This window comes from Pseudorasbora parva, chromosome 3, assembly GCF_024679245.1.
Source record: "Pseudorasbora parva isolate DD20220531a chromosome 3, ASM2467924v1, whole genome shotgun sequence".
NCBI classification, from domain to species: domain Eukaryota; kingdom Metazoa; phylum Chordata; class Actinopteri; order Cypriniformes; family Gobionidae; genus Pseudorasbora; species Pseudorasbora parva.
The window spans coordinates 37201515-37273603 of NC_090174.1; the positions used below are offsets into that span (position 1 = coordinate 37201515).

The 72089-nt window shown below is 38.1% G+C and overlaps 4 protein-coding genes across 8 annotated transcripts in view; 3 read left to right on the top strand and 1 right to left on the bottom strand.

The window, feature by feature from the left end:
* Positions 1-27531: 27531 nt before the first annotated feature.
* On the top strand, positions 27532-31295 carry ntmt1 (N-terminal Xaa-Pro-Lys N-methyltransferase 1). Its single transcript, XM_067440146.1, has 4 exons — positions 27532-27682; positions 28616-28790; positions 29809-30061; positions 30211-31295. The coding sequence occupies exons 1-4, from the start codon at positions 27636-27638 to the stop codon at positions 30465-30467; spliced, it is 732 nt and encodes a 243-aa protein (XP_067296247.1). The 5' UTR covers positions 27532-27635; the 3' UTR covers positions 30468-31295.
* Positions 31296-31693: 398 nt separating this feature from the next.
* ndor1 (NADPH dependent diflavin oxidoreductase 1) lies at positions 31694-39930 on the bottom strand. 4 transcript variants are annotated; one of them, XM_067440149.1, is made up of 15 exons: positions 39859-39930; positions 39268-39409; positions 39084-39161; positions 38909-39006; positions 38637-38735; positions 37206-37307; positions 36906-37109; positions 36696-36823; positions 36370-36587; positions 35962-36069; positions 35585-35699; positions 35300-35446; positions 33593-33711; positions 32314-32408; positions 31694-32134 (listed from the first exon to the last, which is right to left on the bottom strand). In XM_067440149.1, exons 2-15 carry the CDS (start codon positions 39400-39402, stop codon positions 31990-31992), a joined length of 1791 nt encoding a protein of 596 aa, XP_067296250.1. In that variant the 5' UTR covers positions 39403-39409; positions 39859-39930; the 3' UTR covers positions 31694-31989. The 4 variants fall into 4 exon arrangements, with proteins under 4 accessions (XP_067296250.1, XP_067296249.1, XP_067296251.1 ...); XM_067440148.1 differs by lacking the exon at positions 39859-39930 and adding an exon at positions 39652-39782; XM_067440150.1 differs by lacking the exon at positions 39859-39930 and adding an exon at positions 39591-39753 and having other exon boundaries at positions 36370-36584.
* A 418-nt stretch (positions 39931-40348) lies between these two features.
* gpr107 (G protein-coupled receptor 107) lies at positions 40349-60544 on the top strand. Of its 2 annotated transcripts, XM_067438696.1 has the most exons (18): positions 40349-40487; positions 40709-40831; positions 41032-41082; positions 41345-41433; positions 41552-41694; positions 42827-42855; positions 42948-42998; positions 43177-43296; positions 43387-43520; positions 43673-43748; positions 44245-44318; positions 44667-44784; positions 46329-46459; positions 46642-46685; positions 50918-50967; positions 51476-51559; positions 54328-54449; positions 59439-60544. In XM_067438696.1, the coding sequence occupies exons 1-18, from the start codon at positions 40389-40391 to the stop codon at positions 59527-59529; spliced, it is 1629 nt and encodes a 542-aa protein (XP_067294797.1). In that variant the 5' UTR covers positions 40349-40388; the 3' UTR covers positions 59530-60544. The 2 variants fall into 2 exon arrangements, with proteins under 2 accessions (XP_067294797.1, XP_067294798.1); XM_067438697.1 differs by lacking the exons at positions 40349-40487; positions 40709-40831; positions 41032-41082 and having other exon boundaries at positions 41515-41694.
* A 6381-nt stretch (positions 60545-66925) lies between these two features.
* The window catches only part of ncs1a (neuronal calcium sensor 1a), a 26048-nt gene continuing 20884 nt past the window's right edge, over positions 66926-72089 (top strand). Inside the window, exon 1 of the mRNA XM_067438698.1 lies at positions 66926-67541. Coding sequence (XP_067294799.1) covers positions 67478-67541 — 64 coding nt within the window. The 5' untranslated portion in view covers positions 66926-67477. The remainder of the gene's footprint in view (positions 67542-72089) is intronic.

Here is a 72089-nt window from a genome sequence, read left to right on the forward strand (position 1 = left end):
TGCATAAAACAATGCCAACATTTTCTGTGATGGGTAGGTTTAGGGTTAGGGGATAGAATATACGCTTTGTACAGTACTAAAATCACTGTTTTTATTTGAGTCCCCTTAATTTGTGTGTGTGTGTGTGTGTGTGTGTGTGTGTGTGTGTGTGTGTGTGTGTGTGGGTGTGTGTGTGTGTCTATGTGTGTGTGTGTGGGGGGGGGGGGGCATGTTTTTGTGACATATGAGGACACAAATGTGTATAATGACATGGGTATGACTTACAAGGAGAGGGTGAAATATGAGGACATTGGCCATTTCTTCACTTTTCAAAATGCTTATAAATCATACAGGATATATTTTTTTTAGAAAGTAAAAATGCAGAATGTCTCCTGTGGTAGGTTTAGGGGTAGGGGCAGTGTGAGGGGATAGAAAATACGGTTTGTACAGTATAAAAAACATTACGCCTATGGAATGTCCCCACATTTCACCAAAAAAAACCTGTGTGTGTGTGTGTGTGTGTGTGTGTGTGTGTGTGTGTGTGTGTGTGTGTGTGTGTGTGTGTGTGTGTGTGTGTGTGTGTGTGTGTGTGTGTGTGAATGAGTAAGGTACAGAGAAAAAAGGAAGTATACTGAAGGAAAAGTAACAGATAGCATGACAGTGTGCAGGAGTCTTGTGGACGATACATGGCTTGCCGTGCTGCGCTAAACTCTACTAACCTCTCAGTGGGTGGCTGCCGTGCTAGTTCAAACAGAACTGAAAAGGATTTGTGGTACAATAATTTAGCTTTTCCTCTGCTTCTCGTTTAAACTCTTTCCATCTTTCTCTTTAATACAGGGATTTCAAAATCTGGGCAGAAAGGAAGAATGAAGTATTGTACAGGAAGAATATCCATTCAATATTAAGTTCAAAATGTTTGCACTGACACTTCAGGCCCTCATGAGTATATACAGTTTATTTTTGGTTGTGCAAGTTCTTTGAAGGTTTGCCAGTCCTGCCAGAATTTAGTTGTGTTCTTGCGCTTGAAATACTGAGTGAGTAGGAGTGGGAAGGGTGTGGTGCAGTCCATTCTTAGCAGTGTGCAGTATGCCTGGCTTTCTAAATGTCATCACTACCATCATTAGTGCTGGTCTATTTTGTCACAGATGCGGATTACGTCAAAGAAGGACATACTAAGATCAGAGTATATCCACAAATAAGTCTGATTCTGGCCAAGTAACCTCTAATGTAGAGTGTAAGTCAAGTCTTTTGTGATGAATCCAAGTCAAGTCTCAAATCCTTTTGGAAATTAATTTTCTGTAAATGCTCATTCAATATGAATGTTGTTCCCCCCATTGTAAAGGGAGTCACTGTGATACTGGAAATTGTTTTGCTCTTAGTCTCAGATTAAATGTTCTATCTGTGAGCTGAGAACCACTTGGGTCACTTTTTCATACTTAAACAGTCCCCTAAGGGCATATCATATTCATCATAAAATAGTTATTATTCATTATAGACTAGTATAAAACAAAAATAATTCAAAATAGGGTGTGGCAATCTGCAAATGATTGGATTTAAATATAGATATTTTAGCAGAAATATGTTTAGACTTTTAATTAGAATTACTGCCCTTCTAGATGGTTTGAATAAAAAGATCATAGAACAAAAAAGAAAACTGAATCCAAATAACATTGGACTTTGAATGCATGGACACGTTTTTTCTCTCAAAATATCTTCCGTGTTCCATAGTAGAATCAAAAAGCTAAGTTTGAATTTTCACCTCGAAAATGTGGTCACATTTTCACATGCAGATTTTCGCATGCTGTTCAGACCGATGCGGGAAAAAACTGCCAATGCAAATTCTTTCTCTGAAAGTAGGTGTCGCTTATTGAAATTCTGAAAAACAGCAGCAGTACACAAGAAAAATAAAACCTTTCCGTTTTTGACACTATGCTGTCGCTGTGAGGAATGAAAGTCATTAATTAACAGTATTAAATGCTCTCAAACAGCTGCTCAATATTATTATTTTTTTGTAATCACAATAGTGTTTATCAAACACCACTAATTACAAAAGTACAGACACAATAGAGATGTCCCGGATTACTCCTCTGCTATTGATTCGCAAAAAAGTCTGTTTAAGATTGCCACCATGCTATAGTTTTCTGTAAAAGCAGCAGCACTGGTCATGTGGCCAAAAGTGCAAATGCTATTGGTTGGTTAGTTTTCTTTGCAGTGCAATTTTACCAAGATTTGAAAACCTTTTTTTGAAAATTCATCACATTGACGCCATGCAAATGTTTTTGTTGGCATGAACAGATGAATTAACAGCTGTTCGTTCAAATTAAAATGTTTGTCACACCGAACATTCGTCTTGGTGTGAATGGGCCTTTTCTCTGCCACTATGCCTAACTGAGGCTTTTAATGAACTAAATTTCTTAACAGCAACCACTTCCTATCTTCAATGGTCTCCCTTTGTATTTCTTCCCCCTCTATGAATAGACAATAACAAGGATGTTTGTTTCCTTTATGCATCTACACATAAAACAATACAACTGCACTACAGTCCCATTCCTGTAACAAATCTACCAGCTCCTGCCTCTCACACAAACGCATACATGCACATGCAGATGAACACCTATACACTGATTTCAAATAGGCCAGGCTAAGACAACCTCCCGTGGCCCTCAGCTAGCCTCCCAGAAAGCCTTTTCATTTCACAGACGCATGGACAGGAGAAAAAGGAGGGAAAAATGAAGCTTGGGAGGAGGAGGAAGAGAGGGCCGTTGCGGGGGAGGAACCGAAAGAGGGGTGTGTGTGGGGTTGGGGCGTTTGGGGTGGTGGGGGGTGTTAGGCAGCATTGTAATGATGGAGAGCAACTCGATACTCTTGCATGCTGAATATTCCCCTGGAGGGCTTTTTCCATTACCCGAGCACAGCAGAATGGTAGAGTCGTTTAGTTTAGCCCAAGCTGCCTAACGCTCTCTCAAGCTCCCCCTCCCTTTTTCTCAACCTATCTGTTCCCCCGCTGCCCCTCCCCTCTCTCTCTCTCCCTCTCTCGCGTTCTCTCCCGGCTCTGTGTTTTTCCATAGGCACATTGTGCAAATGTAACCTTTCAGTAAGCCCCTCCCCTCCAGGAAGTTGGCTGGCCCCTTTGCTGCCAGGAAATATGAAAAACTGGCAGGATGCCCATTTAATCTCCAAACAGAGAGAGAGAGAGAGAGACAGCAAAGCAGTTGAGATGGAGAAGGAAATGTTACAGTTTGACTCACCAGAAGGGAGGGGGAGAGAGGGGACAGTTTTACTTTAGAAAGTCACATTAACTATAGCGCTCTGATTTTCTGCATCTTGCTTAGTTTTACACTGAATTCCATAAGTTCTTCTATAGGAAACCTATAGTTATGTATAATGGAGACAGTTGTAACATAGGTTGACTTGTAACACTGTCAGTTTAACCACTTAAAAATGAGTTTGGAATGAAATCTATGATGCATGAGCAGCAGATTCTAGATACGACATTTGAAGTAATGAATAAATAATGGATGTATAGAATACAATTCAATTTTGATGTAGAAAAATAAACTTAAGTGTATTCATTTAATACTATTTATAAAAAATAAACAGTGACAATTTGACTTGCTATGGTTGTTAAAGGAGAGAACTGGTATCATCTAAATCAGTAGGTCATCTTGTTTGATCAGTAGGTCCTCTTACTCAAAACTTTCACCTAAACTAAACTAAAGAAATAGAAATATAATCCCTGAATGTAAAATGTTATGTCTGAGTAGACAAAGAGAGTTGCAACATTACTTTTCATATTATATATTCTGAAGTAGTTTCGAACATTGAACAAAATGGGGCAGTGTATAACATTTAACCTGACTGTGAAGGTGGCTAAAATGCACATACACTAGATTGCCAAAAGTATTGGGACAACCCCCCAATTGAATTCAGGTGTTACAGTCACTTCCACTATGCATGCAGACTGCTTCTACAAACTTTTGTGAAATAATGGGTTATAAAAGCTCATTGAATTCAAGAGTGGTACCGTGATAGGTTGCCACCTGTGCAATAAGTCCATTCGTGAAACTTCCTCAATACTAAATATTCCACGGTCAACTGTTAGTGGTATTATAACAAAGTGGAAGCAATTGGGAACTACAGCAACTCAGCCACAGAGTGGTAGGCCATGTAAAATTACAGAGCGGGGCCAGCGCATGCTGAGGCACACAGTGTGCAGAAGTCGCAAACTTTCTGCAGGTCTTTCGATTAGCTCAAGAACTGTGCATAGAGAGCTTCATGGAACGGGTTTCCATGGCCGAGCAACTGCATCCAAACCTTACATCACCAAGTGCAATGTAAAGCGTTGGATGCAGTGGTGTTAAGCACGCCGACACTGGACTTTAGATCAGTGGAGACATGTTCTCTGGAGTGACGAATCACGCTTCTCTGTCTGGCAATCCGGTGGACAAGTCTGGGTTTGGCAGTTGCCAGGTGAACAGTACTTGCCTCACTGAATTGTGGCAAGGGTAAAGTTTGGTGGAGGGAGGCTTATGTTTTTTTTTTTTTTTTTTTTTTTTTTTTTTTTTTTTTTTAAGGGATTAAGAATGGGATGTTCATTACAGTTCAATATAGTGGACATTGTTTATATTTTCCAATTGCTAGCCAGTTTTATGTATTTTTCAATCATTTTTCCTATGTTGCTGTTGTAGGTTGTTGTTATAAAAGGTTTACTATTTCTGTTTTTACATTTTGAATTAAATAGCACAAAAAGAAATTGGGTTGGTAAGGTTAAAAATTATTTTGAAGAAGTTAAGAAAATTAACACACAACCATTCCCTGTCTCCATAACTTTCTTTAATAAATACATTAAAGAGGATTTAAACCAAGTGCAAATTGCATAGTTTTTAATTGATGCTTTTCAAATTCTATCCATGTGAGATGTTTTCAGTATCACCCTGCACATATGCAGCACCAAATGTCAAATGTACGCTAAGATCGATCCTACTTGTAACACTGAGGCTACACCAGACGCAAACCGTGACAATACAAGTCAGTTGAACCCATTATAATCAGTGATGCTGTCTACATAAGGTGTAATGTGACAACTCCCAGACAGTAAACTGAAGCCACATTCGATTTCTGACGTACTCCACATGCCTGCACTGCTTCTGACATGAAGGACAAACTGATTTACAATGGTTTGTCACGTCCAGTGTAAACAGCCTCAAACTGTTGTGGCATACAACAACGACTGCATCTATTTCAAACTATTCCAAACATTCTCTGTGTGTATATGACCTTTTTATATATCTGTTCAATTTTTCCAATTTTGTTGCTGTCATAGAATAAAATGTTTTTAATTGTAGTTTTTATGCATTTTATTGGGTAGAGTTGGAGGTTGGTATGAAAACGGTGTAGACATGGTGTAAATTTTGCAACAATTCCAAACATTCTCCATTTTTACATTATTGCTCTGATCATGGTTCTTCTGATCCCTAGAACCTTATAAATGGTGTCGTAATTTCTCCATGTTGATAAGTAACTTTCTGGGGTAAGATAAACGGGACTTTACGATCATGATTCTGTCAATTTCACTCATTTGACTGTAAGGGCAAATATCTTATTTAAATTGAGCAGGGCCCGCTAAAATAAAGGCTCATAAAACAGCCAATCATGATCTGTAATTTGACCATGACATTCTGGGGGCAAAAACTTTTGCACACCTGAAGATCACATAATTGAAGCATTGAACCAACCTTTTTTCGACTGTACAACCCCTTTCTGACCACATATATTGTTAAAAACCGAGCACTAACTAAATTCAGACACTTTTCCCACTTTTTAGATAATTAAAAGGAGATTTTACTAAATCAAAAGTTATTTTTGAATAAATTACCAGCAGCCAGGACACAACACATGCGAACATAAACAAGCCTGCCTTGCCACACCCTGAAGAGTCATTCAACCTATTTAGCACGTCACACACCCAACACAGAAGGTGATGTTGCTTGGTATAATGTAGCCTTGTTAACATACAACATACTTGATTGCTCTATACCACATTTTGTTAAAGGCAGACTCAATCTTATGTAACGTCCCACGTCATTCTCTTCCTGGTAAACAAGATCTGTGCTGCTCTGGAGCTGAAAAGTGTTTAGAGCTCACATTAAACCCAACTCTGACAGAGACAGTTTTGCCTACAGTACGCAACCATCCAGCTCTTCTTTATCCCTCCATGTTTTGCGAAGGCACTCCAGGTCTCCTCAAAGTGTTGTAGAAGAACATTGTTATAGGGTGAGCTGGCAAAACGCGACTATTTGGAACCATTAAAAGGCCCTTTTATATTTGTCCTTGTTCCCAAAACCGGAATTTGATTTCCAGTTTGTACACGGAAACAACTTAGATTTTTTCGTCAACAGAGTCAGGCGGTGAATGTATTACTGATCTACTTGCTGATAAAAGCATGAGTAGGCTCTAGAGTCCTGCTGAGGCAGATGAGGTTGACTCACCTCCGCTCCCTGCCCTATCTCCTCTGCGATTTCCAGTCACTGAACTCAGCCCCATGCACTTTTTATGGGCCAAATAGTCCACTTCATCTCTTCCTGTGCTAGCAGCACTGAGTACATTGCAAGCGCTGGGTCAAGAACACTGGGAAGTGCCCTAACTAACAGTGCCACCTGATGGCTAATGGCTGCTACTACGTTAATCACATGACATTCGATAGGAACTAGAGCACCACCACAGGCTGATTGCCACAACTGCACAGCTGAGATTTCAACAGCCTCAACCTTTTTTGTCAAAGCAGTACTTTGATTTTTAGAACTTTGTTTCAGCTGTTTTTGAATATTCAGACTCATTTAGGCCTAAATATTTTGAATCAGGTCTCACCCCCCACACACACATTGGTGAAACAAATAAGCAAAAGAAAGGGTTGCTATTTCTTCACCATATTCATATCCTCCCTCTGTATTTTGTGCTTTTGCTCCATTTCCTGGAAGTACTTCCTCAGTTATGACGCACTTCCTCTCTGTTTCTGTGCAATAGGGGGAAATGGTGGGTGGAGGAGAGAACTCATGGAAGGAGATGACTCTTTTCCTGACTCACATTTTCAGATTCCATTACTATGATGTGGAAGGAGAAAGAGGTTAATCTCAGAACAATGGGTGACATGAAGAAGAGAAGATGAACCTTATGGTGACACCAGCTCAGATGGAGATATTATATATGCTGTTTTTAATATATTCGGACCTTCCTTTTTTATTATAGCGCTAAAAATGCTCAAGCACATTTTCAAGACAACTGGATTTATAGGAATAGTCCACCAAAAAAAAAAACATTCTGCCATCATTTACCCTCATGGTTTTCTAAACCTCTATGTCTAACACTAAGGAATATATTTTGAAGAATGTTGGTAACAGTTCCGATTGACTTCCATTGTGTGGTCAAAAGTATAATGGCAGTCAATGGGAGCCAAATATGTTTGGTTACCAACTTTCTTTAATATATCTTTTTTATTTTATTTTATTTTTTCCGTTTTGGAGTGAACATTCTAGTGAATTGGGTGAAACCTCAAAGGTTCACAGCAGAGTACAAAATCACACATCAGAACCAGCAAATTGATTTTTACCATTGATATATTTGCACTATGAATGGCTGCTATTCCTGTATTGTAGAAAACCCAGTCTTTTATTGAATTCTGGAGGTCATTTCTCTTTCATGGAAGAGAGTGAAGAGCTCCTGTTTCTTATAGATCACCAGTCATTTCATCTGTTGAGAAGGACGAAAACCATTACTCTCATAAAACAGAGAGGTAATTTCTCCAGTAGGTGCTCGTAAGCCATTTGTTTTATAGAGTTGCATGTATTACAGTTAATCTTTACTCTTGGATAGGCATGCTCCTCTCTCTGGAACATGGGTTATTGGACTACCCTAGAATTTAGGGGTTTAATGGACATTACAGCAAACACACACACACACACACACACACACACACACACACACACACACACACACACACACACACACACACACACACACACACAAAGAGGCTAAACCAGAGCCAGGTGATATGTGGTAGGTTCCAGGAAGGACTTTTTTTTCCATTTGGGAGAGCAAGTGGGGGATCCCAATAAAGTAAACATTCCTTTCACCTCACCATCTTGCTCTCGCGATGACCCTAATACACCCTCCCTGCCACATCCCACATCCATGCACCGCATGAAGACCCTTATCGTACCACGCTCCCCCCGAAGCCAAGCTGCACAGCTACCCCCGCACCGTAGAGCCCTGACAGGCGCATGAAAAGGCGGGGGCTGGGAGGCATTTGGGCAGGGGGTTCGAAGGGAGGAGGAGGAGAAAGAGGGGAGGGGAGGGGGGGTTGAGGGGTTCCATTTAAATTCCTGCTTTGTTCCCGTGTTCTCCACCAACCCCCTTTACTATTCCCGTTCCTTAGTTTCCTCCTCCTGGAGCTCTGTTTCCCAGCCTAGCGAGATCAGCAGAGAGCAAGAGCGTACGGAGCGCTAAGAGCGGGAGGGCTGTGGGTTAATTGAGCTGAGGTTACTACTTCCTGTTCCACTACAAAATATAACTTCTGCTTCAGTACAGTTTCTTTGTGGCTTCAGCCTCAAAATGGTGACAGTGAAAATGTGTTTTGGTAATGGAATAAAACTACACACCAATTAAAACTAAACCTAAAATGCATATTCATGGATGAATGACACAAAAAAAAAGTACTAATCCCAAACCTTTGAATGGTCAACATGACATCATGACTTTACGTAAACATCCACACCTTCTGTCTACTTTCTAAAGCCAAGTGGCGTTTTATCTGTACACAATTTGAGCTATCCGCATGAATGTCTACGCCGAAACAAACCATTATGTGTGTGTGTGTGTGTGTGTGTGTGTGTGTGTGTGTGTGTGTGTGTGTGTGTGTGTGTGTGTGTGTGTGTGTGTGTGTGTGTGAATGATGGGTAGGTTTAGGGGTAGGGGCAGTGTAGGGGGATAAAATGTACAGTTTGTACAGTTTGTTCAGTGTAAAATCCATTACGCCTATGGAAAGTCCCCACAAGTCACAAAAACACAACGTGTGTGTGTTTAAATTAATACGCAATCGCAAGGTAATGTAAGTCAATGGAGGCCAAACGGCGTCGATAAACCTGTAAAAAGCTATAATGCATCTTGATAGCACACCAAAATGGCTTACGAATTGGCATATCAAATATCATAATCCACCTTCATTAAACATGAAAATTCAACTAAAAACTAAACAAAAACTAAAAGTTTTGATGGGTGAAATAAATGCATCGAAAAGACAAAATGAAAACGAAATAAATCAGTCAACCCTGAAAACGGTTTACGGGTCACAATGAAACAGGACTACCTATATCTGAAGGGACCCCTCATTAAGTTAAATTAGAAAAATAATAATGAACTACTGGAATCCATTTCTTAGAGGCAACAGAAAATTAGAAGTTAATTCAATTTCATTTCATTTGTATAACCTAAATCTGAACCCTGACAAACATGAGCAGACAACTGTTTTCCCAGAGAACTGTGGTTGGAGTAGCCAAATGGCAGCAGCAGGATACATGAGCCAACAACACTGTTGCCAAGCACAGGATCTTACCCGTTCCCTGACTGAATCACTTAAATGTACATGTTAGATCATTTTTGATGCCAAATTGTAATGAGCACAAATCATTGGCACTTCAATTACTGACCTGATCACAGGCCAAGTCCTTTTCAAGCTGCCTTCTTGGTGGTGTCTTGATGGAAAGCAATCCAGTCTGGGAACTCGAGTAAGAAACTACCCTGACCTGTTAAAGCTACCTTAAGAATGTCGGTTCAATGTTCTCTCCACATGTTAATGCTCATGTGGCCGAAGGAATGAAATTAAGTAATGTGGGGACCTCTCTCTCTGTCCTGCTAAAGGAAAGAAAATGAAAAAGAAAAACAGAAGGCAATAAAGCCCCAAAGCGACAGCACAGTGCCACAAAACGGTCTCTAAAGCTGTTTTATGCGATTTAGACTTTTCATGTGTGTATGAACCAAGTGTGCTGCACAACCCCTCAAAAGTGAAGCCAAAGTGTATCGATCGCCCCCAGGTAGCTGGTCCCAGTATCGCTCATAACCTCTCCCCCTCCTTTCATTCTAATGGGACACAAGCCAAACTAAATCAGATTACACTTCAAACTATTTTTTTCTAAAGATGGTGTCTGTTTGCCTAGAAATCTAGACGCACCCTAGCGGTAGCAAATTTAATCTGCCCGCAAGTGTCGTCTAGGAACTCTCAATACCCTTCTGAGCTGTATTCCTCAGAATCTGGACGGGCCAATCACATCATGTATAGAGTTGGCGGGCGGGGCCATAATGACGACGGCCGAGTTGCGTTTGCGTGCTTCTGTTGTCTAGTAAACACAGAAACTGGCGAACGGCGGCGGTCTTTCGAATCAGTTTTGACTGCGATTCTGGAAGACTTGGAGTTAAGCTTTTCTCTGAGAAAAGAACAAAGAACGGCACTGAAGTCATTCTTAAAGAGGTAAGATGTGTTCGGAGTTTAGCCGACCAGATACGGTGAATGTTTTAATATATCAACAAGCTTTGTTTCACCTTCATTGCTCTGGTTGGTTGTAGCGCTATCCTATCGCGTGCAGAGGGAGTTTGAAAGACAACCGTTTATTCCGCCGCTCGGATTGAGCCCTCTCTATGGTGTGTTTCCAGACCAAACATCTTGATGTGGGTCTGGCTTGTCAGGCTAGGTTTCTGTCATTTTAGGTCGCTTTTATCACGCTGATGTCATTTCAAGGGTTCGTTTTTTTAAATACGTTTTTTTAGCTAGTTATTTGATGCTATAAAAACGGGGGTGTGACAGCATGATGGACAGTTTCACATTGACAGAGGCACCAACTGACTTTTTTCAGGAGGAGATCGAGCTAGCTTTAATTTCTACATTTCTAACTGTTTATTTCACACCGACATAATGAATTGTGTGGGCGGGGTTTTGATATCGCGGCTCTACTTCATGCTCTCTACTGTGCAGACTCCGGTTTCAAATCAGAAAGATGTCAGCGCCATATTCGGATGTTAGCGGCTTCATTTTTCTTCAGTGGAAGAACAAGGGAAGCCCCCCCTACCTCCAACACAAGAGCCATTAAAGAACATTCACACACTTTAATAAAAAAATATGATAGCACATTTCTATGAAAATGTGTTAAACACGTATGAATGAAAATAAGCGTACATGCATATATTACAAAAAGAGTCAGTCCATTCTGTTCTTGAAAATGAAGGCGGGAGCCCAGGATCTTGTAATATACAGCTCTGGAGAAAATTAAGAGACCATTCATCTCTTAACTTTCTCCAGATCTGTATATGTGCTTTTTTTGTTTGAGTAAGTAAGTCTTTCCATTGCTAAGAAGACAATTCTTTGATAGTAAAGTAAATAATTTTCCAGTGTATGGCAAAGAGGCAATTTGCTTGCAGTAAACATAGGTTTACAAACTTCTGTTCATGCATTTTCGAAGATAAGGCAGGTGGGAAAAGACCTTTGTGGCAAACTTTACCAATAGTTTTAGATATTACACCAACTTCTTTCCAAAAGGACAGTAATTCTTACATTGCCAAATACAATGAAATGAGTGGTACATTTTCCACAGATATACAGAATATTTGAATTACATTTTTCAGCGTTATGTACAGTATGTTCTAATTTTCCAATTATATTGGATCAATTTAAAACAGGCACTGATTGATAATGTTTGCGCGTGAACACGATTTTTTCCCATTCATTTTCTGTAACATTCATTTGAAGATCATCAATCCGAGCCAATCCTTTATGTTTTGCTGAGCATTTGCAAATTTGCTCTATATCATAGAGATTTTACATTTAGCACTGCAATTTTTAACTGCCACGATTAAGACTCTTTAAAGGAATACAGTTTTCATTAATGAACAAACTGTCCCTTTGAACTCGTATTCATGGTGTGTTCGATACAAGAGGTCAGAATGTGTCGGATAACGTACAATTTGAAGATGAGTCGACTGCTGTTTAACATGTTTTTATCTAGCATGCTTTGCTATGTACCTCTCAATATGGTGATAATATGATTTAATATTCAGACTCAGGAGACACAATGAAATGACATTAACTGCAGCAGATAAATCCAGGCACTCATCGGGAGGAAGGTCGGGAGCTTGAATAAACATTTGAACAATACTGTATCTGCATGCATACATAATTATAATCGCTTGTAATGTAAAAGGATGTATAGCCACTTTGACACTGTAAAGATGTTTCTGTACATATCAATGCCTATACAGCTGATTATACAGCTGAGTGTCATGACAACGGCATCTCATTTACACAGAACCAAAGCCTTTACTAAAAATGTAACTCACCTTTAGGTTTACCATTATTTTTTTTGCTGCATCGCAATTTCTGGTATTTCCTTCAGGAAATAATTTTTAGCTTCACCTCAATTTTGATCGTATATAATGTGCGTCACAATGGCGTCACGTGTTTCTGCGTGTAGTTTTAGTTCGTGTTAGTATGTGAATGCATATTTTGTTGTGTGTGTATCTATATCTGTTTTCTATGATTATGGCATAACCATTATGGCACGTTCTTAATTTCCCTTTCCCCTCACTGCACCAATTACATCTGCATTTATCCCTCAGCTCTCTCTCTCTCTCACTCCATTTCTCGCTCTCCTTCTTGCTCTGTCTTTCCTTTAAATTATAACTGCTGTGTGCAGCTGACTGCAGAATTGATGCAGCTGAGAGAAAGGAGGCGAAGACGAGAAATAGAAAGAGAGCAATGGAAAAGAAAGAGTCGCTCGTGGATGAAAAAAGAACAACAAGGGAGAACGATAGCAAGGCAGGGTTGAGGGAAGCCAGTGGATGGGAAAGAAAACAGAATTAAAAAGAATGATAGGTAGGCAAAGAGATAGAACAAGTTATGGTTTGAGAGAGAAATCGGCTGAAGGTTAACCAATCAGAGCCGCTGACAACAGAGAGAGGGAACTGATCAAAACCACGGAAGGCTGGTTCTTGGCAACAAAGGACTGAAAACGTAAAACACGGATGTGTGCATGGAACGAAAAGGGGGTGTCTGCTGAACGAGAGAGCCGGGGAACGAACGAGGAAGAGGGGAACAAATGAAAAAGAGTAGGAATCAGCAGAAGAGGCTTTTGTGGTCCCATAGCAGAGGGGGAGGAGGAGGGCAAGAGAGAGGCAGGTTGGGGATGGGAAGGCAAGATCAATAACTAATTTCAGTGCCGAGCCTCAGTCGGACTGTTTTCCAATAAGCCCTGGACATAACGAGTTAGCTTGAATAGCTGTGCTGCTGCTATTGCTGCCTTCTCTCTCTCTCTCTCTTCATCCATCCCCCTCTCGCTCGACCCGCCTCATGTCTCTCAGGGCCCTGGTGTTAGCGATGGCTGGATCGATCCTCCGCACGCACACAAACACGCACATAGACATACAGGCCTGAGCTCTGCAACAGGATGTCAAGACGTGCCACCGCTGCTGTTTCAATGCGCGTAATAATTATTTCCATTATTATGAATCTCCTCATATGCGTATGGTGGCCCGATGACCATGATAAAAAAATCAAATTAAATTAAAGACCCCCTGTGGTGAAAATTAAGTTGTTTAAATGTCTATGTGGTGTTTTTACTATGCTCAAATTCATAAGTCAACCCTACTGCTGGGTATTTTCTCCCTAAAACTAGAGTGAACCAAAAATGCATCTTGAAATCGCTGTTGTTTCTTACGTCACAAACTACTTCGTAACCAATCAAGGCAACGTGCGGCGGGGCTTAAGCATATCATTAACTATGACCGTTCTGAAGTCTCAAGAGGAGTCACAAAAATGTGTACTTTTAGCAGTATTTGATGTATATTGCAATGTTATAATGAACTATATGCCTTTTTCTGGCATAAGAAGTTCAAAGCGTTTGTAAGGATACTGATATTTAGAAGGCAGCTGTCTGACTCTGAGATGGCGTACATGGTTTGTGTAATATTAGCAACGAATTATTGTTGTTTGATAATGTAGTCAAGCAAAACTTCTCTGGTTAGCGATGACGCAAATGTTTGCATGTGCAGCTTGTGAGTGGCAGACAAAGATATCAAAGAAACAAATCAAAAATCAGTTTCTTCAAACTTTATTTCCTTAAATAAATATATAAAAATGCACATTTTGACATTTACATGCAAACTTAGAAATAAAAGCATTAAATAATAAAAAAAATACAAAAATGACAACATGTAATTCCACATAAGGGCCCTTTTTAATGATCTAAGCGCATAGTCTAAAGTGCACGGTGCGAGTGCACATAGGGGACTTAGTCCGAAATCCACTTTTGTTAGTTTAATGACAGGAAAAATGTTTGGCGCATGGTCTCAAAGTGTTGTCTCTTATATACTCTTAATGAGTCATGGGTCTGTTTTTGGGCATAAAGTGTCATAAACAGTTTCATCTCCCATTCCCTTTAAAAGCCAGTTGTGCTCATGCCATGGCGGATTTGCTATTTACATGGCGGAATTTGCAAGTGGAAAGAACAAACCCTTCTCTAGCTAGGAAACCGATCTTCTCGTCCAATGACGCCTGCGTGCACGTCATTGCTGCAAAGAGGGAATTCTGATACATGCAAGGACTATCCAATATGCCATGTAGGCATTTTTAGATTTATGTACACAATAATAATATTTTACATTTCAGTCCTTTAATTTGTCAGATTTAACAATGTTTGTGTGCTGCTGTGCTTCCCTCTGTGTGTAATAAGTGAGCCCGGTCTCACGAAGAGGCGTATAAATAGTACGAGTGTGCAATCTCCTGCAATGTATAGGCCAAAATGTGTTTTGGCGTGCATATGGTACGTGGATTTTCGCATGCATATGATATGCACTTTATAGCGTATTATACGTGCAAACCACCTATCCCACACCCCCAACCTACCCAAGAGCGTGTCAAATGCACGCCATAAAATGCGTATCATATGCACGCGAAAAACTGAGTAGCATATGCACGGCAAAACTCATTTTGGCATATACATTCCACAAGATTGCACACTCGTACTATTGCATGCGTACTATTGCACTATTTACATTCGCATTAGCCACAACCACTCACTAAAGACAGACATTTTTACATAATTCTGTTTATTTGACTGTTAAGGAAAGTTTGTAATGTGCGAGCTCTAAGTTACAGGCGTGTGTGTCGTTGTTATGAGCTCATATCTCCTGTAAGTGCTATTATGAAATGCTATAAAATCGCTTGCATGTTCACATGATTTCCGTCATCCATCCCGTGAAGATGTTGAATCAGATTATGCAGATTGCTTTAGTGTAGGTGCGATGTTGAAACCAGAAGCAATTTTGCTAATTTTGAGAGATTTTTGCTGAAATTATTTCTCACAAGAAAGTTTTCAAATGACTGATTTGATGTGATAAGCTTTGCTCATTAATTTAATAATAAACATTTGTGGTAATTTCCCACTTTATAATCTCAAAACTTGCATAATTGTACTCATTCTCATGCGCTAATATCAGACCGTGTGGTATCTATTTAATATCGGTATTAGATTGTGGTACCGTACCGAAGCCAAAATTGTGGTATCAAGCCATCCAACCTGTAGGCACATATTACTAACGCGCCCTTTAAAATACAAAAAAATGGTGCTATTGACTTTAGACCAGGTTTTTGTTGGTCAATGGCCCAGTCGATTTAAGTTGCCTCAAAATAGCAACGGGCCAACAATACGCCTGAACACACCTCGTTTTCAGACCAGCACGCCCATGGGCAAATGCATTTGCTCTTTAAACAACGTGACGCTGGATGTGAAAATAATAACTGCGTCAGGCTGAAACTACCGTCGGGTGTATGATGGGGTCCACAGTGTTAGAGGCTTTTGTGCAACATGAACGTGATCAGAAATTTCAGATTTTATCAGGACAACTGGTCACATTATATCAGGCATGGACTAGTCCAATCCTGGAGAGCCACAGTCCTGCAGCGTTCATCTCCAACCATAATCAAATTCATCTGAACAAGCTAATCAAGGTCTTAAGGGTCGCTAGAAAATGACAGGCAGGTGACTTTTTGTCAGGGTTAGAGCAAAACTCTGCAGGACAGTGGCTCTCCAGGACGACATTCACCACTCCTGCATTATAGTCATAGGGTGGTTTATGGATATGTTAGGCCTATATAAAGTAAATATTACAAATAATAAATATTTGTAAAAAAAAAAAAAAAAAAAAGAAAGAAATGGTTTGCCAGAAAACCTTCAATGGTTTGTGTTTACTCTTAAGTTCTGCTTGCCCCTCTCAATGAAAAAGAAATGATGTTAGAAGTGAGCTTACAGTCTGAGCCGGGGCATCGTAGATCCTTTTACTGGGGCACAAGTTCCAGTGAAAAACTTCCTTGCCCCAGTTAAATATTACTGCTAGTTTGGCAATGAATTTTTCAGTCGTGTCACGTGCGTGTTTTCGCATGTCACTTGTGTGAACGAATCGGTCAAAAGTGCACCAGGTCTGAAATTAGTTGCGATTTAGTTTGATTCCTTCAGAAAGTTCTCTCGCACTCTTAAGCGTCTGCAATGGGTTCTCACTCACGTACCATGATTTCTTAATAAGACAGAAAACAAAAAGGCATTGGATGATGTTGATATTAACATACAATCCAATGTTGATCAAAAAAACCTTGCAATTGTCTTCTATCGCTGGTTAGCAATGAAGCGTTAGCTCTTTATTGGGCGTGCAGACTGTAAAAGACTCTCTACTGCTCGAAAAGACACTTTGTGCGTAACATTAAAAAAAATATATGAGTATAAAATATGGGGGCACTTTTTTGATAGGGGAGCGGGCTTTTGTCCTGAAGAAAGGCTATAAACACTCCTGGTCTGAACTGAAAGTGCAAAGAAATCATGGGTGTTATGAATTAAATAAGACAATAAACACAACACAACCTCATAGTGTGTTATTATGGGTGCACACAGCAACAAACACTGAAGCCAGTTTGTTCCCATGAGTTATCAGTTGTCATCTCTATTAGGATTAAAATAAGTCTCTCACTGAATCAGTCAAAATAGGTGTTGATTTACTCACTAATCATGTCCAACTCAAAATGAGTTTGCAAGTTAAATTATTTATTGCACTAGAACTGCACAAAGTGGTCTGTTTGTGTAATTGTGCTTGTCTTTGCAAATATGAGTAGCTGCTTTTGCAATGCAAAATAAACCAAATTGTAGGAGCACAACAGTTACTTATGTCATTATCAACACATTATCTTTTGTACCAATGCCATCAGTGTCTTCAAACCTTTTCCTTAAATAAAGCGTTGTTTATGTAAGTTTGACATTTACATGTGAACTTATAATTAAAGACATTTCTTTAATTAATTTCAAAAACAAAATATGACTACATAATGAAATGTAATTAAACATATAACAGTGAAGCACTTGAGTGACGCTGTCCAGATATGTTTGATTCACCTTTGATGGCTGACAGAGAATGAAGGTTTACAGGGTTTACAGTGATGGCAAAACACTTCACTTGGAGCAGTTAAAGCATTTTGGTTAGGGCATTTCTCCAGCTTAGCTAGCAAATTAAATTGAGATGCTGCTTGCGTGGAGAGGACGGCAGCAGCAAGCGTGTAAAGTTAATGTTATGGCAGCCTACATTGCAAAGTGATTTGCTAAAAGACATTCTAGAATGAAAGTATCAGCAAATCAACTTGCAATGGCAAAAGCAGCCATAAAGAATCACAATACTAAAACCAGATCACAATACAAAACTATACCATAGCTATAGCACATTCAAGATCATTTTACGCTAATCTAGCAGTTGAAACCGGGGCACATTTACATTTTTAAAGTATTGTAAGGACACACCTTTTCCCATAGGTGTCACCAAGTCTACTTGGTTGTAGAGCAATTGATTTGAATCCAAAAATTAGCAAAATGAATGAGCAAAATAAACACAGATGACTTTCCTGGCAGAGTGGGGGGAAAAACTGAAATAAGAATAGTGTTGTTGAGACACTGGCCCACAGAATAGTTGTTTGTGTGGCTTGTATCATTAAATTTACTGGACATACAGTTTTCTGAAGAAATGCAGAACGATAGAAATGAAATGGCAGCGGATTATAATAACTGTCCTTGGGTGAAGGGTACTTTAAACTTTGGTTATGCTGCTTCATTCAGTGTGTTGAATTTCAAGTTGACCATACATCAAACATGATATATGCACTCAAAAAAGTTGCCAACTCAAAATTGCCCGCACACTGAAAAACATACAATTAGACCAAAGCAAGGGTCTGTCAGAAATATATCTTTAGTTAAACATTTGCCAAGGGAAAAAGTGCAAAAATGTGAAAAGTGTCTTAAAAACAGACCATGCTTTCTTCATTGAAGAATCTGGCTTTGGTCTTATTGTATGTTTTTCAGTGCGGATAATTTTGGCTATTAAGAATCACAAGTTTGCTAAATTCTACCGTTCAAACAATTCATAATTTGGTGTTTTCTGATGTTTTTTAAATACCAAATCAAATGAGATCGTAATAGAATGTTTTCTGAAGCATCATGTGATGTGACACTGAAGACTGGAAGAATGATGCTAAAAAGTCAGCTTTACCAACTTAGGAATAAATTACAGTTATTGCAGTTTTACTGTATTTTTTATCAAATAAATGCAGCCTTGGTGAGCCAAAGAGACTTATTTCAAAAAATTAAAATAATCTTACTACAATCATAAAGGTCCGATGTCTTTTATTCCTCCTTAATACAGGTTGGCCTAACTGCCACTAGATGGTGCTACTCTACTCTAGGCTTACGTTCTTCATTCGTCACTACAATGCAGAAAAAACATACATGGTGAGGGAAAAAAAAGTCACAAGAGTCAGTCATTTTCTTGATACATACACATATTGTTCCAAGTGAGCAGCACAATACACAAAATAAGTTCAAGAAAATGTTTCCTTAAACATTTGAGCTTTGAATCAGCCAACAATTCTTACGTACCTAGTCTGGCTTGCTTGATTCTCCATAGAGCTGGTTTAATAACAATAGTCTGGTTACACTTCTTTTTAATTTAACACTTTCCCTTCCCTTTCTTCTTCTCTTTTTTCTACTCTTTCAGCCTCTCTCACTTTCTTTCTCCCCCTTCTCTCTGTACTGCTTGCATGGTTACAGCTGCGCTGGTGATAGGGAGCTTACTTGTGTGAAATATTAATAAGAAAATGGCTTATGCATTTTTAACTATGTGCCAGGCAGACGTAGCATCGAAGTAGAATAGAAGGGTAAATCCTCTTCCAGACCAGGTGTGGAGCTCCTGTTCATCTAACAAGTTTGGTAACTCATAAGTTGGATCAATTATCTTACACAGTATATCTTTTGTCTTGGATGAACATAATGCTCTGAATTTATCACATGGGAATTTAATGCTGCCCCTACATATATATGATTATAGTTATGAATCCTAAGAAGAAGCTTGTCCCCAAGAAGCTTTTGTCAGATTTCTCTCATTTGTAGAGGTTTGTCCCCGAATCACAGCTAAGTAAAGCCACCCACACAGGACACGTTTATCCTCTCAGTAACCTTTTAGTATTCTCTCTCTCTCTCTGTTTCTAGGTCAGGGGAGGCAGTAGTGAGCGTGTGCTCTGCACCGCTGTCCACTTCAATCTACCCAGCCACGGCTGATCTCAGAAAATATAGAAACAGAGAGTTGTTGGGTGTCGGAGGCTCACATGGGGGAAAACAGCGACGTATAGGAGGAGGAGAAAGAGGAGAAAGGGCAGAAAGAGAGAAGGAAGTTAGCATGGCAAGCGTAGCATGGACTTAAAGGCGTGTAGCTGGGTTGTGCAACATTCTATCCTGTTTTGCTCCATAAACACACACGCAACGTTCTAACACACACACTCGCAACAGCCTCTGTTCTCAATATGCAAGGCACTGCTGCACTGTGAAACCAGAAACCACATCAGACCTCGGACCTTCAAAGACAGAATTAATCCTGCTCTCACCCAAACCTGATTGTAATTCAGTCATTAGGCATTCAGCTCGACGCACTGCAGAGCTCTGGCTTCGATTAAGAGCCTGCTGTTGACGGCTTGAAGTTTGCTGCTGATATATTTCTGTATAGGACTATAATGACGCAGCTATACAATTACACAAATATTTATAAATACTGTAATAGTATATACACTAAATAATAAAAAAAATGAAACTGCTTTATTTAAACCTTCTATTTACAAACATTATTGAATGAATCATATAATAAATATATTAATAATATGGGTTCAAATATATCTGTCTGTCTGTCCGTCCTTCTTTTTAGTTCATGCATTACCCCAGAATCAAACCCATATTATTATATATTTTTTATTATTATTGATATAATATTTAAAAATCAAATTGGTTTAAAAATGTAATAGTGTTTATGTAAGTACTAAATATATTGTTTTTTGATTTGGCTTTTATTTTTATATTTTAATTTTATAATTTTTTCTTTTACTTCATGTAAGAATACTTCAACTTTAGTTTAGTTTTTAAGTTATAATATAATAATATGAACATTATATGAGACAAAAATTCATGTCTTTCGTCAGTTTTGAATGCAGATAACTGTAAATAATAACAGTAAGCTACCTCTTGACGGTTACTGATTCTAATACTGAAAGAAACGAACAAATTTAAAGGTACAAACACATTTACACCTATACGTACACAGACTTGCATAAACTTTACAGTCTTTGGGGTATGGCTGAAAACAAGATTGTCTTATTGTTTTCTTCTCTTTCAGGAGAGACCTCAGTCCAGCCCCTCTTTTCATCTGTGTATTTTACCATTTTTCACAACACAGGTGCTCCCATACAAACTGCCATGATGTAATCCAACTGTAATCCCGAACATCAAAGAACCACACAGCTGTCATGTGTCACAAACACACACACACACACACACACACACACACACACACACACACACACACACACACACACACACACACACACACACACACACACACACACACACACACACACACACACCCTTCAAATTCTTTTGCAATGTTTGTTTGGCTAAAATTTGCTTCTGACTTATTTTAGAGGTATGTCATTCATTTTTTAACACTGTTAGTGATTTTAAACATTTGTTAGTAAGTTAGTTGTTTGTTTTTGCCTTTTGGGTCTGACACAGACATTCGGGCCATATGGTTTCGCTTGAATAAGGCATAAGACCTCCTTGTGACCTTTGTGTGTGTAGAAACAAACATTTGCTTACACATATGCACAAGCACAACCATATGAATGTGTAGCAAATGGCTGACAGGAAAGCAACAGTTTCTCTCTTTATCTCTAATAAGTACATAAACGGACAAATTCAACAAACAGACACATATCCGCTTGCAGGCTTGTATCATTTTAACAAATCTGTGATATGCAAAATGTACACATATTTACACATTATAGTTTAATATTATAACAAATCTTTGTATTTTAGCATGCGCTAGCTATACAAAATATATAATTATGTAAAAATAGGCATCATGCTGATACTTATAAAGTTATATTGATATTTGATTTTATATTGAAGTGAAATGCTATTATAACGGTCAGGTTTAGCATGAAGAGTCCTCACGGTTCTCTAACAAGAACTGTGGAGTTACAGAAATTTAGCATTCTCAGGCAAAATTCGAATATCTTTAGCACAGTTTGAACTACAGAATATCTACTTTAAATTAAGTTAACATTTTAATAATTACCTTACTTTTATTTCGGTACATTTTTATGCCATTTTCTTCATTAAAACATTTACTTAGTAGGGAAAGTAGGACAACATATCCAAAATGCCACTGTTAGTGTGTGTCACCCACTGTGATCTGAGCTCTGACCACTATGGGGCATTGTGTTTAGTGTTAATGTTAGTTTGCTTGAGAGAACTACAGATTCTCTGGTGACTGACCGACCGAATGAAGGAATAAATTCAACCTCAACTTGCAACCTGAGCTTTGCATTCAGTACAACAGTGCCATCACGTGGCTACTTGAATTAATGCACAAGTGCTTCTGAACACTTAATCAGGGGAATGTTTTTTTTAATTACAGTTATCATATACATGAGAAAGCTGTACATTCAAATACTTATTATTGTAATAATAATATACAAAAACTGTATTATTTAGTGTCACGTTTGTATTCAAATGATTTATTAATGACAATAATATATGACACAAATCAAGACATTCCTACAAATTATCTAAGCAGACGTAAAAGGTAAAGGGAAGGCAATTTTTGTTATTTTAGTTGAAACTCTTTATATCCTGATAGCAATCAATAACAGAGGTGGTAAATACCCATACATCTTCTCTGGAAGTCTCATGGCCAAAACATTTCCAAATGCAACGCAATGTAAATGTCCTACATATCTATTGACACATGTATTTCCACACCTCCACCCACACATACATCACACGTCATCAGTGTGTTCTGTAGGGCTATGCAGAGTTGTAGACAGGCTGCAACCAAAAACCGCATCCTTCTATTCAGTATAGCAGGTGAAATACTGTATGTTACAAAAGAAGTGTCCGAATTCACCGTAATCGCAAAAGAGTAGTCAAAAAGCACCCGGATGACTTACATGTGAACACTTTTCTTATAGGCCATGGGAGAGAATTTGTGAATGGCAGTGAAGCGACATAACTGATGCTGGTACACAGAAAAAGGCTGTCAAAATTGTACCTTTAGGGGTACAACAGCTTGTCACTGAGACAATCTTTGTACTATGAACCTTTTGTGGTAAAACCAAGGGGGAACCTCCTCCAATTTCTGTTGAAGCCAATACGGAAGTGACTTAAGCTGCAATTCATAGATTGACCACAGGCTCCAGAAGGGAGCAGAATCTCATTGAGCACCATGTACCGAACTTTACAGCAGAAAAAAATTGCCCTTCGAGACAACTGTGAGGGGGGTGATATTTTTTTTAATAACTCATTCGTTTACATTATATAAAACCCTAAAGTTCTGCATAATTAAGGGTGTAGCCACTTTGAGTGACAAGTGGATAGCCATTTATCCGCTGTCTGTTAGTCTGTTAGTCATTGCGTCACCTCAGCTCCGCCCACGTCCCGCCTCTTTGCCCACTTTCGGTTTTCCGGGCGTGACTTACGATGATGCGCTGGCAGCTCATCTCTACTTTACGCTTCCAAAAGTCTCATCAAAATCCTATGGGTGACATCACTGACACTATGTGCATACCTTTTTACAGTCTATGGGTAAAACCTTCTGTAATACAAATACGTCCTTTTAAGGGTACTGTACCAAGCTGTTGTACCCTTAAAAGTAAAATTTTGACACTCTTTTTCTCTGTATAGGTCACATGATAAGGACAACATGGCAAATGTGGTACGTCCGGTGTGGTAACAAATCGTCTCTTCCTCGAAATCGGGTTTCTGTTAGAACCCCAAGCAATCCCACTGGCTCAAATTACTTTTAATAGGTACTCTCTTTAGCGTCCTATATATCAAGCTACATAAATTAATATTGTTTGTATGTACTTACTAATTGTTAACTGATAGTTGATAGAGGCCTGATATCAAGGGAGGATATGATTTGTCATGACACGGATTACATTCATACTACACACATACTATAGGCATATAGGACATATTTTTTTAATTCTTTATTGCTTTCAAAGCTAGTTTGCAATTCTAGGCTCTTAGAAATTGCCAACCCTACCTTTAAGGAAACTTCTGCAGGAGACATTGTTTGGATAAACTGCTTGACAGGTAGCACAAGATGTATCATGTCATGTATTTATTTACTTATACTATGTAACAATGTTCAACAATTTTAGTGCAATTAATTACACACTTGATTGCAGTGTATGTGCACACATGTTCGTAAGTGCTCTTGTTGCCCTTTGTTCAGAGATGCCATATTTCCTTTTTTTACATGAACTGAACGCCTTAATGAACGCACGGGGGTGGGTTCGCTCTATATATGTGTATAGATTTATAGATTGATGCATATGTCCTTGAGTCTGGGTCAGGGTGAGGGAAGCTCTAAGTGTTAATAGAATGAGATAAGAACTACTTTGTGACCTCCACCCTATGCAAGACACATCTCCACAACTTTCACATCAGCTCCAGCTGAAAAAATCACTCCACATCCAGGAGAAACAAAAAGATAGATGTTTCTTTTAAAAACGTAGCCTGCACTGCTATTTAATCAACAACTACTATAATACTGTTGTATCATGTTTATTTTGGCAGTTGATTAATAATTTTTTTAACTGTCTTCAAAATGTGACCTTTGATGATAAATTATGAGTCAAAAATATAGGTAACAATACTGTCAAACATATTTAGCCATGGAAAAAAAAGGTTAATCTAAAAGGAGAAACGTGAAGAGGACACAGAGAGACAGAGAGAGGACCCACAGGAGGAGACAGGTAAGGAGAAGAGCCGGCCAGCTCTGCTGACTCAGGACATTTCAAAACTGTTGATTTCCGCTCCATTTCTCCAGCCTCTTTGTAATTCTAATGAGAATGTAAAAGGTGTCAGGAGCCAGTGAGGGAGTAGACAGAAGAAGATAGGGTGAAAGAGAGCAGATCAGATTAAATATCGACTGACTTCAGGCTGTCCGATGCAGACAGGCAGTGTACTGAGTCATCATATGTATACCCTGCCAGCAGCTCGGCTGAGAACGAACGAGAGAAAGAAAGAGGATGAGCAGACAGACCCGGGAGGGAGAAAGAGGGAGAGAGGAGTTACCCAGGGGAGTGTGAGGAAAGCAGTGAAACGTTGGGCTTGTGGGGGAGGAGAGACGAGCATAAGTAGTAGAGACAGAGAGCATGCTGTCATGTAATAAGGGAGTGAAAAATAAGAGACGAGATGGGAAGAAAGAAATGGCAACAGTGGAAAACAAGAGGCTGGATGGAATACAACAATAATACAAGACCGTTAGGATAATTTTTTACCATACAGAAAAACATTTATTAGAAATATATGGGAAATGAGTGACACGGTGTAAATCAGTATAAAAAGTATAAATATGAAGATGAAAATGTGATGAATTGTGGAAATAAAATACCCACTTAAAGACCAACTAGGTATGCTTTTAATGTTAATGACAAAAAATGCTAGCCTACATGAAGCTTAAAGTGTTTCTTTTTTGCATTTATTTATGCCTCCTCATGCCAGGGTGCCTCAGCAAACATATTCAAATGTATATATTATTAACAGTAAATATACTATTACTGTGAACAATTAAAATACTTAGAACATAGACCTAAGTGCTAACAGTAAACAAAGAATCCCCCAAAATAACATATTATCTCCCCCCTCATTTCAGTAAAAACAATTAAATAAAAAAAGAGTTGAGACAAGCTTAAGGTAGTCAAGAAGGGCTTCCAGATGACTGGACTACTACAGCCAAAGTGATCATGGAGACGGGTAGAAAGGTGCTAGATGTGTCGTCTGAAAGGAGGAAAGAAGACAAGGAGACTTGGTGGTGGAATGAGAAAGTCCAAGAGAGTATCCAGAGGAAGAGGTTAGGAAGAAGTGGGACAGTGAGAGGACAGCGGATAGTAGACAGGTGAAACAGAAAGCGTATGAGGTATGCAATGTTAGATAGTAAGGAAGGTGAGAGGGATGTGTATCGGTTGGCGAGGCAGAGGGATAGAGATAGAAAGGATGTGCAGCAGGTTACAGTGATTAAAGATAGGGATGGAAATGTTTTGACAGGAGGGTGAAGGAAAGATGGAAGGAGTACTTTGAGGAACTGATGAATGAGGAAAATGAAAGGGAGAGAATAGTTGTAGAGACAAATATTGTTGACCAGGAGGTAGAACGTCCGATTCAGATTGATTTATTGGCATTACAAACCTGAATCTGATACCTCTTCTTCCTGGTCAACAATATTTCCCTCTACAACTCTTCACTCCCTTTCATTTTACTCATTCATCACTCATTCGTTCCTATAAACCCATATATTTCTGTCCCACTTCTTCCTAGCTAAAGTACTAGCAAGGGTGAAGTTAGGAGAGCTTTGAAAAGGATGAAGAGAAGAAAGGCAGTTGGTCCTGATGACATACCAGTGGAGGTATGGAAGTGTAGGATAAATGGCAGTAGAGTTTTTAACTAGGTTGTTCAACAAGGTTTTAGAAAGTGAGAGGATGCCTGAGGATTATGGAGGAGAAGTGTTTTGGTGCCGATTTTCAAGAACAAGGGAGATGTGCAGAGTTGTGGAAACAGAGGTATTAAGCTGATGAGCCATACAATGAAGTTGTGGGAAAGAGTAGTAGAAGCAAGGCTAAGGGGAGAAGTAGACATTTGTGAGCAGCAGTATGGTTTCATGCCAAGAAAGAGCACTACAGATGCATTATTTGCTTTGAGAATGTTAATGAAGAAGTACATAGAGGGTCAGAAAGAGCTGCATTGTGTCTTTGTAGTAGTGCCAAGAGAGGAGCTGTGGTACTGTATGAGGAGGTCTGGAGTGGAAGAGAAGTATGTTAGAGTGGTGCAGGATATGTCTGAGAGCAGTAGGACAGGGGTAAGGTGTGCCGTAGGTGAGACAGAGGATTTCACGGTGAAGGTGGGACTGCATCAAGGATCGACTCTTGAGCCCCTTCTTGTTTGCGGTGGTGATGGACAGGCTGAAAGATGAGGTCAGACAGGAATCTCCATGGACTATGATGTTTGTGGATGACATTGTGATCTGCAGTGAGAGCAGGGAGCAGGTGGAGGAAAGTCTAGAGAGGTGGAGGTTTGCTCTGGAGAGAAGAGGAATGAAGGTTAGTCGCAGCAAGACAGAATACATGTCTGAATGAGAGGGAACCAAGTGGAACATTGAGGTTACAGGGAGAAGAGGTAAAGAAGGTGCAGGATTTTAAGTACTTAAGGTGGAGATCCACTCATCCGTGCAACACTTCTGACACTCTGCGCTCCACTTTATTCCTATGGGTGACGTCAAGCGACTTTAACGCGCCCGCATAGCATTCCGGGAAGGCAGCGCTGCATTTGAACCGATTTGAATGCACAAATGACGGGAAGCGTCACAACATCACGCTTCAGTCGTGTTGCAAAAGTGGATCTCCACAGTTAGGGTCAACAGTCCAGAGCAATGGGGAGTGTGGAAAAGAGGTGAAGAAGCGTGTGCAGGCAGGTTGGAATGGGTGGAGAAAAGTGTCAGGTCTGTTGTGTACAGATGCAAGAATGAATGGAAAGGTGTAGGACAGTAGTGAGACCAGCGATGTTGTATGGTTTGGAGACAGTTGCACTGAGGAAAAGACAGAAGGAAGAGCTTGGTAGCAGAGCTGAAGATGTGAAAAGCCGAAACATAGAAGAATTAAATAAAATAAAAAAATTAAAACAAGCAGCTTTTATCATAAGTAGCCTACCCAAAATACTGGATGAAATATTTTCCCTTATCCGGGAATGAACCATTGAGTTGGATGAGAACTAGCCAACATGCTCTATGCAACATAACCACTGCGCGAGTTTAAATGCTGCCACAAGATGGAGACAAATGAAAAACAATTCGCTGAGGTGAAACTATAGGGGAAACGCAGCAGTCAAATAAGGAAATGACGTGCGGTGTTCGGTATTTTTACTTTGGCAAGCCGGGGGAGCTAGAAAAGCTTTCATGGAGCGGTTCTTCTACAGTTGTTCTGTAGTGACATGACCGATTGTAAGAAAAAACAGTCAGCGAGGGCACGAAAGCAAAGGTAAGTTACGTCAGTGATCATTATGAATGACTGTCTTTAGACAGAAACAGTTCAAAGACTGTGTAAGCATGAGCTGGCCGTGTGTCAACACGTGTTACTTTTTATCACCCCTAAATACCTAAATATAGCAAAAGGATAAGACAAATTATCTTTTTTTATCCAAGTAAACCCAGCAAGTCATGAGACCGTAACAGTAACGGACAGTTCTTTCTTCAATTGCTATTACTTACTAAATATGCCTGTGTTTAGTCTAATGCAGAAGACTAAAATATTTAGTGGGTCTATTGGTATATTCTGTATCCCCCCTGTATGTATTTATTCATGCTTCCATTTTGTTAGGAGATTATATGTTGTAATGCATGTCATTTGTCTACTGTGAAGTGATATGCTCCCTGACAGCTGAGCTCAGCCAGCAGAGATTTATTTGGATCCATGTGTCTGAATCTGACAGCTTTCGCATGTTAGGTCTCATTACAGGCTACAGCATTTATTCTACCATTTCATTGAAATTATAATCTTTTATTTCATAATATAACTCTGACCTGACTAGTTTCATATACAATGAATAACTATTTATGGTAAATTGTGCCTTGCCATATGAATAGTTCTGCCCTTGGTTTTCCCTTTGCCATATTTGTTTTGCCTAATGCACTATACAGAAGCTATACATACATACATACATACACACACACACACACACATCATAAAAAAGTGTATATGATGCATATGATATGATTTTACACAAACTACAATTGCTACGAAATTGGTTTAAATGTGAAATATTAAATCTAATTTAAATTGTATGCTCATATACTTGAATTGAATACATACTAGATTTATATAAATTAAAGTAAGATACAATTTCATTAGAAGAACTCTAAAATTTCAATTAGACCTGTGGTGAAACTACTTTCTTTTGATTGCTGTGGTCAGGAGTTGCACAAAGATGGAAGACTGCTTGATAGAAGACCAGACAACCTTTTACTCGAAGGCAGAACACTACTGGAAGGAAGTCCCGCCCACTGTGGATGGAATGCTGGGAGGTTATGGCAGCATTTCCAGCATTGACATCAATGGCTCCAAAAAGTTTCTTCAAAAATTTCTTGGGGTGAGTAATTTTACATTTTAATACGATAGTGTTCAGAAGTTTAGGGTCATGTATATCATTGTTTTCAGAAAACTATTAAGGAGCACAATTGTTTTAAACATCGATAATAAGAAGAAATGATTCTTGAGCATCAAATCGGCATATTAGAATGATTTCTGATGGATTTTGTGTGTGACACTGAAGACTGGAGTAATTCAGCTTTACCATCACAGGAATAAATTATATTTTAAAATATATTAAAGTAGAAAAAAAGTTTGTCTTGGATTGTAATAATATTTTACAATAGTGTATTTACTGTATTTTTTATCAAAGGCATGCAGCCTTGGTGAGCATAGGAAACTTGTTACAATAAAATAACTGTATTGTAAATCTTTTGACATTTTACCCTTCCAAATTCTATTGGTGTCAGAAGCATAACAAATGTGAAGCAACATTTTTACTGGAGTAGATTCAATTTACATTAAGTGCAAATAGTCTGCATCATTTACTAAACATCTGGTTGGGCCAGATAAAATAACAAAAGTCACCAAATCCTGTACTGTGACAATAGTGTAGAGGTAAGACGCATGGCAGAAAGTTTGACCCAAATCGAGTTTCGAATCTGCCTTTTTTTCCGAACTGGCTCTACTCCCTTTTCCTAGCACGTATCAGATCAGAAAAACATTCATTTTCATTAGAAATGAAGAAAACATTAAAACAGTCGAAATAAGGCATCTAATGTGTGTTTAATAATAAAATGTTTATTTTTTAGTGGTAGGTGAACAGAATTATAGATGGTAAAAGTGAGTGGGTTCAATATCATTGGTCTTAAAAAGTGGGTGGGTCTTGACTTTTGTCCCACCCACCCACATACAATAGTTCAGACACCCATGCCAAATTGTAGTTTTTTACTAGGTCTTATAAAATAATTATTTTAATGAAATATCTTTAAAATGTAAGTAAGACAATCTTGCCCACAGTTCCTCCATCAAAATACATAAGAAACGCACCATCATCTGGTTTCCTGTTTTACTCTAAGGAAGGCCAGGGTAAGACTGGGACAGGCTGTGCTCTGGACTGTGGAGCTGGAATTGGCCGCATCACCAAACGGCTCCTCCTGCCGCTCTTCCGTACAGTGGACCTAGTGGACGTTACGCAGGAGTTCCTGGATAAAGCTCGTACATACCTGGGTGATGAGGGCAAGCGGGTGGAGAATTACTTCTGCTGTGGCCTGCAAGATTTCCAGCCCCAGCCAGAACGTTATGATGTCATATGGATTCAGTGGGTGATTGGTGAGCCAATAGAACAGATTTATTTGGCTATAGCTACACCATCTATCATAAGAACAGTTTTATGAAATGGCAACACTAAATATGACCAGATGAATCTTACATTATGTTTTGCAAACCCAGTAAAGCCTAATCGCTTCGTTTATCTCTAGGCCACTTGACCGACGACCACCTGGTGGAATTCCTGAGGCGTTGCCAGAGCGGTCTGCGTCCGGAGGGCCTTATTGTGGTGAAGGATAATGTTGCATATGAGGGTGTGATACCTGATGATGTAGACAGCAGTGTCTGTCGGGACCTGAATCTACTGCGTCACCTAGTAGCCAAGGCTGGACTCAACATCGTCTACGAGGAGCAGCAGCAGAACTTCCCTGAGGAGATCTATCAGGTCCACACTCTAGCGCTCAGATAGCCGCAAGCACCGCAAGTGTGTGTTTTTATGTGTATGTTCTGAAGCCAATGATGTGAAAGGAAATTAGGATCAATGTTAGCTATACAAAATGCTATGTTTTACTGTCAGTGTGATCACCGTTTAAAAAAAAACAATGCACAAGACTTGAAGGTGATATTGGGAGCTTGGGATTTTATCTCTAGAGCTTGTAGTATGAAAGCTAAGGCTCATAGCTGCCATGAATCTGAATGTAAAAGTAGTGAATGGTAGTTTTTCAGAGATTCAAACAGCTTCACACTCCAGTCGATCCTTGGTTTGAAGTCTTCTGTCTGAATCAGAAAGTTATCACAGTGGAAAAATACATGGAAGATAGAAACACTCAACAGAAAATGTCAACCAAACACACTGCTTCGTTTTTAGCAGTGGGTGTACTGAAGACTTATAGGGATAGTTCACCTTAAAATAAACATTTTCATCATTCATTTACTCTGCCTCATGCCATTCCAAACCTGTATGACTTACTTTCTGAGGTCAATTATCCCCAAAATATTTTTTGAAAAAATATCTTGGTTACCAACATTCTTCACAATGTTTTCTCTTATGTTATACAGTCGTACAGGTTTGATGGTGCTTAAGTGATGACAATTTTTATTTTAGGGTGAATTATCACTTTAAGACAATATTTAATCAGAGTTTAGCATGTCTATGGCACTGAATGGCGTGTAAAACCTTTTAATAACTTATGAGAATTAAATGTTCCATTTTAGTATGTGAATTTACAGCTTTTGACAGAAAACTCAACTGAATGATGTTGTATTTTGCCTTGAATAAACGTAATATTTTGAAGTAGTTCTTGTATGATATTGTTATTGTGTGTAACAGTGGGCTCAAACTTTTTGACTCAAACACAATATTCACCTTCCCCCATCACTGCTAAGATAATTATTGTCGATATGCTGTAATGTTTAATTATTGATAATATTTAATTAATGTGGTTGGTAAATGTAATGTACTGAACCACAATCATTTTGTGATTGCAGAAGTTATGTTCTGTATTTAAAATTCTGCAATAACAGCAATAGTTAAGACCTAACGATTACAAAAGGAGCTACAGCACTCCTAATTAGTGAATAACGAAGGGGGAAAAAACATTTTGTATTATTACAAAATATTTTTCCCTAAATGAGCACATCCATACTCATTTTGATGCTTAAATGTAAAATTAAATAAAGATTCAGTTCTTATATTTCAGTCAAGATTTATTTTAAGAAATTTAAAGAATAGAAGTATTTTTAACTTTGGCTTCAAGCCTTTATTATTTTTGCCTTCAATTGATTAAATTAATAGAATGAAAAAAGCAGCAACAACATCGATTCCAGCTAATCAAATGCATGGTTTGGTAGTGTGTGTGCTTGTATCAACTTCAGTTATGCATGTAGGTCCCAGGTACAGTCACAGGCAGTGGGGAACTTTTTGGTAGAAGAAAGTGGTTGGACCGCAACTGAGGTTTGACCTTCCCTTTTCAAAGTGGGTGAGACCAGGATCAGGACCAGGTTTCACTTTGAAAGCGTCCAGTTTTCTCCATGGCATCCAGCATCTCTTGTGCCTGGTTTTCAGACATGCCACCCTCTTTCTGGAACACTTCTTTTAGCGCGTCACATACACTTGAGGGCATCTGCTTGGCATTTCTGGATAAAAGGAAAAAAACAGCTCATTTCTGTCCTGCTCCTAATACATGCTGTAATTCTCTAACCAACCACACGTATAGGGTGTAACATTCCATAACAAGCTAATTTTACTGCAATATTTAAATGATCAACACTATTTTCTTGAATTTCACCTTACCTTGATGTTAAAAAAGACTTACCCTGCTATGTAAAAGAACGCATTCTTCTTTGCTACGAGATCCCATAAAAGTTTGCTTTGTTCCTTCACGCGATGCTGAACGTAGATTTTATCCTCCTGTAAATTAATCATATTCAAATTTACCTAAATATATCCCACAGCCTATAAAAGGAAATATTCCAGGCAACAATTATTGCAAAAATAATCAAATTAACACTAACGTTTCAGTTATTAAATGTCATTAATTACAACAAAATACATTAACATAGATTGATGATCCTTATTTTAAAGCAAATACATTCAGTATGGAATACATTTGATTTCAAAAGTCACATGACCATAACCACCATACTACTTTGTGACAAAAGACAATAACTTCATTCGGCGCTGTGCAGACCGATAGGTGAGAGTTTCAGCCACTTTCAGTCAGTGTTCCCGTAATGATGCTCGCAGTGTTCAGTGTATCACAGACGTTTTCAGACATTAATACAGCGCCATCTGTACAAGAATAAAGTTCAGCCTAGGCTATTTACTTACCAATAAAGTGGGGTCTATATATTTTTATTAGTGTTATTTTGATAAATATGAAAAGAGTTTGTATTGTTATAAAAACGCAGATTTGTGAGCATTAGCGGAGCTGAAGGTGTCAGAATAAACTCGAAACGCACGTCATTGTTGTTAACGGTGAATCCGGCCAATCGTGGAACAGCTGTGCGTCATCAGAGCTTATGCAGCCGCTTTTGAGAAGCTGCGCCAGCCAAGTCGGCCGTCTGCTCTGGAATCGCTCTCGTAGTACTTTGATGGCATACGTCACAGTGACATACATATATCAGCATATCTTGTATATAATATATTTATTTTGTGCATCTGTTCTGTATATATATTTTTTTTATTCAATTCTTTATTATTTACATTATAGGTACATTACTATGATTTTGTATTGGTATTGGTAGTATTACTTAGTTTTAGTTTATCCGTTTAAATAATTTAGAACATGTTTTTTCTCCCATTATAGCAATCAATTACATATGTGTGTGTACTTAGTATGGCAATGAATTCATAGTTTATTTTTAAACAATTGCTTGTCCAGAACCATGTATAACAGCTTTTGATCAGGCATTCAAAACCGCTACCAGCGGACACGATTTCACAGGCGGACAGGATTTGTCATGACACCGGCATGCACAGCTTCAAGTCAGATGTCAATCTGTTTGCGCAGTTCCTGGTTCTAGGTTCCCCCCATCTTATTTGAAACACTTTGCAGTACTCTAACAGTAAGAGCTAAATAATACTCATCTGACCTGATCTCTGGAAAATGCTGTGAAGAGGATCATGTGGCCCGCCTGCACCTTCTCCTCCCATTCTGATCGACAGTAGAAGTCTTTTGATTCAGAGCGGCAGCCAAAAAACAGCACATTAGCTGAAACAGAAGATTAGGCTTTAATTACAATTTTTAATGACTATGCACTCTGAGAATTAGCAACAGCATTATGCAACATGGTATATTCGGTCATTACTTGTCAAATTAGGAGTGTTCAAGGCCATTAAGTTCACATATTATAAAGATATAATCAGAATTTTGTTTCCTACCCTCAGACCAGTTCTGCACGAATAAATCAGATTATACCAGACCTTATGAGGAAGAAGTGTCCCTTACAATACATTTGTATGAGCAAAATACATGTTTGACCATGACTTTTCATCTTTTTCACTTCTGAGTAGGGCTGGACGATATGGCCAAAATTTATATCACGATATATTTCTTAATTTTGGTCGATACGATATAATTTCGATATCGATATGAACTATATAAAAGCTTTAGAAAAACTTTGTAATAATTGCAGAGAATGTCTGTGATCTTAATCCCGTGCGAATCAGCCATGTCTGTTATTTGTAAAGTAAAAACTCCCCCGCAAATTACCTACCATACTTCGCCGAACACCGAGGTCCTGTGATAACATTAGTTCCGTGCGAATCGACATCTCTGTGATTTGGCCAGGATTAGGCGGATTGTATATACTTTTTGCAAGCTTTTTTTCTTCCTGTGAGCATTTCTATCTTTATCTTTCACGAAGAATAAAGTCTGCATTCATAATGCGCACCGTTCAGTCATTGCCGTGCAGCCGCGCCCACACGGATTATACTTTCACTTTAGAATGAGTATCAATTTGAGAGTAATCTGATTGAATGGTGTGTTTAATATTAACATCAATACTGTTCTGAATGAAAAACATAACAGAACAGTATAGTACAATGACAATCTTGTTTAAATAGGCGCTTTTACATTTAGTTTTGAAACTGAATCTTCCGCCTTATATTGTCAGCTTCTCCTCGTGATAAACGAAATCTGATTCCTGCCGACTGAACGAAATTATATTTATTTATTAGGCTACTGTAAAATAATCAAAACGACATCGATGCCTGTTTATGATTTCATACAGCTATCTATAACGAAGACTTGACATCATATCCGGGAGAAGTCAGTAAATTCGAGTAAAATCAAAGGCTTAGCTTATCCCGTGCGAATGCGCCACACAAAACTCAGATGTGGAGGAGTCATTTCTAAATCACAGAGGTCCCTAGATAATACTAATCCTGTGCGAATAGTGCTTTAGATAGACGAACCACTTCCACGCCACTAAAGAAAGTTAGTCTTTCTTCTCTTATCAACTATTTATTTCTCCTTACTTGTGGAAGCTCGTTCAGTCACATTTGTGTTGCGGTCAGGGAAACTCTTTTTGTAGCTAAAACGTGCTGCGTTGGATCTATCAGCCTACTACTGCTGAGCACTGGCTGCGTGTCCGTGGTGTACGTCATCACGCAAGAAGCCAATCGTGTTCTGCTCTTTCTGATGGCATGTGCCCTGAACGTCAGTCATATCGAAATATCGGAAATGTGTTTAAAAATCATATCACCGTTATTGAAAAAAATTATATCGCGATATATATTGATATTGAATTATTGTCCAGCCCTAACTTCTGAGTAACAAACAAATCCAACAAACTCACCCATTTTCCCCTGAACGGCCCTCTCCTGTATGGCAGATCTGAAGGGCGCCACACCAGTCCCTGGTCCAACCATTATCACAGGGGAGTCTGGGTCACGAGGGAAAGTCAAACTCCCCTTCTTCACCCACAGCGGCACGTAAACATCTCCTAAAAAGTATTTTGGACACCAATAAAGATCGACTTTTTGAACTATCTATTTAAACAGATTTCATTTTTGTTTATCGGACTGCCTTATTGGCTGTTTTTTTTTTGACCTGTTCATTCTTTCAGGTCAATCAGACCAACCTTTAGAGGGCTCCAGAGATGCCAGCCAGCAAGAGCAGAGGCCTTTGCGTGGCTTGAAAAGCAGGGTTTTATATTTCACCACAGCAAGCAATATCTGGATTCGGTCAGGGTGTTGCTGTGGAAATCAGAAACAAATATTTATATAAATATTATAGTTTTACAATACCGTTCAAAAGGTTTTTACGAATTATTACGTATTCTTACGTATTCTTTTACGAATAGCTCAAAATTAATTTGAAACAGAAACCTTTCATAACATGAAATGGTTTTTAATGTTACCTTTGATCAATTGAATGAATGCATGCTGAATAATAATATATTTTTTCCCAAATCTTTCAAAATTATTTCAATAAATAAATATATTAAAAATGATTTACCAAGAGAGAAGAGGCAATAGAGAAGGAGCGAGGCTGAATTTCTGGAAAAAGATCCAACAAGTAGTCAATGCTTAACTCGGCTGTGGTGTGAGGGAAGTCAGTCAGTACCTGATCAACAAGATTATAACATTTAAATAACATCTGTCCAGACATCACAACCTGTTCAAATCTCACTTGTGCTAGCTTACAGGAGCTGTTGCAAAAACAGTAGATATTGACTTCCTTTGAGTTAACAAAGTGATTACACTGCTTGTTCACTAGTCACAGATATTAGTAACCACAAAAATAAAAAAAATGTTGTAGGCCAATATCTGAACAAGCCTATGCATACTCCCTATGACAACAGAAGACAGTGTGACTCATTTCAATTAGTATTATTTCACATCAACAGTCAACGTGACCTCTGACCTCTAGGGCTGTTCGGCGAGGTCGGTTGCAGTAGGAGTGAAGTGCATCCTGACCCTGAGCAGAGCTAAACTCCAAAAGTTTTTCACGCTCCAGCTCATTAGTGGCAAAAGTGGCCAACAGCTCAAAAAACGAACGACGTGGAACAGCAGAAATGTCCAGGAACTGTTCCACTAGAAAGAGAACGGAGCAGGGCTGAGGAAGACGCGCCGGAACTGCTGCTACAGAAAGGAGGGGAACACAAACCGGACTTTTAAAGGTATGGCTTTCTTTCCTATGTGGAACACAAATGCAGGTTAAGTAAGGTTTAAAGTGTAAGGCATCATCACCTGTGCTGCTGTCAGTGGGAGTTAGTGTGAAGTAGCACTCCGGGTCGAGTTTTAAAAGTTGACAGAACTGCTCCACATCCTCTGCAGCATTACAGGGTCTCATCATTACAACGTCCCCTGGATTGTACCTGCCAGAGATGGACACATTCTTTTACCAGCATTTTGTGATGACATCTCTATATATTATTTTAAATGGTTTACACTGCTCACTGGATGTTGGAGCCTGCGATGTCAAACTCGATATGCCTGACATCCTGGAAGTGTGAGGGATGAGTCACTCTCTGATTGAACACGACTCGAGCTGGAAATGGCCGCAGCGAGGTGGGAGGGGCCTTATTATCAGGTTTCTGGAGATGCTCAGACTGCTTACCTGGGACTTCATCTAGGAAGTGGAAAACGTATCGGGGTGGAAGTCTGAAAAGATAGAACAATTTATATGAAATAACTTAATTCATAAATTATTTTTAAAATGAATGTTTGACGCTATGAGTGTTAGATTATGTGACATACTTTTCTTCCTCACGGATTGGAGCGAGGCCAGCTGGAGGAGGGTAGACAGACAGGGTTTTCTGCCAAAATGACAGCAGCCAGGGGTCAATTACACCATCTGGCCTGAGGAGTAATAAAGAAAATAACAGCGGTGCAGAATGCGAACTTCACAAACACTGTATCCGCCTTATTTTGCAATGTGAAAGTAAGATATTTGCTGTAAACAACAAGTGTAGTAAACAGCACAGGACTATATATAGATCAGGTAAGGACACAGTATGAAGAATCAATGGTTTATAAACTTTTAAACAGGGTAATTTTAACAAATTCAGCTATTGTCTTGTAGACAATATGTAAAACATTTCTTATGTAAAATATATTAGTCAGGACAGTACTAAATAAAAAATGACATGCATTTTGTATAGGCTCTCTTAATTTGGTCAAATTATTCACATTTTCTCAGATTCTGCAAGTGGTACGCACAGTGGCGTAACTTTGTTTTAAAAAGTGCGTGGGACATAAATTGCATATCATAAATTGCGTATCAAATTGCGTATCATTTTACATCTGATATAACACTATATGGCGTATTAAGGGGAGTATAGCATTGCTGATACAATGTTATATCAGATGTAAAATATGTACAATAACAATTGCAGAAAAACTTGTATTAAGATGTCCGGAAATCAATTATATAGTTCATTTATTGATATAGATCTTGTTTAATTATTGCATCTAAACACAACATAGCATTGTGCCAAGATTTTTCACGTGAATAAAGGCATATAGATTTGCACACTTTGCTTATAATCCCTGGTCTAGTCTGTTAAACTTGTCAGAAGTTCTCGTTTCTAATCTGCCCTCGTAGCCTATTTATCTCTCATCAAAACCGAATGCCATCAATACATCAAGAGCAGGGACAGTTTTTGTGCATTTTGTTTCGTGATCTGACCGGAACAAATAGAAAGTCTCTGCAACGGTGTTAAGCGTTAGATTAAAGCGCTCGTCTGTGTGAAGACTGCATGAGCTGCGAGAGAAATCTGCACCCCTGATAAGAGCGGCAACGAGCACCAGATCGCCTCTTATTTAACAAACGAACAAAATTATAATCTTCTAGTTAACCAGAGATGTTTTGTTTGTATTAGTTAGGTTCATCCGTGAAGCAAGATGTTTTAAAAAGTGGTGGGGACATGTCCCACCCGCAAATTACGCCTATGGGTACGCATACTTTGTCGCGTGTGTGTTTGTGTGTGTGCGTTTGTTAGTGATGCAAGGTTTGCAATTATATCCACCAATCAGGTGGGCCAAGTAATAAAAAATAACATGCATTTTGTATGATCTCTCTTATTTTGGTAAAATTATTCACATTTTCACAGATTCTGCAAGTGGTTCACATACATTTGTGTGTGTGTGTGTGTGTGTGTGTGTGTGTGTGTGTGTATCACTGCTCACCCCAGATCATGCTGATCATCAGCCAGTCCAACAGGCTGCAGCATATTAGCACCAAGCTGAAGCAAACGCTTATGGAGCTTCTTCGCAACAAAGTTGAACCTTAAAGTGGACAGAAAAGGTTTCAGTATCATTCATCAATCATAATATGCAGCCTGAAAGCATATCCAGTTCTAAAAAAAATACTTTCAAATTCATTAAAAATATGCACATAAGAAACAACAATACATATCAAAGCATAATAAAGGCTTTGTAAGCTAAGCATGTCATCTTACTTCGGATACGAGGAGTCTCCAAGGCCCAGCACAGCACAGTCAAGCCGACAAAGAGAATCAGCAGGCAATGACTTCCTGAACAGGAATCTCCAGAATTTCTATATAAAGCAAACATTTAACATTGAAATATATGTAATGCCTTCGAGTTTACAGAATAAATTCTGTTTAGACTGACCTTCATATTGTCGGGAGGGTCTCCCTGTCCTGTGGTGGCACAGACAAACACTACCAGAGACTCTGAGATCAGGTTAGTCTAAAGAGGAGACGTGATCACAAAGCAAAGAGATCATGAACCCCACACCCCAACTCAATGCAAAGCTTTGCATGTGTGTGTGTATGTCTGCAGACTGTGCACTGACCACATTGTAACTGTCCAGGGCTTCCACTCTGACTCTCATCCGCCTCCTCTGCGCCTGACGGCCGATCCGCTCTGCCGTGTCCTGCGCTGTTCCCGTCTGACTCCCGTACAGAACCAGGAGAGTGTGGATGCTCATCTTGACACTGGAATCAGAGAAGCAAATAGTGCAACGGTGTCAATATTTTATTATGTTTTTGAGCAGTTTGGCTTTAGATAAAAGTACTATTCAATACTGGAACTTTTTATAACGAGATCAAAAGGCAGGTGGGTTTGTTGTGAAGGACGACAGTCATCCACCATCTACGTGACATTTCTCATGCTTACCCTACATCTTTTCGAGTTTTACGTTAAAGAAAATATTCGATTGTGTGCGATCTTTAAGCACCTTAAGTGATACTCTATCGTCAGACTCAGCACACATTTTAACAGCAATGACTAAATGTTAAAAAAAAGTCTTCACTGGGGCACCAGCATGTTGCCGTGGAGCGCTTTACGGCAGAATTCAGTCATTTTACGACAATGGCGCAATTCATTCAAACCTTTTGTTTTGTGAAACCTGAGTTATAAGAGTGAAAGATTTCTGGAAACATACCTGAATGGTAGTACTTCCTTTCGCCACTTGACAGCTCCCGAACAGCCAGAGAGATCAAGCCCTGGACTGGCATTCCAGTGGAAACAGACCAATAGAAACGCGTCTTACGTTCACCAATCACTATTGACCCCGCCCACTATTGAGCCTACTATCTATCTATCTATCTATCTATCTATCTATCTATCTATCTATCTATCTATCTATCTATCTATCTATCTATCTATCTATCTGTCTGTCTGTCTGTCTGTCTGTCTGTCGACATTCACAAGCAAAGCAAAACAACAACAACAACAACACGGGGGGAAATAATTGGATTAAAAAAATAACACAACCCCAGTGTATTATAGAACGGTACATCAATACATTGTAGTAACTGAAATGCAATTTATTTATTAACATATTAACCATTATACATTTGGCATGTTGACAAGTCTTTTTTCCCCGTACGCTAGAGGACGTCGTTCATTGAATATGTGAACCGGAAACAATAGTACGATTGACCTGTTTTTATTTTTGAAGCTGTTTTAAAAATGGCGTCTAGGAAGAGATGTATGTTTACAGTTATTAATGCGATTATTACGGTTCTTATCATAGAAAGTCAATGTCGAGTTCATCATCTCATTCTGAAGGTATGCGTGGGCTGTGCTTCGTTTTTTTTAATATGACATTCGTACATTCACTGTATTGTCATCAATGTTGTTTAATGCCAACATATGCTGTCTTTAGTGTCTTAATATTTGTCAATCATTATCGTGTTGTTGTGACAATGCAAATACCATTAACAGATCATTAAAACGCATCTCAGCGGGTAAATGTCCGTGCGCCACTAAACACACTTGTTCTGTTCTAGGACGACATCCGTCAGCGGGTCCATCTGAACTCATTCGGCTTTTATAAAGATGGTTACATGAGTATAAGCATGAACAGCCTCAGCTTCACTGATGGAAAGACGGACAACATTGACAGCTCCACGGTCAGACTCTCTCCTGCCTGTCAAATGATCGGCTTTCACACGGTCTACTTTAAATGATAAAATAACACAATATGAAAATGTCTCGCACATTATTTATGAACTTTTTAATCTCACCCTATGCAAAACATACTTTGAGAAAATACATGTCACCTGTCACATACAGAAATTAAATATCTTATGTATCCTATATTATTTTGCAGATTGGTTTTAGCCTAGATCGTGCAAACAATAATGGCTTCTCCACATATCTGGTCAGTATCTCTCTTTCAATGTCCATCTGAATATGTGTATGATGATGACTGTGTAGATTTGTTATTGCTTGTAAATATGCATACATTAGCAGAAATTAACAGCTGTAACTTGACCATCTTGTCATTTAAGGATCTTACAGTAGTACAGTATGATTCATAATATAATATTAGATTTAGGCTAATATTAAATTCAGTCATTCGTTGTGTGATTTTTCGGTCAAACTGATTCAGATAATTGACATCCTCTCTTATGAACACACAGGATGAGCGTCTGGACTATTGTCCTCTGAAAAAGGATCCAAGTATTACTTTTGTTGGGGTACTTCTACTGCTGGACTTCAAAAATAACCTGTAAGTTTTTTTTTTTTTTTTTTTTTTACACATTGTAAATTGTTTTAATCATAACATTAGAATGAATTTACTATTATCTAGTTTGTGAATGTTCTGCCATGACTTGCGATATCCTCAGAGTGAGGAAGAAGACTTCAGCGGAGGCTGGTGTGTTTCCCAACATCATAACTAGGTTGCCCAAAAGCATTGCAGAGGACCTGCAAGCTGAAAAGGAGAGAGATCTCCATGACAATGGGCCAGATGATGGATCTCAGTCTAAGAGTAAGTCTTTTTTTTTATTATCTTACTGATAATAACTGTAAATCACATCACGTGGTTCACTCAAATGTTTTTTTTTATTAAAGAAATTAATACTTTTAATCAGAACCCACGTTTATAATGCTAAAAATGATTTATATTTCAAATAAATTCTGTTCTTTTGAACTTAGTTCTTCAGAAAAATCCTTTAGAGTTTCTACAAAACATATTCAGCGGATCATCATATTATAATAATTTCTGAACGATCATGTGACACTGGAGACTGGAGTAATGATGCGGAAAATTTCAGCTTTGCCATCGTAGTAATAAATGGTAATTTTTAAAACATATTCAAATATTTATATTGATAATTATTTTAAATTGAAACTGTGTATATTATATATGTGTCCTCTCACTTCTGGTTGACCCGTTTTTGTTCAAGTTCAAGAGCGAAATTAGAACAGAATAGCATTCACTTAATAATGAGAGTATTTAATAATAATCTTTAAAAAATAACAATAATAATCAATAAACATATTATTTGTGTAACTGTTTTGCATGTTTAGGTCTACAACAGAGCCGTCAACAGAGGAGATATAGCTTAAGATAATGATTCTAAAAATCTTTTAGAGCTTCAATTTAACCCACTTTATTTTCCTCTTTCGTTCTAATTTTTCTTTTTTTTTTCTTCATCTATAATATAATCTGGCAAAACATCAGGCATGTGTATTTATGACATCAGTTACTACTTTATTTGTTCAGAAGTAAAATTATTTTTGTATTGTAATAGTACATCAAACGACAGCTTTTTCATTAGGCTATTTTATGGAACTGTTAACAAACTCCGGTAGGCCTTCAGTTGATGAATACACCATGCATATATAAAACTATATGTTATGTTGTATAAAATTATTTGATTTACAAGTTTCATACCACCATAGTATGTCACCTGTTGTAACAGCGGATTCGAGCAGATGTCCGACAGCTTGTAAATGTCTTGGCTCAGAGAAACCCCACCCCAAACTTTTGAACAATCGTGGATATCTGCTCTCATCTTCTGTGTTTTGTCAATGAAAGCCTTTTAATCAAGGGAATTTTAATGTTCATTCAGTTTTGTATCGGTCTACTTTCATATTTTTCTCCTATTTATTTGCAGCGGGGCCTAAATCCAAGCGAGATGTTGAGGTGAGATCTGACGGAATTGTTTAGGATTGTGCATTTTCTTAAAATAGGCTCTTAATGTCTTAATTCTGCATTCTTTACTCCCACGTATCAAGGCAGAAGATACATATCCTCTTCATAAAAAAGACAAAAACTACTCTTTTGAGGTAGGACATACCATATGAAAGGCTATTGCTTAGAGCTCATGAGATTCTGAAGCACATCAAGCTAGTTCTGGGCTGAACTCTGTCAGTTCTCTGTCCATTTCTATCCATGCTTGTTTTTGTGTGTGTGTAAAACTTTTCCCAATTGTTTATCCCACTGACTTGCCTGCTCTTGTTTTAGTTTTACTTCAACATCACAACAGATGAGCAGCAAGGCCTTTATAACTTTTATTTCTACAACTGCTACTCCATGTCAAAACAGGACAGCTCTGTGTTAGACATGCTGCCTTTCAGCATTAATGTGAGTGTTTTTATGAGTTCTAAAATACAGTGTCCTTCAATGTAATGCAGTCATGCGGTTCATATACTCAGGCAATAAATCTAATTTCAGATCAGCATCCAAGAGAAGAATCCAGAAAGCTTCCTTTCAGCGGGAGAGATTCCTTTACCTAAGCTTTATATCTGTATGTCCATGTTCTTCTTCCTCATCGGCACACTTTGGGTTCATGTTTTGCGCACCCATAGGTAAGTGCTACAATAACAGACCTTTTGTAATTTTTTACATTTCTAATTAGCAGTTTTTTTTATACAATAAATGACCGGTAGAGAGCAGCAAAATCATATTTCAGATTGTTGAGCAGCTTATTGAATCACTGTGTAATTCTCTTTTATTTTAGTGCTGATGTTTACAAGATTCATTGGCTGATGGCTGCTCTTCCATTTACAAAGTCACTTTCCCTTATTTTCCATGCAGTGAGTTTTTACTTCTTTGTTCATATGTGAACATTTGAGGGAAATACTTATATTTGAAGTAAATGTTTTCTATGGAGCCCTACGGAGCACATGACATGCAGGAAAAAATAGTTGGCTAAATCGTGCTCAAGATTTATTAATTTGTTCCACCGATGTATAAATCATGCGCACAATTTACTAATGCGTTCCCTTGATTTGCTAAATTGTGTGCACGATTTATAAATCGAGGGAACAAATAAGTAAATTATGAGCACGATTAATTTTTTTTTCTTGCATGTAATGTGCAGGGCTCTGTAGTTTTCAATTTTCAAGAACATTATCTAAATCATACGCAATAAATTAGCAAACCATAATCGTTCCACCAACATAGCAATTTAGGGAAAATTTAATTTAGAACTAAAATTTTATTCCATTTTGTGCCATGAACCACACGACAGTTTTAGCTAGATAAAAAAGGCCTTTGTTTTAACCTTTATTTAATTATCCTATTTTACAGATTGACTACTACTACATTTCCAATCAAGGCTTTCCTATTGAAGGTTGGGCTGTGGTCTACTACATTACTCACCTGTAAGTTCACCAACATAAACTGGATAAGACAGGATTATGATGAAGTAAGCAAAATATAGATATGCATGTTATGTTTTTGCTATTAAGGCTGTAAAACACTACACAACCATTCAAATGTTTGCTCACATACACTTGCTAACTTAAATGGTTACAGGGTTACTTTGACTTTCGGCAACTAGCGTTGAAAATCTGGACAGGAGTTGTTTAGTGTATTCCAGCCATTTAAAACATCCCTTAGGTTGTTGTAGGTAGGTTGAGAACTTGTACTTTGGATGAAAACCTCTACGCTGTTGTCTTGATAACTAAAGAGCTGAATATTTAACTTTTTGAACGTTTTGATTTGTGCAGGCTGAAGGGGGCGCTGTTGTTCATCACTATAGCGTTAATAGGAACTGGCTGGGCCTTTGTCAAGCATATCCTCTCGGATAAGGACAAAAAGATTTTCATGATCGTCATTCCCCTGCAGGTATTGGTCTCCTTTAAATACAGTATCAGTCCTCATTTGTATGAATATACATTTAAAATCCCCATTCTTTAAAAACAATAAAGAGGTCACCAAACACATTTTTCTAGACGTTAGTGAACATAGATGATGACAACACATTATTTTTAAAGGCTATAGTTGCATTTTCAATGTCATCATATGCGCCACTGACAACAAAGAATATTGTGTAGCTGCATTTGTTGATCTTGCAAAGGCCTTTGTGGACCTTGAAGCTGTGGACCATGACACTGCTGAATAGGTTGAGAGGTATTGGACTCTCTGAGAGCTGTCTGGCTTAGTTCAAGAGTTACTGTCCTGGTCGTTCACAATCGGTAAGGGTGGAGGGGTTTTGGTCAGATCCCCTGCCCCTATTTAAATGTGTTCAACAAGCAAGTATACTGGGGCCTATACTTTTTAATATTTATTTTTATTATATTGCTCTTGCTGCAAGTGATTCTCACGTACATTTATATGCTGAGGACACTACTTAATACATCTAGTTGTTTTTTGACCAATGCACTGTATTTATTGTAGGCCAGTTTTACCCACGATCCAACATGCTTTCTTTAGTCTTCTTCGTTTTAATTTAAATACAAATAAAACGAAATGCATATTTTTTTAATAGATATCTACCACATGTTGACTATCTGCCTAAAATGTTCTCATTGGATGGCTTGGAGATCGATTATTTTGAATGCTACAAATATCTTGGTATCTGGCTTAGTAAATTGTCGTTTGAAACTCACATAAGTTAAATGTACTCCTTAGAAAGGTTAAATCTCGTATTGGTGTTCTTTAACGTAATAAATCTTCTTTTACACATTCTTCAAAACAACTTTTGGATAATATGACAGTGCTTCCAATTTTGGATTATGGTGATGTAGTTTACAGGTCTGCTTCAAAAACTCTCCTTCATAAACTGGATGTTGTCTGCAATCCGCTTGGTGACTGGAGCTTTATTTAACACTCACCATTGCCACTTGTATTCTTTATTAAACCAGCCTTTTCTTCGTTCTCGTAGACAAATTAATTGGTTTTAATTATTAATCATAAAGAATTCTCTTATTGGGAAAACTCCATCATATTTACATAGGCACTTCTTAATATTCATAATTACTAGCGCTCTAGCAGTTTCATTAATTTCTGCATACTAAGTCCTCTTTTGGTCATTGCTCTTTTCAGTTTTCTGCAGCAGACTTGGTTAATTTATTTCGCTCTCTTCCTTTTAAAAATTCAATTCAGTCAATAGTACGAGATCATTACACTTGTTTTTAGTTATTTGTTTGTTTTACATGTCATTGTTTATAGCTGTGTGATTTAGTAACTGTTATGTTTTTATTGTATTGTACCCGCTTTTTATGCTGCCCCCTTGGCCAGGTCGTCGTTGTAAATCAAAACTGGTTCTCAACTGACTTTCCTGGTTAAATAAAAAGAGAATGTTAATGGGATTTTAAGCTAAACCACTGCTGTCCTATGATAATTACAGTTGTGGTAATAATGTGGTAATGTTGGCCTTTTGATATCAGGTGCTGGCCAATGTGGCGTACATCATTATTGAGTCCACGGAGGAGGGCTCCAGCGAGTATGGTCTGTGGATGGAGATCCTGTTTCTAGTAGATCTGCTGTGCTGCGGGGCTATTCTCTTTCCAGTCGTCTGGTAAGCGCATTCCATGTTTGTCATTTTGATGTGGTCCAGATTTAATTTTCTGTACCATAAATTAAATCATTTGAAGACTAATAGACCAGAGTCTGCTGTATGTCTTATATGAGTAAATGGGAGGCTGTTTTGGCTTTTTATCTTTAGTTGTTAGTCTAAAAGCAATTGTTTTTGTTTGGTAGGTCCATAAGACATTTACAAGAGGCATCAGCAACAGATGGCAAAGGTATGTTGAAGTTACATTGTCAGGGCACTCTGTGGTCAACAGTTCAATAAAGTTTGATATAAAACTTGATCACCATATCTACCTTTTTTAGTGTAATTTTTTATAATCAGTTGTAAAAGACGTCAGTCATGCCACCATGTTGAAGCCGTTTTAAATGAATTATTGTGGAAAGTGCCAATTTGTGTTCTTTCTAAATGCTTTGCTTGGTTGATTGAGCTGTACTCCTTCTCCTTTGGCTGGTTCTCTACATGCTATTCAAAAGACTTGGTCTTTACTGCATGAAATTGAATTGTGCCGTCTTCCAGAATGCAGCAGTTCTTGGCATGCTGCTCTAGACTTACTTTAACAAAATAGTAAAACCTGCCATGTAAATGCTCTGACTTCCTGTGGTAGTCTCTGAATTATTATAAGGAAACGACCATTCAAAAGTTAAATTTTTTAAAGAAATATTTTATTTAGCAGTTTTATTCAGCATAAATCATTTAATTTAATGTAATATTTGTTTTACTGTAGTTTTGATCAAATAAATGCATCCTTGGTGAGCACGAGACTTATTAAAAAAAAAAAACAAAAAAAATCCTACCCCAGACTTTTGAACGGTAGTGTATATGGTGAAATGATAGGAAAAAGCAATTACATTATTTTGCTTATTATGAGGTGGTGTTGGTTTTTAATCAACTCAATGGTCATGGTATGGTCATCTATGGTCATGTTTGGTCAGGGTAGTTTCCCATTCCATTGAACAAACAGTACATGCGTCATCCCTGATTTATCTCTTCAAGCTGTGTGACTTAGATCAAACAACGCAAATAGTGTGTGTCTCTATTGTGGTGTGATAGTTTTAGGGTGGAAAAAAAGGATCCTGCTAGAGATGCTCTCTATGGCTTGGGCTCCGCCACCGTGCATTGTTGCCTGTTGTGACAGCAGATGCCAGGCAGCTTGTAAATGTCATAGCTCAGAGAAACCAGCCTGTGCTACGACTTTATCCTACCCACAAATCCAGGGAATGGATAGACAGATTTGACCCTGCAGCACGGGGTCTATGCAAATTCCATAACCTCATTTCATTTTTACATTTTGTTTATTTCATTGTGCATTGTTGTAAGATACAGTAATTTTTTATTTATATTTTTCCGTATACTTCTATAATTCTTATGTTGAAGAAAATCTGTTATTTATGTGTTATACTGTTCAAAAGTCAGGGGCAAAGTTTTTTTTTTTTGGCAGAAATATTAAGCAACATGTATTTCAACATTGATAATAATAATTTGTTTCTTGAGCACTATTATATCCAGTGCCATCACGTAAACAAAATGTATTAAAATAGAAAAAAGTTTTATTTAAAATTGAAATAATAATTCACAGTATTACAGTTTTATTATGTTTTTGTTTAAATTAATACAATCTTGGTGAGCATAAGAGTCTTAAAAAAAAAAATAATGACCCCAAACTTTTGAACAGTAATGTATTGTAGACATTATTAAACTTAATGCATATAATTTTTTATTAATTATTAAATGCCATTTTTAGATTATGTAGATTAGTCACCACACACATCCGGTATAAACCTTTATAGCTTTATAGATCTGTGGTGTTATGTATAACTACAGAAATTTGCCAGGAGCAATATTAAAGGGATAGTTCACCCAAAAATTAAAGGGCCCTATCTTGCACCCAGCGCAATTGACTTTGTACACCGACGCATGTGTCATTCCTATTTTGCACCCGCGCAAAGCACGGTTTTCCCTCCACAGAAGCACGTCGCTAAACTAGTGAATGAACTTGCGCTTCCTGGGCGGTTCAGCGCAAAAAAGGAGGCGTGTTCCGGCACAAACAATCCCTGGTGCTATTTTGCTGATCCATTAAACAGTTGCGCCACTGACCAGAAAAAACCTAGTCTAAAGTCAGTGGGGCATTGCGCGTTGTTCATTATGCTATTTTAAGGGCGCATGCTTGACCATAAACAACGCACATACACTTTGCTCATGTAATCTACACAGATGCAACAGTTATTTTTGCAAATCATAAATTGTTACACTAAAAAAAATATTAACACATTGTGGTGTGCCATGAAGATGTGAAAAAATAGGCATAAATCTAGCTTACATATTATTCAGGCTAATTGTAGTAATTAAGGATCAGACCTGTTTGCCCAATAGTGGCAAGACATAAATGTATATAAGGACATCTGAAAAATTGGTTTGTCCGTCAAGAACCAGGAAAAAAAATCGACTGAAACAACGGTTTCTCCCATCCCCATACAACACAACTTCTCTGTCTTTCACTCCCTTACGAAAGGAAAATATATTTACCAATATATTACTTTAATATATTGTAAATATATGGAATGATATATTGATGGTATTATAAAATATATTATATATTCGTGTAATTAATATATTGCAAAATATACAAATGATTGCCGCTTTCAATATATTGCAATATATTGAAAAATATAAATATTAATTCCCATATATGTGAATATATTGCCTAATATATTGCATGAAATTTTCCAATATACTGCAATATATTTTTGTTTCGTAAGGGCTGCTCTTACAAGAACATCAGTCTCCTCGGCTGTGAACCGCTCCTGGCGTGCGCCTGGTAAATACGCCATAATAATAGCAATCCATAAGGGAACTTGCGCACCTACTTTTAAAGGGAATGTTGGATGCCGCTCTGATTGGTTTATTCACGTTACGCCCAAACCACACCTATGAATAATGAAGCTACTTCAGACCAACCCATTTTAGATTTGCGCCGGGCGCAAGAGCCATTTATCCCGCCGGGAAAATAGCAACAGCGCCGAGACCCGTCCACAAAGTTACTTGCGCTTCGCGCTTTGACACTTGCGTTTCAGATCGTTAAAATAGGGCCCAAAATGTGATGTTTATCTGCTTACCCCAGGGCATCCAAGATGTAGGTTTGTTTGTTTCTTCAGTAGAACGCAAATGAAGATTTTGAACTCCAACCGTTGCTCGTATAATGCATGTCAATGGGTGTGTATTTCTATGAGTTAAAAACACACAGGCATACGAATCCATATTAAACCCATGTGGCTCGTGGCGACACATTGTTTTAAGACACGAAACGATCGGTTTCTGCGAGAAACCCAATAGTATATATATCTTTTACCTCAAATACAACACTATGTACAAAAGCCATGACCGCGCCATCACTTCCTGCAAGTGAGGTCAAATGTACAAGATACGGCATATCTCAATGAGATGCAACCGTATCTCTACGCCATATTGAATTGTATATATGGGGGGATAATACATATGTCATGTTAATATTATGGATTATCAATATAAACATGTATATTGATAATCCATAATATTAACATGGCAAAATGACATCATCGTTAGGGGCCCACCCCTTGAATACATTTTAAATAGTAACGCGTACATGAAAAATTTATGTTTTTTACTAGCCAAGCTATATCACAAGTCCTTGTATCTGTTATTCTGGGCTTTTCCTCCCTACCCATTAACTCTTCTCTATTAAAATATGCAGAAATAATCCAATAATTTCTTTAAATCTTACATATAAAACCCTTAACCTCCAGCTGAGAAAAAAAAAGTGCTTAATGAAGATGTGCGAGATTTGATGACAATGTCCTGCTGTGCCTTTAGCTTCTGCGATAGAGATGTTTGCTGAATGATGCTATTTCAGGTCGGTGGCCTGAAATAAACGTGTGCTGTCTTTTATTTCATATCTTTGATGAGATCCCTGAGGATGCCTATTTCTAACAATCTAACATGCTTACAGTAACTTTTTCCCCACCAATATTCAAGGTGTGTGAGGGAGATCAGCACAAAAGGAAGCAGGTTATTCCCTTAGCCCCAATGTTTGTGTCCCAATTTTTGCTACTGCAGAAAAATGACTCTCTCTCTTAAGTTACTAAAGTGGCAATATTTAGGCACAATATAAGATGCATATACTGTAGCTCCACTATATGTTGCTTTGGTGTGTTATGACTCCGTATAATCCTATATTGAAAAGAAAAGATTTTCTTCAGGCAATCACCACTCTTTTTTCCTCTCAGATAATCGTCTTCTGCCTTTTACTCACAGGGCACAAAGATAAAGACTTTGATTGCCTTCTGATTTTGACAGTTTTCACAGTAGGAGTGAGAACCACAGTAATTGAAGCATGAAAGGTAAAAGGAAAGCTCATGCCCTCTCACTCTATTTTAACTGTAATCTTTGGCTTACTCTTTCTCTTTTTAGCTGCCATCAATCTGGCTCAACTCAAGCTTTTTAGGCACTACTATGTGATGGTATGTATTCGCCTCACTGTCCTTCTCACTTGCATACAGACACAATGCTTTTATAAGGACACGTGCTTGGTGCAAGTCATGGCATGAGACTTATTAGAGTCACTGTCTCTTTAAATGCATTTATTTATTTTTCACCATGTCTGGATTTGTCATTAAATGTATGTCTCCAGCTCTGTCTATGTCCATTTTTCTGATTTAATGAATTAGTTTGTAATGATAGAAAAGACATTACATGAAGTTAAATTCATTTCTGTAGTATCTTGTTCAGTGCTTCAATGGAAACAAAAACATCTGACTGTGAGGCGTTCACATGATCAGTGTCACATTTACTTATTTGGTTAGTGAAATAGTCCAAAATCTTAGATACATTTCTTTATTTTGTCATAACTTTGTTCTAATCAAAATCATACTAGAAATACAGTTATCTAATCTTTTATATTTAGTGTATCTCTCCTTTCTCTCTTTTTAATCTCTTCTCACTCTAACTCCATCTCTTTCTGTGTCACAGATTGTATGCTATATTTATTTCACCCGCATCATTGCCAGTCTCATCAAGGTCATTGTACCTTACCAATGGAAATGGCTCTACCAGGTGAGTGATGGTGGCTTCCTCAAACTTAATTCAACAGCTGCCAAACATCAGTATAGTAAAAGTGCACTAAAGACTTGTTCACTTTAAACATAAACTTCCCTATCGATCTGTTCATACAGGCATTCATGTGTAATATTTTAGCAATATTTAGTGTTTTATATTAAAGCTAATTAATGGAGGGTGAAGTAATTTTTCAGCATCACCAAGGTAACATATGGTATGTGGATGCGTTTGGTTTGACCGCAAAATACCCATTTTTCAACAGCATGAGGGTTCACCTATGAATTTTTTTACTTCGCCGTATACATAGGGGGACCACTTTGTTATTGCTCTGTTGCAGGACATTAGATGTGATTTTTGTGGGACAATTCAATAAATGTGCTATTATGATGCTGTGTAAATATTGAAGGAACTGTATGTAAGAAATGTATTTCAATTAATCATAAAATGGCCCTGATATGTCACTAGACATTAAGAAATCATGTTATTTCAAATACTTAAATCACTGCCAACAGTAGTCCGGCCAGGATGTTGTCATTTAAAAGTTGTTGTTGCAGCCCTCAACTGATGTTGATGTTGACATGTTGTGTTTTGGCCTGAAGCTCCGTCCTCCACCTATAGACCAATCACAAAGTCAGTAGTGTTTCGGCTGTAGCTATAAACGTTCCTGCTGGATCCTGCAGCCTATCTGGCAACCTCGAGGCAGGAGGGAGAGGGGATACATGCTCTATGGTCATTTGAAAGTGATTGCAGTACCAGTTTTGTCCACAATCTTACATACACTTTCTTTAAAATAGTTGGGAAGCCTATTTTTTAAATTTTGTCTAACTTATTTTTCCTTTATTAGATTATTTAAACGATAAATGCATTTTACTTGATTTAGTGCTTTTTCATCAGTGGAAAAAACCCTCTCAATAAATAAATTGGTTGGTTATTTTTAGCTTGAGCATGACGGCTGCACAATTGGATTTTTAAACGGCAATTAATTGTAATTTCAAGGAAGAAAACAATACAACAGACAATTGAAATGCAGGACACTGCTTATGTCTTGCAGGATGCAGGACAATGCTCCCAATTTCTGGTGGTCACCCTATGTATACAAGGTCACCATCTAGTGACCTTTTGTGGAAGTAGTGCAATTCATAGATAATGTTTTGAGCTGAGTTCAGGGACTAAGTTTTACATCTATTGCTTATATTCTATAAGATAACTGTGGTGTTACAAATACTTATTTAGAACCATTTGAATCTCAGATTTTATAAATTGCAATTATTGTATGAAATGAAGATGTCATATTGGGTTAGCATGTTTAAAAAAAGTGTGTAATTTATATATATATATATATATATATATATATATATATATATATATATATATATATATATATATATATATATATATATATATATATATATATATATATATATGTGTATGTGCTCTCGCCTAAAGGATTATTAGGAACACCTGTTCAAGTTTTCATTAATGCAATTATCTAATGGACAGTGGCAGTTGCTTCAATGCATTTAGGGGTGTGGTCCTGGTCAGGATAATCTCCTGAACTCTAAACTGAATGTCAGAATGGGAAAGAAAGGCGATTTAAGCAATTTTGAGTGTGGCATGGTTGTTGGTGCCAGACGGGCTGGTCTGAGTATTTCACAATCTACTCAGTTACTGGGATTTTCACGCACAACCATTTCTAGGGTTTACAAAGAATGGTGTGAAAAGGGAAAAACATCCAGTATGCGGCAGTCCAGTGGGTGTAAATGTCTTGTTGATGCTAGAGGTCAGAGGAGAATGAGCCGACTGATTCAAGCTGATAGAAGAGCAACTTTGACTGAAATAACCACTCGTTACAACCGAGGTATGCAGCAAAGCATTTGTAAAGCCACAACACGCACAACCTTGAGGCGGATAGGCGGAACAGCAAAAGTCCCCACCGGGTACCACTCATTTGCACTACAAATAGGAAAAATAGGCTCACCAAAATAGGACAGTTGAAGACTGAATAAATGTTGCCTGGTCTGATGAGTCTCGATTTCTATTGAGACATTCAGATGGTAGAGTCAGAATTTGGCGTAAACAGAATGAGAGCATGGATCCATCATGCCTTGTTATCACTGTGCAGGCTAGTGGTGGTGTAATGGTGTGGGGGATGTTTTCTTGACACACTTTAGGCCCATTTGTGCCAATTGGGTATTGTTTAAATGCCACGGCCTTCCTGAGCATTGTTTCTGACCATGTCCATTCCCTTTATGACCATCATGTACCCATCCTCTGACGGCTACTTCCAGCAGGGTAATGCACCATGTCACAAAGCTTTTCAAATTGGTTTCTTGAACATGACAATGAGTTCACTGTACTAAAATGGCGCACACAGTCACCATATCTCAACCAATAGAGCATCTTTGGGATGTGGTGGAACGGGAGCATCGTGCCCTGGATGTGCATCTCACAAATCTCCATCAACTGCAAGATGCTATCCTATCAATATGAGCCAACATTTCTAATTTTCAGCTTTCAGCACCTTGTTGAATCAATGCCATGTAGATTTAAGGCAGTTCTGAAGGCGAAGGGGGGTCAAACACAGTATTAGTATGGTGTTCCTAATAATCCTTTAGTTGAGTGTGTGTGTATATATATATATATATAATATACACACATGAATTAAATTAAAAAATAAAGTCTGGCTTTTTGCAAACTTTGCACAAATGCATACATGGCACCTTTCAAAGTTTTATTTTGTATTTTATTCCTACTTTAATTCATAGCTGCTGGATGAGCTGGCCACTTTGACCTTCTTTTTTTTAACTGGACACAAGTTCCGACCAGCCTCCTATAACCCCTACCTCCTGCTGTCTATGGAGGAAGAAGACATGGAGATGGACGATGTGTAAGAAATCATACTTAAATACATAGCTACTAATTTTTACAGTTATTTATGCATTGCCAATGTACTTGAATGTGCCGGATTCCGGTGTCAGCTGCCTCTACTCAAAAAAGATAGTAGTTTGCTGCAGATAGTAGCAATAGTTTGCTGCATTGTTGTAAACTATTATTATTATTATCATCATCATCATCTTAATCATACACATTAGATTCTAGTGCAAAGTAATGAATCAGAACTATTGCAGTCACAGGAAATAGCTTACTTCCACATAAAGAAATATCAAAACACTTTGAATGTTTAAAGTTCACTGTATCTGTAACATTTTATTTTCATAGTGCGTCATTCTTTTATTTCAAAAGATCAAGGGCAATTTGATGGTATGACTCACTCACAGCACAGAGAGCTGGGGATGTGGGATGACCATAACCACATACGAGAGATCGGATGAGACTGTCTCAGTTTAAAAGGATAGTTCCTTCAAGTTTTTCATTTACTCACCCCATACCTGTATGAATTTCTTTCTTACCTGTATGAAATTTCACAAGCAGAATACATTAATTCATACAGCTTTTGGATAACTTGACTGTGAGTAAATGATGACAGAATTGTCATTTTTGGGTGAACTATAGCTTTAAAAACTGTATTACTCTCATTTTTGTTTTTTAACAATTATAAGAGCATGTGTGCACGCAGCTCCTCTACATACCGTGACCCTATTGCGCTCCATTACCAGCTGCGACCTGGTTTCACGGACAGGCTTACAATGATCCAGCCACCTGTCATGGCTCTAGAAGAAGCCCAGAGGGGTTCCTTCTGATTGGAGGACCTGGTAGCCATCCTCATTACATGCCCTAGCTGAGAGCACCTGTCATGCCCCGTTTATTTTTATATGAACACCCAAACACGCGCTCCCATCCATGCTGGTCATTTCCTGCTCTTTTTAAAGCTGTGCCATTTATTTACTCTAAACGGCCTCATCAGGTCAGATGATTCTTTGTTTTAATATCTTTCTCTTGTGTCATTTCTACTGGCTTTGTTGTGGGTTTTTTCTCCATCCTTGTGATTTTTTTTTTGCTAAGGTCTCTGTGGATTGCATTTCTTTCCACTCCCTGATGTACAAGCGTGCGTCTCAGTCAGCTCCCTAGTTCACTGGTAAGGACACTGATCAGGGAATAAGTCAATGGGCTGACTCCCTGATCAGTGCCCTGACTACTGAACTAGGGAGCTGATTGAGACGCACCCCAAGTCTCGTTCCGTTCCATGACAGCCCCCATCCTCCCTTCCTTCCCCTAAGTCCCCATCTTCTTACCCTGCATTCAGCGTCCCCTCAGGCAATGTGTGCTCTATTCACCCCCCCCCCCCCCCCCCGTACTTCCCAAAATAGCCCTGTGACTCCAAATGTCCTTGTTTCTTGCTTGCACTTTCCCCCCTCTTCTTCTTCAATATCTCTCCCACCTGCCATCCATACACAGGACATAGTGCTTTACTCTTGCTTGTCTTCCTCACAGGCAGAGTTTTGTGGCCTATTTTCCCCAAACTTTTTTTTGGTGACTTGGGGTGTGGCCTGATTCAGCTGTCCTCATTGAGTCTCGCAAAGAACACATAAAAGATGGATGACCATTACCACAAAAATAGAGGGCATTGCTCTCATGAGCATTCAAGAGTTTAGGTCCAAACTGTCCTGTGTGCTTTTATTATTATTAGTAATAGTAGTAGTAGTAGTAGTAGTAGTAGTAGTATCATCTCAATCTTTAAATGCAACAGTTGGGTTATGAACAACTTTCCAGTCATTCCACATTTAGGGACAATTTGTTGTGGTTATTTTAACTTTTAAAAAAAAAGTGTTTAATAGCCAAATTCAAGGTGAAAGACTAGTACCAGTTCATCTTGGGGCTGGTTCTCTTTGTTTATGCCACTGAAAAAGTGGATGGTCAGTGACATTTGCCCTCTTTTGTAAAATATTATATTAAATCAGCTTTAACTCTTCAACTATTAATGTGGTATAAATTGGGCATTTTCTCCTCAAATCAAAGGTTTCAAAGGTAAATTGTTACACTTCTATAGTAGCATAAAAATGAAACTGATCTCACAGCTAGCTATAAATAGAATGTTATTTTATCTGATTTTCTTTCTTTGTTTGGGCAATTGCGCAGTCTTTATTTTAGACCTCGTGTCTCAGTAGTCTGAAGCTGTTGCAGAAAAACAAGAGCTGGTGCTGTGGTCTCTGGCCAAACGTTGAATCTCTTGATCCCTGCCGGGATCCTGTTCTGTAGCAGTAGTTATGGATTGCGTTTAAATTGCTGAAAATGTTGTCATTGTCTATCTCAATCCCTTAGTGACATGTTTGCACCCAGTTTGACTACTGTATTGCACTCATGTTTTCTTCTTTATTGATTTACATTTGATAATGAAATGGGTAAATCTTGTTGCTTCCAACAACAGTAGATGTGTGGTGCATCTGAGCCGGGAACAGTTTGCTGGTACTAGTGTGGCCATATGCAGTCCAATCTGTGCTCAAATAATTATTAGAGACAGAAGGGCAGAGCATGAAAGCAAGAGACTTAATGCGTGTTTCTCTCACTTGTTCTCAGTTTTTGTTCTGAACATTCTGTCCATGTTTGCATCTATTACAGAATGCTTACCCAACTGAACTGAAATGAACTCATGGGCACATTTTATTAGAATTGCTTGTATACAAATAAGGCGGAATGAATGCAAATGTGATCGTGGTTTAGGTGATTCAAACATTTCTGCTCAGTGGGAGAAGATTAAGAACAGAACTTTAATTTCATTATCATTTTAATTACACATTTGAACCTTTTTTGAACCTTGAGGTAGTTGATGCTATCTTAGAAAACTATGTTGACCGGGAAGAGATATTTTCGGTTCACTGGGACTGTGATAACTTGAGGCCACGAGATCTTATGTTGATGGAATTATATTTTTCTATTGGCCACAAGTTTAATGCTTAAACAGCCTGCGCAATCATGAGGGAAAGACATCTATTTCTCTAATTTTGGAATTAACACATTTTATATTGGCCTATATTATATTCCATTATTGCACGTGATGGTAGCTAGACAGCATTTGAAATAACTTTTTTTTAATAAATAAATGAATTTATTATCGAATTAAGCAGACCTCGAATTAAGCAGAATTAAGAAATTATTATATTATTAACTGCCTGTTATATTGTATTGTGTGTGCGATATTGCCTATAGACAGCATTGGAATGTAGTTTATCAATAAATGTTGAGTATGCATTTCTCATCTATCCCATCCAACAGTCTTCTAAAGCCATTCACTGATTGTTTCTTTTTTTAAATGTAATATTTTACATCATTACCATCACTTGCAATAATGGAATATAATATAGGCCAATATAAAATATGTTAATTCCACCCTTATTTTGTCATAGTTAAAAATAATAATAATAATAATTGTTATTATTATTGGCTTATTCAGAGCCTATGATCATCACGCAGGTTAAGCATTTAACTCATGGCCATGAGAAATAGATGTCTTTCCCTCAACAGTGGATCTCAAGGCCACGACGAGGATGTCGTTATCTCGACAAAATGATCTTGTGGCCACGACAAAACCAAGCAAACCGAACATTTCCTTTCCAGGTCACCATAGACAACAGAAAGATTAAGAGTAGGATTGTTTTGTTTTGTTTTGTTTAAAGAAACACATTCTCTCTTTTATGAATTAAACATCAGTTTTATGCATGCGAAATCGCTTGAAGGGCTTTCCTCAAAAAACTGGGACAGTCTGAAAATATGTTAGGACCTGTTTTCAGTTAGCCATTTCAGAACAGCATTACTGATCCAGATTCCGTCCACACTGATGTTTACAAGAAGCGCAAGACCAAATGTAAAGTAGAAACATTTTTAATGTGTCAAAAATACTCCAGTTTCTCACTAGTTTTTTTTGTTTTTTTTCGAGTATGGGTCTGTGTGACGTTGAATGGGGGCACGCACGCGTGAACAAAGCGAGAGAGCTCCTAAACGCGTTTTGCACAGCTTGAGGAAGGCCTGCTGCTGCAATCACAGGATTTCACGAAATCAACAAGGTCACCAAAGAAAGGTGTTTTTGATTTAGCGGCCCCAACGGTTCACGGTTGTGCTTTGGAAGCAGGCGGAGAGTATAACTGCTTCATTGAAGCAACCAATGGTAAACCAATCGTGTTGTTGGCTATCCAGTACACATCAATAAACAACACGATCGTGTATAGTTAATTTATTAATGGAGCATGCGATGTATGGTGTGTGTTTAAATACATTTGTTTAGCTGACCATTATAGGTGTCTGTTTATTGTAAAACCAACCCAAACATATTAAACCTAGTTCACACAAAGCGTGCTTCTTCCTTCAAATGTGCTACTATTCCATTGTTTTTCTACATAAACGCGCATTAATCTGATGTGCACAACCATTCCGCTTGCTACTGCTAACGTTTAGTCGCATGCAATAGTCCATAAAACGAATCATGTCCTCATAAACCACTAGTAAACACACACAAATGTTGACAAGCGTCTAATCAATAGTTACAGTAGCCTACCACATTGAGAGGTCCTGCTGTTGCTCCTGCTCCTGTTCAATTTCAGCCTCCGGATCAGATTTTGGATCATATATGTATAACTGTTAGTTCAATCTGATTGATAGCCATGGTTCACGCAGATGTCACCGCTTTCAGACGTTCTCAACACAATAGCTGTGCGTGTGATTCTTTAGCTCCGCCCACACGATACACCCCCATCTGGTATTTTTTTGTTTTGGGAAAGACTCGGTAAAACTTATCTTTTTTTAAAAAAATATAATAAAACAAGACTTTTCAGAGATGTGAAGTATTAAATACTACTCGGGTACTCAAGACTGACATGACTTTTTTTGACATGAGACTTTTTTTCTTTCTTTTTTTTTGTTGCTACATTATAGAGCTCGCTTTGTTGTTAATGGTGATTTATTTATTTATTTTCTTTCATTTCAGGGTAACTACCTCAACAGCCATGGGAGAGGGCGTTAAGAAGGTGAATAAACTGTCAAACGGACCATCAGAGGAGAGGGAGAGCATGGCATGATGGGAGATTGCATTCTCTGTCGGTTCTGTGTGCCTCTGGACTCTGTGGCCAGCTACTGACATGTGGGGCATTCTTAAAGAGCTTAACAGCTACATGTGCAGAATTCCCAGTGCACCTTCTCTTATGATCATGACCCCACATTCCATATCCACATACATGTCCACCTCTGTAAATGTTGCACTAACAGTATGGGGAATTCACAGTACGCAGCACTATGATTCCTTTAGCCACTGAAGTTTTAATTGAAATGCTAGGTGCTGTGCTTTGTTCATTTTACCTTGATGAATCTGTGTGCGTGTGGGGTGGGGGTGGGGGTGGGGGTTTATTTCTCTTTTTTTATTTGGTTGTTTTTTTATTTATGACCTTCCTACACATTGCTCGATCTTAGACGCGCTGTGGCACTTTAACAGGTACACTCCAGTCGAGTGAAAGCGAATGTGAGGTCACTGGATATCTGTAGAATACGCCCGTGCCAGTGACTTCTCTTTCAGCTATTATTTAAATTATTATTTCTATTAAATTATTATTATTAAAAACTATTATTATTAAACTAAATTATTAGTTCTCAGAATGAATCATTTTAATGTAAATATGCAGGTCCTTAAAAACATAACCCAGATTAATGTTTCAAAGAATAAAGTGTACAGTTCTCAAGCTTAGTCAGGGTTTGATGACTGCTGCTTTGTATTTTCTCAGTATTTGTGGGTTATCGTATGGATGACAAAATACTTTCATGAAGTAGATCCAGGGTGTTTCAAATGTATCAAACGTGGATTAAAATGATTTCAGGGATCTTGTCATTTACGGTTATTAGTAATGCAATGGAGAATATTATTTTGATGTTTAACATTTTGCTTATTTTTGGATATATTTAAGCAAGCTTTATGAAATTGTTTCAGTATTAAATTGTGCAATGGTTTCATTTGCATTTGTCTTTTGTATTTGGTTAAAAGTGTATATATATCATGTGAAATTGTATGTCAACCTATATGATAAAGAACCATTCAGAAATCAACCCTGAAATTCTTATCAGCGTTTTTAATGATTTAGTTTTTAAGCATACAGAAGGACAACATTTTCCACACCTCTTCATGTTTACCAGATACAATGGTAAAGACTATAATGTAGTGCTGCAACGACGCGTCGACGTCATCGATGACGTCGACTACGGAAATACGTCGACGTTCGTGAAATGCGTCGACGCGTCGTGTCCGGTCGTGTCAGACGTTCATCTCGCGTAATGTTGGCTTCTGCTCCTGGTTCTATCACAAAAACCTAGACCGCGAATATCAAAAGTATGGGAATACTTTAAACATTGGCCAAACAGTGTTTCCCACACATAGACTATTTTGTGGCGGACTGCCACATAATCCGCCACATTCGTCATTCATTCATTTTTACGCTATTTAAAAGCACGCATATTCGTTTAGCTGCATTTCCTTAAATTCTCTCTCCGCCCTTTTGCGCGTTTCTTACTCACTCACACACACACGCGTTGCATTCGACCATAAAACAAGTTTTATTGCATTTTGGCGCATTTAGTGTGACATAGCTTTTAAAACCAGAGCAGTTGATTAACAGAGTTGCGACACGCCTTCATCACGCGGCAGCGCGCGGTCACGGCGCTCATATAATTCTAAACAAGCCAGCGCGGTGTCAATCAATTACAGACCAGTGTTTCCCAACCGGGATCCCGAGCAAAAGTTGCGGGGACGCACTTACTGTGCGTTCACACCGCCGGCGGCGAGAGCGTCAAGCTGGCCGGAAGTCTTTCATTTTCAATGGGAGCCGGGCGGCGAGCTCCGGCGAGAGCGGCGCGGCGCGTCTTGGACGATTTGGGCGTCGAGGAGAGTTGAAATCAGCTCAACTTTATGGTAATGAGCTATGACGCGGTTCGGCGGCAACAGGCGGCAACCAGTCAGAATGTAGAAGTGCTCCGCTTGAGAGAAATCCAGAGAACGCAGGCCTGTAAACTTTGGTTCCGACCACATTAGTTCCCAAGCAATTTGTAGGAGAGGTTGATCATTGCTGTGCGGGTTTCCCTATCATTTATGACAAGATCATTCACAGTGATGTGTAATTTGTTAAGAAGTCGCGCAACACTATTTTATAGGCGCTAGAACGCTCGTTGTTTAGCGGGTGTGCAATTAATTCTTACTTTCACATTTAAACGATTTCATGAAGTTAATTTATACCCTACTTGTGGTCAGTATATCCATCAACATGCGTGTTTGATTTGCGGCCTCTTTAAATACAGTTTAAAAAAAGAAAAAACATTCGATCTACGTCAGAGCGGCAGCACGTCCACGGAGCTTTCTACAGTGTCGTTGTCAGGGCGGCAAGAGCGAATTTTGACGCTCTCGCCGGCGGCGGTGTGAACGCACGGTTACACTTCGGTTCATCTCGCATCTGATGACGCATCTTTAATATGGGTTGTAACTTGAAAATAATGCTGTATGTATGTTTCTGTCGATGAATACACGTGCTGACTCCTCAGGTACACTACAACAACAGCGATAATAAAAGAAAAACGTGGGCAAAACGGTCTCTCTTTGTAAACTTTATAAAACGCATGCGAGTGCTGCTGTACGTCCGAATATGAGCAGTCATTTTCACCGTCATCACCCCCGTGTAGCCAGGAGACGCGAATGAGAAGATCTGTCTTTGTGCACTCGTCCCAAAGCGCGCAAATATTGAGTTCTTTCAAATCCTGTGCTCACAAACTCACAAAAAGTATGTCAAAATGTCATAGCCTACTCTATGCCTTAAGTGAACTTTATACAGAAAATACAACGACTATCCGTGGGTCTTAAAGGGGCAGTAGCCTTCACTGCTGTCTGTTTAATGTCAAGCAAAAGATAAAGACATCACTCACTGCTCCTGACTGAATAGCTTTTGTAAGTTTAATAAGGATTATTTTTTTAATTTTAAACAGTTAAATGTGTGGTTATTTTACTTTTGATTACTTAATTCCATTTCTCTACCTAAAAACTAATGTTAGACCTACCTGAAAATCCTGAAAAGCATTGTTTATTTTATTCTCATCTTTGCTCAATAGTATTTATTTGTGCTGCTGCTTCTATTTAAGTTATCTGTTCTTATTTTCTTTATTTTCATTTGACAGTAGTCCTTTTTCCCCTGAACATAGCAAATACCGAACTGTACTGAAACGTGAACCTAAAACCGTGATACAAAGTGAACTGTGAGCAGTCTGTACTGTTACACCTCTAGCGTAACTTATGCGAGGGGGTGCCACAGAATTTTGAAAAATTTCAAAGGGTAAAAAAATTAATCGTTAGATTAGTCGACTAATCGAAAAAATAATCGTTAGATTAGTCGACAGAAAAAATAATCGTTAGTTGTAGTATCTTAAGCTGGGGCACAGTAAACATTTGACAGCACTTAAGCAAACGGCTGGCTTATAACTAATTCACAAGTCACGAGTCCTGTGCTCACTTCTGCTCAAGTCCCATTAAGAGCATCTGATACTGACAAAATGTCACGAGAGGGACTAATGAAAAGCTTTGGCTGCTAAAGGTTGGGAGAATTGCAAATGGAAATACTATTCCCCTTGTGCCCGCTTAGAATTTTTTTTCAAATGCATTTTATTTACTATCCATGATCCCTTAATAATAATAATTAATAATAATAATAATAATCAGGACAGATGCAAGCTTCAGTAACGCAGTATGGAAGAGATGAAGTGAGGTACAAAACACATGTGCATTGGATGAATTTATTCTTAAAAATGTTATTTCTTATTTGGAATCAGTAATAATCAAATACCAGAAGAACTGATTATTTGCTAATTGATTATGTCATATCTTGATTAGAGAATTATGTTACTTGAATGGTATATTTATAACCAGATTGTGTGGTGAAAAGGAATTTTTAGATGGTATTTACTTAAAGGGATAGTTCACCCAAAAAGGAAAATTCTGTCATCTTTTTACTCACCCTCATGTTGCCCAAACCTGTATGAGTTTCTTTGTTCTGCTGAGCACAAAATAATATATTTGGAAAAATGTTTGTAGGCAGATAGAGCAACCATTCGCAACTAGGGAAAAAAAAAATACTATCCATATCTGTTTTGTTACAAACATTTTTCCAAATATCTTCTTTTGTGTTCAGAAAAAAGAAACGCACACAGGTTTGGGACAACATGAGGGTGAGTAAAATGATGACAGAATTTTCACTTTTGGGTGAACTATCACTTTAAACTAGCTAATAGCTTATATAAAAGGTATAAGAGGATATACTTCAATGCATTTCAGTTTTATTCTTATCTGGTTTAATTAAAGGTTTGTCACTTGTTATCACACATTATTTAAAATGATTATTTAAAGATAAATTACTCTATGAAGATGTGTTTATCATCTTAAAAGGCTAATAGCGAAGAGGTCAGGAGTTAGCCAGCTTTATGCAGCTTTTAGTTGGTGATATAGTCACACGTGGTGTAAGAGAGAGTGATTAGATAGCAGTTGACAGTATTAGTCTGTGCCCAGCAGGGTGAACGGGGTTAAAGATTAGTTGTCTGGCTAAAGCTGTCTGTGCAATAATATAAGGAATGGTTTAAGGGTTGTTTAAGATCATGTGTCTAGGAAGAAGCGAGGAACATTCTTAAGGTTTAAGGTTTTAGAAATGCAATCACAATATTCTAGAAGTGGCAAACTGTTTTTTTCCTCTTTTTTTTGTCAAAATAGATAGGGCATCTACTTTAAAATATAAATGTAATTAATAAAAAGCCTTCCAGACCTCGAATTTGATTGCCGTGATTCTTTCTTTTTGTGATTCTTTGGCGCAAAGGCTATCACTGAAATTAGTAGTTTAATCCAACAATTCTTTATCAACATTATGGATCCTGTATTCATTTGCACTTTCGGTCTGGTGGACTTACAATGGCTGCCACGACCATTGTGTAAAAATGACAATGAACAAGCAAATCATGTCCTAAAACGGCAGGGTGTCCCGTTTGTCATTTTACGATACAGGAGGTTGATATGCGACCTCCATGTGCACTTTTGCTGAGCTCTGCAGCAGACTTCTTCCCGACAGTCAAAGTTCGGAGGAGTGCAGTCTCGTAGGAAGGCTGCGAGAGTTTAGGGTGCCATTTGTGACAGGGCCAAGCAACAAGCGCACTTGTGGATGATTCATTGAATCATTCACTCAAGTGATTCATTCAGCAACACTGATTCAGAGCGAAACACCACTACTGTGTGTCGCTTGGAGAGAAGGGATGGTTTATTCTGCTGTGGCGTTGTTTGGAAATATTTCATTGGCGGAGCAAAGTGTGTCTAAAATGTAAGTTACTCAAAAATAATTGCATGTTAATTGGACTATTAAAAGGCACACTGGCAAAATCACATTTGCAATGTCTAAAAAGTGACAAGTTCACTAAATATGATTTGTGAGGGAACATCTGCCACATATTATCTGGGTGCTTGTATTGAAGGACTAAGAAGAAAAGCAGTCCTAAATAACTTGAATGACGTAATGTAGCGAATATCCTCAGCGGGCATAGGTGGTTTGTGGTCTCGTTTTCTTAGAAAGAGTGATTTTCAGTGGCGTGACACTGACTGAATTATACTCCACTGAGCTATTTGGCATTCTGGCCAGGGGAACTTTACTAGAAAAAAGGCTCCTGTTTGAAATACTTGTACAAAAGGTTCTGTTGTCACTGTTGTATCTAATGGTATCTGTGGCCTACCCAGAGTCATATAATAAGACCAAGGGCTCTGGGCCTACTGAATGATATTCATATGTCATGGTATTTATAAGAAATATGGCACACAACAGATATGTTGTGTTACTGGCATACATTTCCCGAAAAATTTAGTTTTTTTCTTTCTTCTTATTCTTATTTTTAATTATTATTTCATTCTAAATGACAAAGTAACAATAACAATGGTCATTGAGAGATTAAAACATATATTTGTACAAATACAAATTGAATTGTCTACAGCATACTTTTAAAATCTACAAGATAGTTATTCAACTAAATGGTACAAATGTCTACTAGTTCAGGAAGTGTTCTAACAAGTGATGCTGTTGGCAACGGCCACTGGGTGTTTTTGGAGCAGTATGAAGCTGACTCAGCGTCCTCATATTCTGGTTCTGCCTTCTTCATTTAGAAGCAAAAATCAAACACTTATTTCTTTCTGATGCTTTAACTGCACAAGCTAAACCTGAATTGGCCTGGACTTAAACTGGGCCAGCAGATTATAGCTGTGGCTTCGTCAGAATATGACAGAGTATGAGCCTTTACTCTGTACAGCTGCACTCAACTGTAATCCTATTTTGGGATTATTCTCATGAATGTACATTCATATCAATTTATATTCTATCCTTAAAGATTTTAGCCTTTGCCTTCACGTTATGCATAATTTGAATTTTATATATATATATATATATATATATATATATATATATATATATATATATATATATATATATATATATATATATATATATATATATATATATATATATATATATATATATATATACACACACACACAGCTATTGGATTGAGTTAAATAAGCTATATTATAGTCTATTTATCAATTAAAAATAGGCTAAATGATACGTTAAAAGAGATTTATACAATTGTACTAATAACTCCAATGTGTATTTTAAATACACAGTTTAAGATATTGTGTTTTATGTAAATCTCATACATTTTAACTAACACAATCTTCCTTGTTCCACAGCTAGCCATTTTGAACTGTTCATGGGCCTACTTTTTAACTGCTAAAAAGTAATTGTTTTAAATTTAATGAGTTAGTTAATTTAACGTTAGTTTACCCAAAAATGAAAATTAGCCCATGATTTACTCACCCTCAAGTCATCCAGGTGTATATGATATTCTGCTATCAGAGTGAATAGTCATCGTGAATATCAGTGAATTGTTGCCTCATTTATGAAGTCTATAAAAGTTCACCTATCCATCATATAACTGCTCCACACGGCTCTGGTTGGTTAGGCCATAAACGAGGCAACAGTTCAATGCCGTGAAATACACCTAGGGTGAGTAAACCATATGGGCTATAATTTTCCATTTTAAGCTGATTCTTAGAACTTAGAATAAATGTATTTGGAAATTTTGTTTACATTAAATTAAATGCAGATCATAAAAACTATCCCATGATTCATTTTTGACTGCTAAAATATGTGTCTGCCCTTTTATATTAAAATGTTTTAGAACGAAAGTTTTAGATTTTAGCAAGGGCCTTAAATATGAGACACTAAATATGAAAAAGCAGAAAATATTTGTCAGAGGAAGGAAATTTTCATCCAGTAGGACCGTAGGACCAGAGCAATAGGGGAGTGTCTTCTGTTGTCAGGGACAACAGCATCAACACATAGTGTAGTGACAACACACACCCGCACCGTCCAACAGACACACTCACACACTCGCAGAGAGAGTCAACAAATGCGTCTGCATGTCTGACTCAGTCAGTGAATCGATTCCTCTTTCAGTGGATCGAGCCAGACAGCAGCGATCAACCAACTGAAGAGTGCCTCTCTTGGGGTCGAGCACTGCTCAGAGAGCCCCTGATTCCACGAGGGAACCGCAGACACTTGGCAGCAGGACTGGAGGAGGTGGAGGAAAGGGGAGGAGGGACACCGGTTTACAGATTAAAGCCCTCTCTGTTTCTCTCTCTTTCATTCCCTCCGAGTGAGGAGAGACAACTCTAGGAACTGCATGCTGTAATCACATTGCTTCTGTGTAATTTGCTCCTCTCAATTACTTGTCCTTCCTCCTCTTCTACACTGCTGCGGTTTGGAGGAAAGGCACGATTCAAAAGGACTTTTGCGTCCCCTTCCTCTTTCTGTCTCTATCTCTCTCTCTCGCTCTCTCTCTCTTTTCTTTAAATGTAAGTGGAAGGTGGGATTTGGGGGGAGTGATTTGGGGAGTGGGGATAAACCGTTGTGACCAGCTGGAGAGATGGGCAAATCCAACAGCAAACTAAAACCTGAGGTAGTGGAAGAGCTGTGCAGAAAGACCTACTGTAAGTACTGCTTTTTAGTCCTTTCTTCCATGTCTTGTGCATTTTTGTGCTGGTTAATTGCAATGTTATTTCTATTTTTATTGTTATTTTGTATTTATTATTAGCCTATTGTACTTACTTTAAAACCATCTTTAAAAATACTTTGGTGGATCTGATGAAGTCGCATTTGGCTGAATTATAAGAGTAATTTAATATAATATAGTGATAGTTTAATATAGTGAGACTGCTTTTGATTGTTTGTTTACTTGTTTGTATACTGCTTGTGAGCGATTACATGTCTCTGTAAATCGAACAGGATCATAATTTCGTTTCTGGGGTCACTGATTTTCCTCTGTCACTAATCATATAATCATTAAGCGTGTTTTGACTGGCTTGCGTCTCTGTTGTGAGAAGATAAGGTGCCTACATGTATCAGCTGGCAGCAACTCTCACGTCCAGTCAATAAGGTGTGGGGCTAGCTGAATTGTGTTGCAACAATCCTTCCCTGAGGTAGAGAAAACATATTAGCATTGTCATTATCGCATCAACTGGCATTGACTTGATTTAGATTACTGAAATGAGATGAGGCTTTGAGACCTTGCTAATGCTGCATATTAATCATAGTGCGGAATAGGTGAAGACAATTTTAGATGGGAAGGTACAACAGCAACGACAATTATGATTAGCCAAGGTCACACAAATACACGTTACCATCTACTCCAATTTTTCACAAACCTTTAGCGTTAGAGGTTTTTGTTCTTGAAATTCAGCCATTCAGCCTACAAACTTGAATGTTTATAAGTTGAAATCAATGAAGCTTGACAGTTTTTGTTTTTTTGTGACAAGTGGTGTTTTGGAGGGAAGTAGCCTATATATCAAGAACCTGAGTTGATGCATTTTATATGTTATTAATTGTAACAAGCCTTCTTTTAATAGATTGATGTCATTATTCAGCAGTTAGTATGAAACTGGTGCTAAATAAATTAATGACCCTAGGCCTACCATTTAACAGTTTCAGTTGATCAGTTCCCAAGGACATTGTCAAAGATACACTTGCTACAAGTATGGGTAACTTGGTTAAAATTTGACCAAGTTCTCCTTTAAAGGTGCCCTAGAATCAAAAATTGAATTAACCTTGCCATAGTGAAATAATAAGAGTTCAGTACATGGATACCACATACTGTGAGTCTCAAGCACCATTGCCTCCTACTTCTTATGTAAATCTCGTAAATCAAAAAGACCACGGAAAAATAAGTGCTTCTCGACATAAACCCAACCGTGACGCAAGCGTTTTGGATCATTTATATGCAGGGCCCCAATATTTGCATCTGTCCAAACATGTGCATTGTCAGGCGGAACTGACGAAGCTGAATCATCCGGTAAACAAGCTGCTCGCATGGACACACTTCATGTTCCAGGCTGTTCAGGAGACCTGAGGACTTTTCTACCCTTCCCACAGATAAAAAATGTCAACAGTCATGGTGGATGTTTATAATCCGATACCACAACAATTTAATTCAAGATCATTCTTTTGTTCGGCCCATTTCAAGCAAGCTTCGCTCAGCGTTTTAAACTGGAGAAAGTGGCAATTACAAGTGTATTCCTGCAAGTAGCGATTTATCCACTTATTGATTGTTTAAACAATTTCTGATTAAATTGAAAGAGACAGCATTGTCTAGATAACGTAAGATGCTAGTACAGTAAGTTAGGAAACACCAAGTACTATACAAAACTAAATAGTGTGTCTAATGACAAAGGGTAATATTATTTTGTATTACAAAATACAACCGTAGATACTTTGCTTGCAGATTGTTCATTAGATCCTTCTAGCAAACGTCACCTTTTCCACCATATAAGTTAAAACGATCATTTGACAAGGCTATTCATTTTGTAAAAATATAAGTTATATATTTATATTTTTGAGAACTGAAGTATGGTATTTCCTATGATGTTTTTGCCTATTTGTATTTCAGATTAGGCTACATCACAGTCACTGCGTTACCTTAGCCTACATTGTAACTAACGTTATATAAACATGCAATATCGTCGACGAAATAAGACAAGTCTAAAATGTAGACTGAATGACACTTTAAGCAGAACATCTCAAATGGAGATTGATGAAATGCAGCTTACTTGTTTATTGGTGTTTTCAGATCATCCGTGCGCGAGAGAGATCACATGCATATGGTTGCCAGATTGGACATGTTTAGGTAAAACATCTAGGCTCTGTTTGGGGGATTTAAATGACTGAAATCTGGCAACCGCACGAACGCGAACTCTTTCTCGCGCACGGATGATCTGAAAACACCAATAAACAAGTAAGCTGCATTTTATCAATCTGCTTTTGAGGTGTTTTGCTTAAAGTGTCATTCAGTCAGTCTGTGTTCTGTCAGGACGGTCAGGACTCACGAGCTGAACAGCTGATCTGTGAGCTGCTGAAATAAGCCAATCAGAGGCAGAGCAGAGCAGAGCTCAACATTCATATTCATAACTCTTCCAAATAAGGCAAAAACAGAGCATTACATCCTAGGGACAATTTATAGGGTTGTAAATTAACCTGTAAACCTGTATCTAGACAATTTTTGCCCTTAAATAAGCCTCATGTAGACCCTCTATGTAGATATCAGAGAAAAATTATAAATATTGTTTCAAATTATTCTAGGGCATCTTTAAACTTGAATGGAATTTAAGCACATTCCTAGCGGTATTGAACCGTTTAATGAACATCTTCAGAGGTCTGTTTTGTGCGCAACGGGGGGTAAAGCAGGGCTGTCAGGAAATAATTTCCTGCTTCTTCGCTGCAGGGTTAAATCAGTGTGGGAGCAGTGCACACATCTAACGGGCTTTCAATAAAAACCATGTCTGCAATAGAATCCTAGCATCAAAGACTCATGTCAGTCACTATTCAGACAACAAGTGTTTTAATGCACTAGTCATGTAGTGACCTGAAGATGTTTTTTCCCCCAGCATAATATATTTGACGTTGGATAGGGAATGATTGAAAGCACCCAGGTCTAGCTGAGATCCAATCCCTCTTGCTTATTTCTATGCTATTGGTGTGGCCACTGCTATCGAATGTTATACACTAAAGACTGGGATTTTATGGATGACATCCTCATACCCCACCACAAAATTCAAAGTGGAAAGAGACAACTAAAAGATGCGTAACGCCAACCCAGTTCATTCTCAGCACGGTCTTCCAGTGTTCATGGGCAGCTCCCTCTCTGTGCCTCTGCCAGCCTTCTATAATGAGACGCTGAACAGGGTGGGATGACCTATAATCAAAGTCAACTCAATGTGAATTGATGTCCACATCTCATTTTCCCTCCTTAAAGTCCCAGTGAACCGGAAGTAGCGAGTGAGTTTTCTTCAGTGCTGTGACATATTTCCAAGTGAGACGGAATATTGAATAGAGGGCAGTATTTGACTTCAACGCTCCTCCTCTCCATCTTGCAATCATAGCAGACTAACGGTTGAAGGGGAGTGTTTGAGCTTTTTCAAACCTAAGCCGTCAAACTGCCGTCAACTGAGGAGGAACGCCGTTTAGGCACTTCTCCAATTTTGATTAAAGATTACCGCAACAATTTTTTTCTTCTTCTGTGTATTAACTTGCACATATTAACCGTTCACTCTAAGACTTGTAATATGTTTAATATGAGTAAATAGGGTCCATTTTGATTTCATGAGGACTTTAATGTAAGAAAATGCATTTATAAAATACAATAGCAAGGGTGGGACTTGATTGTGGAAGATTGGATAGGATAAGAGGGTGGTCAAATACATGAATTTGCCAGATCATTTGCCAAAACAATGGCTTAAATGCTATTTGGCTATTGGTAAATATTATCCAGTAGCCTGCATTGCCCAAGTCAGCAGAAAAGAAAGTTGTCTTTTTTACAATTTGGTTAAAGATAAAAAGGAGAAAACGTTTAGGTTATGTAGAACAAAAAGTGAAATGATGATTTGTCCCCATTGGGAATATGCGATAAAAAAAAGTAAATAGGATCATTTTTTCCCCCCACAAGTATTTCATGTTTGAGTTAAAGCCTGCATGAAATGGAATTGGATCTGTTTTCTAAATGCATGTTATTGATCTTATTGTGATCTTATACATATGTTTCTATTATTATTATTAAATGTCATGACTCAGCAGAATTCTCTCTGGTGATGTATGCTGGACTCTTAAACCCCGCCCTTTCTTAAAATTGATTGCAAGCTTGCATTCAGATCTGCCTCCGCTATTCAAAAACCCACGGATAGAACCAAGTCCCTGCCCTTCTTTTTTTTTTGTTTTTAGATAATCTATTCACTTGCATTTGTCACAACACAAAAGCGCTGTTGCGACTTGCTACCTGACTTAAGGCAGAGATAAGGTTCTTTGCTCTCCAGTCATTACAGTAAACAATGTACAACACATACATCATGGAGCAAGCCTTCCTTACAAACACCATGAAGCGTTTAAATATTTGCATTGCAATAACACCTTTATGTACATGCAAAATAACAAGCAAGCAATCTGTAATCAAACATTAATCTTGTTCCCTTTCTTCTTTATCTCCTCGTGTTTCT

Coding starts and splice junctions, on each gene's coding strand:
- ntmt1 (XM_067440146.1), top strand. CDS start 27,636: ATGACCGATTGTAAGAAAAAACAGTCAGCGAGGGCACGAAAGCAAAG. Junction 28,791..29,808: donor TTCTTCAAAAATTTCTTGGG/GTGAGTAATTTT, acceptor TTTTACTCTAAG/GAAGGCCAGGGTAAGACTGG. Junction 30,062..30,210: donor ATGGATTCAGTGGGTGATTG/GTGAGCCAATAG, acceptor GTTTATCTCTAG/GCCACTTGACCGACGACCAC.
- ndor1 (XM_067440149.1), bottom strand. CDS start 39,402: ATGAGCATCCACACTCTCCTGGTTCTGTACGGGAGTCAGACGGGAACA. Junction 37,308..38,636: donor GATGATCAGCATGATCTGGG/GTGAGCAGTGAT, acceptor ATTACTCCTCAG/GCCAGATGGTGTAATTGACC. Junction 37,110..37,205: donor CCAATCCGTGAGGAAGAAAA/GTATGTCACATA, acceptor CTATCTTTTCAG/ACTTCCACCCCGATACGTTT.
- gpr107 (XM_067438696.1), top strand. CDS start 40,389: ATGGCGTCTAGGAAGAGATGTATGTTTACAGTTATTAATGCGATTATT. Junction 41,434..41,551: donor CTGGACTTCAAAAATAACCT/GTAAGTTTTTTT, acceptor CGATATCCTCAG/AGTGAGGAAGAAGACTTCAG. Junction 46,686..50,917: donor ATCAGCAACAGATGGCAAAG/GTATGTTGAAGT, acceptor TTCTCTTTTTAG/CTGCCATCAATCTGGCTCAA.